Source organism: Platalea leucorodia, assembly GCF_965183815.1.
Source record: "Platalea leucorodia genome assembly, chromosome: 11".
In the NCBI taxonomy this organism is placed as follows: Eukaryota; Metazoa; Chordata; class Aves; order Pelecaniformes; family Threskiornithidae; genus Platalea; species Platalea leucorodia.
Genome location: NC_138833.1, coordinates 9,430,724 through 9,482,277, shown reverse-complemented (window position 1 = coordinate 9,482,277; position 51,554 = coordinate 9,430,724). Strand labels below are relative to the sequence as shown.

General features: G+C 48.6%; 1 protein-coding gene and 1 long non-coding RNA gene across 3 annotated transcripts; both read right to left on the bottom strand.

The window, feature by feature from the left end:
- Positions 1-28,878: 28,878 nt before the first annotated feature.
- LOC309596247 lies at positions 28,879-48,951 on the bottom strand. 2 transcript variants are annotated; one of them, XR_014229464.1, is made up of 4 exons: positions 48,827-48,951; positions 31,933-31,998; positions 31,788-31,844; positions 28,879-30,781 (listed from the first exon to the last, which is right to left on the bottom strand). It is a non-coding gene; the product is annotated as an uncharacterized lncRNA (long non-coding RNA). The 2 variants fall into 2 exon arrangements; XR_014229463.1 differs by having other exon boundaries at positions 31,788-31,998.
- Positions 48,952-49,034: 83 nt separating this feature from the next.
- On the bottom strand, positions 49,035-49,988 carry PURA (purine rich element binding protein A; the record flags this gene model as incomplete). Its single annotated transcript, XM_082323690.1, has 1 exon — positions 49,035-49,988. The coding sequence occupies one exon, from the start codon at positions 49,986-49,988 to the stop codon at positions 49,035-49,037; it is 954 nt and encodes a 317-aa protein (XP_082179816.1).
- Positions 49,989-51,554: the final 1,566 nt, after the last annotated feature.

Genomic DNA, 51,554 nt, shown 5'->3' with positions numbered 1-51,554 from the left:
GGCCTGGCCCGGCAGCCGCGGGGGCAGGGAGCGGGTGCCTGCCCGTGGCAAGTGGGGGCTTACGAAAAGTAGCCCGAGTGAGGTCTTAAAAGGGGAATTAAAACAAAACAGTAAAGTGCAGCTGAGCAAGAGCAGAAGGAGGAAAGAGGAAGCAAAGCCGCTGTGCAGAGATGGGGTCAAGGTGGAGACGGGGGGGCCGATCCCCCTGAAATCAAACGAGGGCGCTGCCTCAGCCCCCGCCGAGGCCGTGGGCGGGTGCCGGCAGGGCGGCAGCTGCAGCAGAGGGGCTGGTGGGGGCCGGGGCCGGCAGCAGCGGGGCTCGGGGAGCCGCATCCCCACCAGGGAGCCCCTCGGGCACGGCGGGGCCCGGGCTGGGACCCGCAGCCCCCCGGACACCTCCGGTCTCGTTCCCGTTCTCTGTGGGGGCGCCGGGGCTGGCCAGGACACGCAGGCCCCCGGCCCCGGTCTTCGCACGGCGCCTTGTCGCCTTCTGCGGGTAACGGGAAATGGGCGCAGAAGGTCCGAGCGCAGAGGCTGGGGAGGCCGTTACTCAGGTTTGCCCGGATAAAAGAGGTCAGGGACACAGTTCACAGTATTAAATGACCATTCCTGCCCTCAGCACGTGACCGTGACTCACAGTGGTGACTGGTGGCGAGGGGATGGCCCTTGCCACCCGCAGAGTGACGCTGTGCCTGGTGGGCGTGAGGTGGGGCTGGGGGCGGCGGCTGGGGGCTGGTGGTGTCCGCGGGAGCGGGGGGGCACGATCCTGCTCCTGTGCTGCCGTGCATGCCCAAACCAGCTTCCTCTGCCGCTTCGTCAATTAGCAGATCTAATCGGGCCAATTTAATACTGGGTCCCTAATGAGGTTCAGCCAGGAAGAAATTATTTGAATTAGTTATATGACATGCTATATTCTTGGGCAAGAGAGAAACAAGATACACAGCTACCACTGCTCTGTATGAAGAACCCAGCACTCTAAATGCATCCTAAATGACACCTTCTGGCTGATGGGAGGTATCGGAGACATCAGAGAGCGTTTCCAGGCAGCCGGCTGCTCCGGCAGAGGCTGCGGTGCCCTGGATGCCCGGAGTGAATTGCCAACCCACTGTTCTCCAGCCTCATCTGCCCCAGCCACGCTGCCCTTTCACATCTGGCAGAGCCCCCCAGGAGGCAGTTTAGTCTGCAAAATGGGAGAAAACTAACAGAAAAAAACAAAACAAAACAAAACAAAAAAATCCTCGCATCATTTTGTGCCACACCAGTGAGTCCAAGTGAGTAGTGCAAAGGGCATGAGAAATGGGAGAGCTGGTGCTGAGGGGAAGGCACCGCACACGTGGGTGCGAGGAGGGGCCGCTGCTTTGCTGCCCTGGAAGCTGCAGACCAATTCCCTCACGCGTAGCTTTCTTTGCCCTATGATATTATTTACATATGTGTTTGTAAATGATACTACTTTGCATCGGACACATTGTTCTGCTGGTTGACATTAAACTTGTCTTGGTCCTGTACTCCAGTGCCAGTGGGCACACACCATTGTCTTGTTAAACATTAACTGAGAAAGCAGCTTGAAAAACATTGCTTGGCTTCATTAAAATCTTAAAATGACACCCAATACTTAAATCTCCTTATTACCCAGTTTGCACATACTTCAAATATTAATGCAGTCCAGGCTTTATCGCTCTTATTACTCCTCCAACAGAAATTATATATTAATTTCTAGGTGCAGATATCTTTACTGTATCCTGGAATGGGATGTACCTGGCGGGATGTACCTGGCTGGGATGTAATGCCATACAACAAATTAGGATTTAGCTCCTACAAAGAGAAGACAAACTAGCTCTCCCCTGGGACGAGAAGAGGCAGGTCTCCTGCTGAGCAAGGACACGTGGAGGGTACGTTCACCCAGTTTCCATCAGGTGTGTTAGCACAGCCCCAGGAGTTAGCCGAGAGGTGGTGGGAGCATTCTGGAGGTGTTACACATGTAGAATGAATGGATTCACGTGAGCTCCCACACAGGCTTCACTACGCACTTGTGTGCGAGTGCAATATGGCCAGTACTGAGTCGCAGCCGAGGGCAGGAAACTCCTGAGATACACTAATGTGATCATTTGAAAATGTTGTCTGAGATGCTGGAAGACAGACCGTTAGTCTCCTTTGCACTTTTCTTTTACTGGTGATTTTATCCCTTGCTTTCTTCTGTTCACTAATATGACCTACTGTTATTAGCAGATGTGGGAAGGGAGGTGTGAATCCTGCTTAATCCTGCTTACTGGGAAACCTATGCTGCCTGGAAACTCTGGTTTAGCAACATTTATCTCCCCTAGCCCTCCCCATGCCTGGCAAACTCAGTGGCTCTATAATCACAGCTTTTGTCTTTGGTGTTTACTTTTTTTCATTCTGATTGCCTGAAAGACACAAACCAGAGGGAAGGACTTGACCTCGCAGAGGATGAATGCAGAAGCTGGACCTACACAGCACGTCAAGCTGCAGAGAAGTGAACTGTAAGAAGGGGAACAGCAGAGTGCAAGACCGCTGCCCAGAGGACTTGCTATGGTTGCTTGCCCCCATTCTTGCCGCCTTTTGCACCACTTTCCACACAATCATTTGGTTAAACCTGTTGCAAAAGCCTTGTGAAACACCCCACCGTCTTGCAAGATGGTTATGCGAGACTACAAGTTGCAGGCAGGGCAGGGCAGTTTTGCTGGCTATTGGTTTTGGCAGAGGTGTCTGCAGGGCAGAAGGGGTCAGGGAGGAGACATCCTTGTCCTTTTCTCTGTGACAATGCCAGCTGAAGAGATCCTGGTCCATCCTCACACTCCTACCAGCCTGTGCGTTCATTCCTACCATTCATGCCAGCACCTCTGCACAAAAATACCCTTTAGGGCCTTGTGGGAAGATCCAGGATCGATATAACACTGCAAAATGAAAATGCTGCCTGGGTGGATAAAGGCAGTGGATCTGCACTCTGTGTGCTGAAATCCCAAGGCATGCCTGGGACAAAGGTCTTTCTTACACATTGCCTGTACTATCAGGAAATTTTTCTGGCTTGCTTGATAAAAATTAGCAGTTCAAAAGTTCAGGTCTGTAGTTACTTTCAGGGACACAGGTGGCTTTAGAAGAAGGTATTTGTCTGCCCTACCAGGAGCTGTGCCCGGGTGTCTGATGTGCATGAAATGAGTGCTGCTGGATCTGGGAGTGAATGGGGCTGGTACTCCTGATAGCAAACCATGGTCCTGTGAGCAAAGAAGCAGCAGCAACCCAGGCTGCAAAACCCACATGTGAAGTGGGTCGCTGCCACGCTGGCGGGTCCAGCCCGAGTCACACCCTCCTGGCATGATGCTGTGGAACAGATACAATGTCCCTTCGCATCCTGCCAGCCTCATCTGGGTGAAGCTAAGCTCTGCACTCTAAAAACAGGCTCTGCGACAGAGAAGTGGTGGTTGTTCATCGCTCCTTCCTCAGGATGGGTTCCGGTTTCCCACTCTACTTGGCACTTGTCAGGCCACACCTGGAATACTGTGTACAGTTCTCATCCCCGTTATACAAAAAAGATGTGGACAGGCTGGAGGGGGTCCAGAGAAGGGCCACCAAGATGATCAAGGGTCTGGGAAGCCTGCTGTATGGGCATAGGCTGAGAGAGCTGGGCTTGTTCAGCCTTGAGAAAAGGAGGCTTAGAGGTGATCTCATCACCATGTACCAGTGTTTAAAGGGGAGCTACAAAGAAGATGGAGACTCCCTTTATAGAAGGAGTCACAGGGTGAGGACAAGGGGTAAGGGTACAGGTTACTCCCAGGGAGATTCCGATTGGACACAAGATGAAAATTTTTCACAATGAGAACAGTCAATCATTGGAATAATCTCCCCAGGGAAGTGGTTGACTCTGCTACGCTGAACACGTTTAAGACTCAGCTGGACATGGTGCTGGGCCATCTCATCTAGATTGTGTTCGTGCCTAGAAAGGTTGGACCAGATGATCCTTGAGGTCCCTTCCAACCTGGTATTCTATGATTCTGTGATTCTATGATTCTATGGTGTGCGTCTGGCTGACTTAGGAAACCCTCCAACTGCTCCTTGTCTCAGTTGCCCTGTCTGGTGGTGAAATGGAGTATTGGCAGCATCTCCCTCTCTCCCTTCCCCTCTTCAATGGGCTGGGAAGCATCACATGCTAGAGCAGTGCAGAAGGCTGTTACATTGCTTGCTGTGCCCTGACCCCTGCAAGATAGTCCTGAAGCTGATCTGCTCTTCTGCTTGCACGTCCCAGGGCTCTGTGTCCTTCCCAAGCTGCTGTCTGGTGTTGGGTCTTTCTGAAGACTTGGGTTTCTGCTCTCCATCACGCTCATTGTCTTTTGATCTCTGCCTGCTTCATGCTCATCTCTCATTCCCACCCAGTAAAGTAAGATTTATGCTGGAAGATAGGTAGGCTGTTATATTTGGGTATGTGAAAATAAATCATCAAAGGCCAGGCTGATCACTAAAGGAAAGAAAGCAGATCACCTGGCAAGGCCCTAGGCTCAAGGACCCCCATGTGAAAGTGCCTACTGCAGGGGAAGCTAGAGCCATAGCTTTTCTGCTATACCAGGGTAAGAGAGGCTTGGGTTGTATCTCAAATACATGAATGCTCCCTGTACTCCAGTGTGGCTGGTAGAAGTAGATCATTTTGCTGTGCCTCAGTTTTGCTGTCTGCAAGAAAAGTCTGAGCACAGGCCACCCCTGAAAATGTGGATTTCAACTCACGATTGTTTGTAAATGAGGTGAAGAAACTCAAGGCTGGGTGCTGTTGAAAGCACAACATCATTTGTACAGGACAAAGCATGCAGCAGAGCCACAGGATTTAGTTCAAAAGGCAGATATGATCACTTTGCTCTCCAGCTGGTGTATTCCCAAGGGCTGTCACTGAGGGGTTTGGGCAGACAAACCCTGGTTGCTCTCAAGGGGATGGTTTAGCCCATTGCTCCTACAGCCATCAGAGCTGAGGGAGCTGATGAGGAAATACCCATTACCTCCTTGATTGAGTGCTCTGCAGCAGCTGAGGCAGGGCACATTTCAGTTCTGCTCTAGAGGCGTTTAAGCCACAGGAAACCAAGACAGCAGCAGCAATAAGCCAACAACAATACATCATTCCTGGGATGGCCTGACTGCGATTCAGCAGAAGAGATCGATGGAGGCTTGGCAGAGCAGATGTGGGCAGTGGAAATCTTACCTTTGTTTAGGCCACAGGGCCCCTATGTGGTTTTCTCCAGGGGCCCTGAGCAATGCCAGAGAGCCCTGCTGGCTGCATGGGACTGCAGGGAGACATGGAGAGCAGCAGCACTGCAAGCCTTGGATGCAAGGAGTGGAGAAGGCATGGGAATGGTCTGAAAGTGATCTTTGTAGAGCCAGAGCAGCTCCCAACCAGATAGCTAGGGGAATTCACCTGTGGACACAGGATTTGCAGACCTGTCATATTTGGAGTACCTGGTGCCCACGATGTTGATGCTCTGCAGAACATACTGGCTGCAGGGAGGCCAGGCAGCAAATGCCATGACGCCTGTAGAGGGGAATTGTCCCTGAGAGGTGCTATTTTAAGAGGGGCCTCACAGCTAGGATAACATGTTCTTGCCATAGTCCAGGCTCTCATGGCAGGGCCATGTAGATTTAGCCCTCCAAAGGGCCAGGATTTTCATTTCCCATCAGGATCCTGTTTCATTACTCTGATGCTGGCCCCTGCACAGCTAAGAGGCTGCAGGCAGAGGCCTGGTGTTTGGAGGATGTTTGGGCAGACTAGCACTGCTCTTACTATAAACAGGACCTGCTTAGCTGAACTGGTGCAAAAGAGCTTCAAAGCAGCCATAAATCAGCCTCAGAGCAACCCCAGCTGGGTCTGGACCCTCGGGAAGACTCCTGCTGCTTCCTTGCACTGTAGGAGTGAGGAGTAGGGGCGAGACATGACCCACTCCCCGCTCCAAAGAGACCTGCCTGCATGTCCAGGAGCCTGGATAGGTCAGCTGCTGCCACTGCAAAGAGTGGGATGTGTGTGGAGCATGGCATGCATCCATCTGGATGCAATGCTCCAAGCCCAGGCAAGTCTGGGGAGAGGAGATGGTGTAAGATGAGACTGAGCACAGGAGACTTCAGCGTGGGTTTTACCAGGGTCCTGCATGATGGCTGGAAAGGGGGAAGAGATGAGATTTCATAGGGGGAATTATATCTTGATGGTTGCAGTTTTATGCTGTTAGTAGGCAAACTACCACCCTTCAGAGCAGACCAGCGGCAGGTACCCTGTGGTATCCAGGAGCCTTGGCTCCTGAAAGGCAGACAGAAGAGCATTAGAGTGGTAACACTGGCGCTCTCATAACAGTGCCTTGTGCTTCCTACAAAGCATTTTATCCCAAGAATCATTGCTTTGCAAGATCCTAAATAATTAAGCCTCAGAGCGGTACTATGCAAGACAGAAATACCTCCCTCCCTCCTAAAATTCATCTGTCTGGGGTGGCCCACAGTGGTGTGACCCAATGGGCAGGGCAGGAAAGGAAAAATTGTCCTAAGCCCCCCAGCTCAACATGCTGGGGGGCTCGGAGTAAATACTGAGCTGTGATTTCCCTGGGACACTCCCAGTTCCGCAGGGACGTGTGGTGGGATACTCAACCATTACCAGGGTAGGAGGCTGTGGCTCAGCAGCAGTCCTCTCCAGACCTTGATTTTGTTCAGTGTTTCTCTATTAGTAGCTGGAATGATCATGGGTTTTGGCCCTGATCCTGGACGAACTGGGCATGATGCATACCTGGAGAACAGACCTCCCCTGTCAAAGGGCTCTAAATGTTGCGTGCATGAGTCGCTTTGAGCCCTGTGACCAATGTCGGAAGCTCTGTGAGCCACTAACCAAGGGGTTTTGACTCAAGCAATACCAGACTTCCCAGGACACCCATGTGATCTGCGTAAGCCCTTCTGCCAGCACTGCCCCATGGCCAACCCCAGCCCACAGGACCTGCTGAAACTGTAGCCTTGCAGAGTTGTACCCTGGCTGCTGGCAGGGCCCTTCCCTTGCACTTGCGAATCTCATTCGCACACTGTTTATATCCTATGGGACACCATGTAGGTGGCACTCTCTATTAGTAAAGGGCTATGCCAGCCCCCTTTCAGCCAGCTCCCTCCCCTGTTGCTGTGGGGACCTTACTTCCAGGTGCCTCAGCAGCAATTTAGCAGCTTGAGGGAACAGGGAAAGCCCGTGTCTGTCTTTGTGAGTGTTCTGGTTTGTTTCTGACACTGGCTTTCCACCTCCCAGCTGTGGGACCCAGGTCATTTCAGCCTTGTCTATGCTGGAGAGACATGGCATGGCAACTTCAGCACTTGAACTCCACTCTGCTCTTGTGAACAGCATCACTGCTGTGTTGCCACACAGCTCAGCCCAGAAAAACCTCCTGCTCCTTAAGACACTGGCGCAGAAAGTCAATGAAGGGAGGGAGCTGAAGGCTGAAATCACCCTAGGAAGTATTGTGAGTAGCAGCTGAGCCTGGGGAAAATCCCAGTTGTAGAAAAGGCTCCATCTGAATGACCTTCACTGCCAGCTGAGCCTGTTTAGGTGTGGAAGAGCTGGCCTGGGCTCTGGGAGGCTGTGCCAGAAGGATAGGCTGCTCCTTGAGCAGCAAACACTCCATTGAGTCCGGTTGCATGGCCTGGGTGCCTGGCCTCTCCTCTCCAAAACAAAAGGTTGGGAATGGACTTCTTTCCTCCGTTTACTGTGGGAGTCCTTCTCCCTGCTCATGGCTATCCCCGGATGGGACTCTGAGGTTCCCAGGCCCTTTAGGGCACCCAGTCCCCACTTCTGACACAAGACTGGGAGGTTTCCTGCAGAAATCCCAGCTCGTGCAGCTTTTTTCCTTTTCTTACACCTGCATTTCTCTCTGCTGGGATGCTTTATCCCTCACAGGGCCTGTCCTGTGTTGTACAGCCCCTTGTCCCACCTGGATTAATGGGATGACTCTTGAGTCCTCTAACCTGTGCAGGGAGAGAGGGTCCATCAGCTGAAGCCAACAGTAGCAGCAAAGACCTCTGCTTTATGCGGAAGGACTGTCCCCAGCAGCAAAGGGGACTGGGGTGATGGTTTGTACTGAAGTCCCTCCAAGGTGCCTGCTATAGTTCAGTTAGTGGAGACAGGGTCAAAATTTTCATCCTCTGGTGGCAGTAGGCTTTCCAGGTATTGGAGTCATGGTCACAGGCACCCATGGACTGGCACAGCCAGGCTGATGTGGCCCCAGGGTCCCCAAACCTGACTAGAGTGCTGCTCACTACCTTGCTCAGCAAGCCAAGCCCTGCCACTATCAGAGTAGGTTTTGGAGCCCATGGACTGTCCTTCCAGGGGGATTAATGCAGATTTGTGTTTGCTGGGAGCTCTAGAGGCATCTCCCAATGGGGTCCTGACATTAAAGCATCCTCACAAAGAAAGCAAATCATGCCTCCTCTGTTGTGGGATATGTAAGCCCTTGGTCCCATCCAGGGGCCTGTTTGTGATGTCCTGGAGCCCCAAACCCAAGCACAGCTTTGGTTAAGCCTTTTGGTTCAGGTTTATTGGGCTCATGAGTTCTGCACTGCCATGGGGAAGCTTGGAGAGGGCTGCAGGGCTGGATAGGTCGCGTTTTGGTTGCTCTGTGCCTGTTGTGAGCTCTCTGCCCTTTTGAGTGTGCTAATGGCTACAGTGGTGCGGGTGTCCTAGCATGGATGAGGCTGAGCAACCTCTGCAAGAGGTGCTGGACCCACTGGCGTAGCTCAGCTCAATGCACAGCCTTGTAGCTGCCACTGGTAGCATCCCCGTGTCGTACTGCATTCCCCTCCTGGCTCCACAGCCGGGCTGGCTCTGGCATTTGAACTTCCGAAGAAGGAATTTAGATCTGCAGTCCTCACAGCATCACGCAGCCCCCAGCTGCCGGAGAAACCCTTTGCCACAGCCTGGACAGGTGAGGGGGACAGGCTTGTTCTGCAGCGCAATGCACTGGCACCCTCTAATGACACAGTTATGTATATTCAGTGGATGCCTCTGTCACTCGCTGCAGTCCTTCCTCCCATTTTGGCGCTGACTGGTGCACTGCTCACAGGTATTTTGGAGGCTTCAGTGGGGCAGGGCCACAAGCTGGGTTCCCCCTTCTGCGCTGCTCAGCTCCAAACCCTCAGCCTCAGCTCCCGGCACTGCAGTTTCCCAGGGACCATGCAAGACAGCAAAAAAGGTTTGTGTTTGTGCATTGCTTCTGCCAGGTGCGGTGCCAGGGAGGACTCTGTTCCCATCCATCTCAGCCCCAAGAGCAAAGCCAGCTGTGGTTGCCCCTGCACCACTGGAACGGGAGAGCTGGTGAGCCTGCTGCCAGGGCATGTAACCCCAGCTTTTGGCCACACTGCCCAGGCTAGCTCAGGAAGCCCCTTTGCTCTGACTCATCCTGCTCCAGAGACACTGGCAGAGTTTGCCAGCTTGGTTCCCACAGGCTCCAATCTCTCCTTCCCAGCCCACTTTGGGACAAAGCCAGAGAGTGTGTGGCTGAAATGGAATCATTTCAACTTCATCTTCAAATGATGCTGAACCTAATGAGAAACTGAGCTGCACAATAGCCACAGCATTTGTCTGCGTGGTAACATGGTGCTTTGGCCAACGGTCTGTGTGGCCAGCATGGGCTTTGGAGATGCACAGCAGGGTACTGTGTCCTGTGTGGCAGATTGGAGGGAGGCTGGGATCCTCTGCCAGCTGCCCTAGTCCTGCTGAGCCCCTACAGAGTGGCTCTGAAAGCCCAGTGGAGTTAAATTCACTGTAGCAGAGTTTGGCCTTGCTCTGCACAATTGGTTCAGCCATGCTCAGCAAGGTGCCAAGACCCAATGGCAGAGCCTGCCACAATGGCAAGCAGCAGCTTTCTTGGCATGGAGTGGACAAATACGGTCAGCTCTTCCCTGGATGTTGTGTTAGGTTGGCAAAAGGCTTTGGTGCCCTGGATTTGAGTTTGGACATCTGGACTAGCAGGGCATGTCCCAGTGCTGTCCTGCCAGTCTCATGGAGAAAGTCAGCATCTTTCTACCTCTCCCCACTGGGAGAGTGGGAGAGGAGCTGGGAAATGGTCCTGGCAAAACCAGGATTGTGGATCCTTGTACAAACAGGCCAACAAGACTCTTGAGCAGTGAAACAACAGCACAAACAGGGGCAGGGCCAAGTGCTCCAAGGGATGCCTTCACCTCCTGTGGCTGAGACACTGCCAGCAGAGTGCAGGGGAGAGAGCTCTGGTCCATGTCCCAGTGCACGCCTCCAACAGGAGCTGCCCGGCACTATCATCCTGACAGGAAATGTCCCCATAAACCTCTCCCTGCAAGGGTGGGTGGTTGTGGTTGGGGAAGTCTCTGGGGACTCTATACAAAATAGGAGGATAGGGATAGGATAGGATGGGATGGGAATGGGGATGAGGTAGGAATGGAATGGGTATGAGTATGGGTATGGGATGAGGATAGGGACAGGGATGAGGATAGGGACAGGGATGAGGATGTGAAAGGAGTGGTGTGGAGTGTGAATGGGGTGGGGATGACATGTGGATGGGATGGGGATTGGGGTGGGGTTTAGATGGGTTGGGGAAGGAGATGAGGTAAAGATGGGGAGTGGGATAAAGATGGGGAAGAAAGGGGAAGAGGGTGGGATAGAGGTGGGGAGGGGAAGAAATGGGATAGGAGGGGAAGGAATGGGGCTGAGATAGAGATGGGGAGAGGAAGGGAATGGGAAAGGGGATGGGAAAGAGTCAGCTCTTGTTCAGAGAAGTACACGTTCAGAGGGCAGCTCACACTAGCTCAGCCACATTGGACACAAGCGGCCTTGGAAAGCACTGAATGCCTTTCTCTCCTATTGTTATCCCAAGGGGCTGTGCTGCTCAGCCAGCCAACTGTACCAGCAGTTTTTTATTTTACATTTATTTTCCTAATGGCTTGGGTGGCCTGAAAACTTGAGCAGTGAATTGTGACTGCTCAAGATTGGGTAAAAATCCACACAATGGATGTGCACTGCAGTGTGGCACCAGGGATGAGTCACTAAAATTGCAATTAGGAAAGAAAATAACAGTGGGTTTACAAGCTTCTTTCCAGGAGCATTGCATTTCTCCTGAATTACAATGATGTTTTAGACTGGTTTATGAGACATTGCCCCATGTCAAAAAATATATAGAAATGGAAGAAGCTGTAGCTGATGTAAAACAGTTTAAGAATTAAGGGAGGAAGAAAAAACAGCATCGATTTTTACAGTGACAGCATAGGTGCTATGGGAGGGACATATGGGGGTGAGCAGAGGAAACCATAGCAAAATCCAGGGATGTGGGACAGTGGAGTTGTGCCCTGACATAGAGTCCAAGGTGATGCAGGTAACCTGGGCAGAAAGGGCACACAGGGAAGGAGTCCCCGGGAGTTATGGGAGTCCCACAAGTGTCTCCTCCTCAGCTATCCAACTCTCAGCACCTTGCTGGAGAGAACCTCTGCAGAGCACAGCAACCAAGGAAGATGCATCACCCATGGATTGCAGCGTGTTAGGGAGTCCTGGAAAGCAAAAGTCAATCTTTTGATTTGTCTTCCAGTAGCTTTATTTTATCTTTTGAGAAACGCACATACTGCTTTGCAATGAGCAGGGGTGTAAAGCACTGAGCAAAGAAGCTCTGTTGTGAATGGGCGCATATATAATCTTTATGGCCTTGCACTAGCATCAGGTTTCAGCAAGTCCTGGCAACTAGGCTGAATGCAGCCTTCCAGTCCACGTGGTGCCAGAGAGACTTCTGACCCCTGCAGTTGCTGTAACCTCTTTAGCAAGGTGCCCCAGCGCTGGGAGGAAAGGGCAGCAGTTCCCAAGGGGCTTGGGAGGGCTTGGACACACGGAGTCCATGTGGATGCATTGGGCTTGGCTTCACTCAGAGATCAGCAACTGCACAAGAAGCGCTGCAAAACCTGGGGCCCTGGGGATTGAAATTGTCACCTCCACACTAGCAAAGAGACACAGCTGTGCCACCCACACTAGGACCAGGGCAGAGGAAAGCTGCTCCTCACCAATCCCCAGGCAGGCAGCAGGTATCAGCCAGCTCTTCCCTGTGGGCTCTGAACAATCCTCAAGTTCATCATCTTGGACTTACATGTTTTCAATTATTTTAATTAAACACAGAGATGTTCCAAGGTGGAGACTGGACAGCTGCTGCTGCCTTTGGGAAGCAGAGCCCTGCCCGCTTGCTGTTATCACTTTCCTGCACTGCCTCCATCCCCAAAGTGACAGGACACAATACTAGGAGGGAGCCATCAGCACAAGTGCCATTTTCCTGTGTCCTGATGCTCCTGGGCAGCCATCAGGCAAGCCATCTGGTCCAGCCTCTGAGGACAGACTTCCCAGCTCACACTGTCCCCAGAAAATCCTGGCAGGAGGCTTCTGGGGTGCTGGCATTTCTTCCCTTTAGTTTTCCCCCCTTTTCTGGGGACTCCCTTCTCCTGCTCCCTTCTCCAGCAGCATGTCTGGCAGCCACCATGCCCATGCCACTGATGGCAACCAAAGCAGCATGTCCATGGGTCATGCTTGGTGCCAGTGACACCATGTGATGGGATGTCTGCCAGCTACAGACTATTTTCAGTCCAAGATCTCATTAGTCCTTTCTGTCCCAGGACTCTCAGATGTGCTAGACCTGAGCCCTTGTTGGGGCACAGTTTGTATCTCCATCATTAAGACCATAGGAAGAAGCAGATGATAGTTAGTCCCCTCTGTCACCAGAAACACTGTTCTGGTGGTGGCATCCAGCAGCAGCTTTAACCCCAGTAGGGAAGGTCCCTCAGTACTAGTTAATACGCAGTGTGGCTATTCCCAAATACTTTGTTCCATCCCTTGGGAAGGTCACATCCTCAGTGAAGCCAGGGACCAGAGCTTCTTGGCTTCTTAGGGATGGTGACAGTCTCCTGCCTCTTAATGCCAGCTGCTGCCTGGTCAGACTGTCCCCAGCATGTTCCCGGTCTGACTACAGTTGTGCCCCGCATGGGCAGCTGCAGGCGGTCTGCAGCCCCAGTAGCACAGGGGACCTGTAGCTCTGGGCAGTGATGGGAACAACCATGTCAATTAATCTGAGGAGACTGAACCTGGCTCGTGGCTGTCCCTGCTGCACCTGCTGGTGGGTGAGTGTGGCGTGGGAACTTGGGAGCCTCCCTGAGCATGAACGTTCGAGCCTTGTAAATGTCCTGTTGAAGGAGGTTGCTGAGCTTTGGGTGCTTGCCAGGAATTGCAGAGTTGAAGATCAGTTATTTACATACCTGACACACATTACGCAGGGTTTACACTGCATAGAACAGCAGCATGGCATGCGTCCTGATCTCCAGTGATATGCCAGTCTCAGACTGGCAAAACTGCAGAGCAAGCTGTGAAACGGGATGTCTGTGCAGCACTTCACGCCAACATGCAACTTTTGGCTAATCAGACCAATCTCAGTCTGCCTAATTACACCTTATCCTTGTCCTGAGATCCCAGGAATGTGCTCCACAAGAGTGCTTTGTAGCTTTGACTGCAGGGCAACACCAACTTGCTGCTTTTAGGAGCACATCGCAGTTTTTAAGGAGCCCAGTGGCATCCACTTTTGAACTCCTCCTTCCAAAGACAGCCAGAGCCAACCTGGGGAGTGGCAGGCATGGCCGCAGGACATGACGGAGTGAGAAGGAGAGCAAAGATTCTCAGTCTCTTCAGATTAATTGACACAAGAGAAGACTCAGTCCTGGTCAACATGGGGTGAGATGTCTGAAAACATCTCATCCTGGAGCCTTTTGGCTCCAGAAGGAGAAAATATGGAGGGTCCACAGCTGGCTAGACAGGTTTGGACTAAAAATACCCTTCCTGGCTGCAGAGGACTGATGGAGGGTGATGTTGGATTCTCAGATGCCTCATCGTGAAGATCAGGACAGGGTGAGACAGGGACCATAGACTTCAGGATCCTGAGGGGAGGGAGGAGGGTGAAAAGCAAGGTCACAACCCTGGACTTCAGGAGAGCAGACTTTGGCCTCTTCATAGATCTGCTTGGAAGAGTCCCATGGGATGAGGCCATGGAGGGAAGATGGGCACAGGAAATCTGGTTGATATTCAAGGATCACCTCCTCCAAGCTCAAGAGTCGTCCATCCCAACAAGGAGGAAATCAGGCAAAAATGCCAGGAGGCCTGCATGGATGAACAAGGAGCACCTGGCCAAACTCAAACACAGAAAGGAAACATGCAGAGGGTGGAAGCAAGGACAGGTAACCTGGGAGGAATACAGAGACACTGTCCAAGCACAGGATGAGGTTAGGCAAGCTAAAGCCCAGCTGGAATTGAATCTGGTAAGGTATGTCAAAGGTGTCAAGCAGGGCTTCTGTAAGTACATAGGTGATGAAAGGAAGACTAGGGAAAATACAGGCCCACTGCTGAAGGAGACGGGGGACCTGGTTACACGGGACATGGGAAAGACTGAGGTACTGAATGCCTTCTTTGCCTCAGGCTTTACTAGCACAACAGGCATTCAGGAATCCCTGGTCCCAGAGACCAGGGGGAAAGTCTGGAGCAAGGCAAATGTACCCTTGGTGGAAGAGGATCAATCAGGTCAGGGAATAAACTGGACATACATAAGTCCATGCGCCCTGATGGGATGCACCCATGAGTGCTGAGGGAGCTGGCAAATGTCATTGCAAGGCCACTCGATAATTTTTGATCCCTCATGGCAGTTGGGAGAAGCACCCAAAGTCTGCAGGAAAGCAAATGTCACTTCTATCTTTAAGAAGGCCAAGGAGGACCCAGGGAACTACAGGCTGGTCAGCCTCACCTCCATCCCTGGAATGGGAGCAGCTAATCCTGGAAACCATTTCCAGGCACATGAAGAACAAGAAAATCATCAGGAGTAGTCAGCATGATTTCACCATGTGGAAGGCCACACCTGGCGTACTGTCTCATGCTGGGCTTCCCAGCACAAAGAGAGACATGGACATTCTGGAGAGAGTCCAGTGGAGAGCAACAAAAATGGTGAAGGGAATGGAGAGGAAAGTCTTTCTCATGAGGAAAGACTGAGAGAGCTGGGACTGTTCAGCCTGGAGAACAGAAGGTTCAGGGGGATCTCATCAATGTATATAAATACCTGAAGGGAGAGTGGAAAGAGGACGAGAGCCAGTCTCTTTTCAGGGGTGACCACTGTCAGGACAAGAAACGATGGGCACAAACTGAAGCATAGGAGGTTCCCTCTGACCACCAGGAAACACTTTTTCACTGTGAGAGTGACTGAGCACTGGCACAGGTTGCCCAGGGAGGTTGTGGAGTCTCCATCCTTGGAGGTATTCAGAAGCCACCTGGACAAAGTCATGGGCAATGGGCTCTGTGTGGCCCTAGTTGAGCAGGGGGTTGAACCAGATGACCTGTAGAGGTCACTGCCAAGCCCAACCAGTCTGTAGTTGTGTGATTCTGTGACTTGGCACAGAAATGTCCGGATGAGTTTTGGGGCAGGTAGGACAAAGTAGGCTGGTGGAGCAGGTGCTGCTGGGTGTCCATCCAAAGGCTGAGGAAAGAAAACCTGCAGAGGTTCCCTGCTAACCTGTGCTGACTGTACTGGAGGCAGGACAGTCACAGAGCTCCTCACTTTGCCATTTTTGTGCTGAGCCAGGACATGCATGTGCGTTTCTTATGTTGGACTATGAGCATCCACCAGATGGGCACCAAGGTGTATGGTGTGACCTGTCTCCATTGCCTAGCTGATGCTTGGACGGCAAACACCTGGGCTGAGCTCACCCAGGGAAGAGCAAGTTAAGTGCATGACAGTTTGCAGGATAAGCTGATTTATTGTACGGGCCAGAAGAAATGATAAGTACTTAAATATCTGCTTTAGTCTATATTTAAACAGCTACACAGCTACTTTGAATTTTCAAAACTGGTGTGTGCTGAGCTGCTCCTGTGAGATACAGACTGTTTGTTCAGCTGGCTGAAATACAAATTAAAGAGGTCAGCTTCAGGCAACTTTATTTCACAGTCCTGGGGCTGGTATTTAATACACACACATTTCATGTGAGCATCTCATCTCAGTGCCAGGAACAGTGTACACAGAAATGAAGCATTGTCAGCCTTGCCCTTAATTTACAAGGCTTTCAGCCAGCCAAGTCCTTCCTGCAGAATGAAAGCTCTTGGCAAAGCAGAGTTTTAACCAGATGTGAACAGTCACTCCTCCTTTTGCTGTCAAACCAACCCATAGTAATGTGCAACCCATAGATAACAGCTCTGCCCCTTCCTGAGCAGTGGCTCAAGTGGCCCCCTGCCACCGAGGGGGCTGCACTGGGGGGTGGTGAGACCATTTCCCCATAGGGATTGATAAAAGAGAGGAGGGATGTGCAGAAGGGTTTGGACCACGCAGTTTAAACATGCAGGTGCAGGGTTTGGGCCATGCGGTTTAAACATGCGGGTGCAGCCCATGTGTGGTGGCAAGTGGAGAGGCTGGTGGGTTGCTGTGCAGTGGCTGCAGCCCCCCTGTGCCCCTCTGCCCCAGAGCAGGATGGAGCCCCTGGGATGCTGCATCCCGCTGGCATGCTTCCAATGTCTGCCTGGGGTCCGCGGGATCCCAGACCAGGGGGATATTCCCCCTTTTAGACTCACTTTTACTTTGCAGTTCCCCATTTCTGCCCCTCTCATGGAGCACAGCAGAAAGAGCCACCATAAGCGTGTGTCTTGCTGGGGGAGCTGGGTGGCGTGACCTCGTGGTTAAAAATGCCTGTTTCATGTTTAAGTAAATGGTCAGGCTGGATTTTGATCCCATTGTGGGCATAGCACACATTTTCTGTTATATCTCCCTTCTCCCCCACAGCAGTCGAAGCTATTGTGCAGACATCTCTAATGCTTTTTTCTAAATAAAAATTAATGGCTCTGTAAGATATTTAATAGAAATTAAGTAGAACAGTGAGTTGCAAAAGGAGTTTCGGGAAAAGCAGTGTTATAAAACCTGGTGTCTCTGAGGACTTGTACCGCAGTTGAGCTTTCACTGCAGTCTTTCCATACTGGAGGAGCAAGTTCAGGTTTCGTTATCCTGCCTGGCCACCACTTTTCATGCAGCATAGGGGAACTTAATTACCCTGATATCTCACACATCCTAATTTTTACTAAAATTGGCTGAAATACGAATGTTAGTGGGGAAAGAAGTGGGCTGTGAGAGTACCCACTCTGAGCATCCTCAGCTGAGGCAGCTCTCTGCTGTTGGACGGTGCCGTGGAGGATGAGCTAACACGTAGGCAGCAAATTAGGCCAAGCACTCAGCTCCCAGGGCTGTCCTGGCCCGCAGCAGGAATGAAATCAGGGACATGCTGAAGATTTTGCTGCAGAACCTGTCAATGAAGCGGGACATGAAGCGCCTGTGAGTGCATGGGGGCTAGCAGGGCAGAAACTGTCCTGGCACCGGTGCAGATATCCCAGTGAAGTTCCCAGGGGGATGTTGAGCAGAAAGGACACAGGGACATAGGGAATGACCACTAGCAATGACATAGGGAATTACCACCAGAGGGCACTTAAATATTTATCTTGCTAAACAAATGGTGTTTCCTAGCAAGAGGCCAGCTCTGGATTGCCTGACAATGCACATCCAAGCCTGACTCATTGCTGGCACAGAGAGCAAAGGAAAGCACTCAAAAGGCATTTCAGAAATTATGCATGAATGGGAATTTACTAGCAAGACGCAGAGGATTGAACTTTTCTTCCAGACTTTTTCAGAGAGGTCTGCCAGTGGGACTCCACCCTGCCTAGTCCAGCGAGGTGAGCAGTGCATCATTAGACTTTGACCTGTGTGGTACCCACAGGGCTTGGCACAGAGGAAAGGAGATTTTTTTTTACACTTCCATCCTGCTTACTATGACTATGTCCTGTCTGCCACTCATCATGAATGCTGAGGAGACAAGAGTCACAGCCCTGGCAGGGATCCTGGCTCAGCACCTGCTGTGAGGCTCACCTGGGTGCATCTGTGCCCTGCTTTTTATTCCAGACCTGGGCAGGGATAGAAATATTGTCTTCTAGAAGAAATTGCAGGGAATGGGTAAGGAAGGAATTGGGTAGAGTTTCAGACCCAATTCTGAGAGCTCCTCAATACCCATGAGGATCTGGGTGCCAAATAAAGTCTGCGGATGTGAGGACAGCCATGTGCTGCAGATGGAGAATCACGTTACAAGGATGAAAGAGAAAAACTTCCATCCTCATTTTGAAAGCAAGCCAGAGCACCCTGTTCATCACCCACATTTGTCTCAGGGAGGCACCCTAGGGATCAGTAGTGGGATGTGATGATTTGGCCAGAGTCACAGTGCAGCTGCAGGTCTTGGTGCCAAGCCTGGAGACCTGTTCTGAGCACAAAGAGCTTCATGACGACTCTGGGGCCAAAGCAGCAAAAGCTGAAAGTGCTACAGGTGTAGGTGATGGAGAACTGAAGGGAGTGTTGTCTCTAGAGAGAAAAAGACTGCAGATGACAGAAAGAAGATGCTGTGTTGGAAATGCTATTATTTGAATTCTGGAGAGAATGGGTTTAACCCCGCTGGGGGAAGAGGGGCCCCAAGGCCTCGCAGGAGCACCCATGTGCATTGAGAATCTCACCTGGGTGGGCCCAGGGTGCTGGGAGGACAGGAGCATGGCTTGCTTTGCAATGTGACATCTCCCAGTATCGCCTGGGATCATCTCCTCAGTTGTTCTGCCTTTGAAGTAGCCAGAAGTCCGGGGAGGACCAGCAGCCCATCCTAGGCTTTGCAGCAGGATTTCCCAAGATGTGTAACGTGAACCCTTCTGGCTATGGGAATTGCTTCCAAGGGACATGGGACAGCAGCTTGTGAGAAGCCACACGTGTGCTGCAGCACATAGGCACTTCTGACTGGATGGGATATGGAAAGAGTGGGTGACAGTGTGGGGAGGCCATGTGGGGTGCCCATCTGTGGGGTTCTCCCACCATGACCTGCCAAGCAAATGCCCTCCTCACTCCAGTTGGAGCTATCAATCAGCTTTGCCAGGACTAGGTTCCTTCATGCTCTTAGGTTTGGCTGATTATTTGCAATTAGCACTAATTAGTGTCTCTTTTGACAGTGCCTTGTCTCTACTTCCCTGTGTCTTGTCCTTGATGCATCACGCTGGGTGCTGAGCCCCATTTTGTCCTGAGGCACCTCCACTGGTCTTGGCAGCAAAGCCAGAGGGTTGTTTTGGGGCTGCAACCTGTTGTCCTGGAGGGCCTGCCCGTAGTGGTTTCAATTTGGGGGGGCCTGTTGCATCTCAGCTTTCCTGGAAGCTCCCTGATTTTTTTGCTCTGCACAGCCGTGGTGCTGGGTGTGCTGTCCCACTGCCAGTTTTGGCTTTTCCCCAGGACTGGGCTGCCAAGAGCAATGTTACAGGGTCTCCTCGACTGCTGCTGGCAGAATGGGACCATGGGGGTACTGTTGGGCATCCCTGCCCTTTCCCAGTCCCCCTGAGCCATCCTGAGCCCTGTCATGGGGCTGGAGCGATAAAGGCAGGCTGGTGGGAGCAGGATGGCTGGCACTGCCTGCCCCTGCTGCTGGCTCCACGGGAAAGCCCTGTGCAGGTCCTCAGGAAGTTAAATCCTGCTGCGAATTGGTGCAAGAGCAGTCTCAGCAGAGGGTCATGATTTACTGAAGCAGTAAATCTGGAACAGAGCAAGCTGGGGTGGCAGCAAGGGATACAGGATGGTCTTAGGAGAGACCCCCTGCTTCCCTGTGAGCAAGCCCAGGAGAAATCAAGAGAAACCCCCAAGAGGGAAGGATGTGAAAAACCAGCATGCAAATAATATTTGAGCATGGGCTCTGCAGAGGTTTTTGGAGAAGGGGAATACAAGAAACCCTCAAATGATGCCCCAGATGACTGCAGCAACTCAAGGGAAAGCTGATTCACAAAGTAACATGCCATTAGAAACCTCCATCCCTCATCGCAGTCACTCCCTCCCTCTTGTCTTGATGTGTTAGGTTCACAGCCTACCCCAGCTCTGGTTATCTGCCATTTGGATGGCGCTTCAGCAGAGGAGGATAGGACAGGTCAATCCAGCCCCACAGAGATATTGCAGCATCTGCAGGAATTTGCCTTCAAGAGGGAAAATGGTGCCTCTCCTGCCGTGGGAAGTCACGGCCTCAGCACCATGAGCCCCCAGCCACACACGAGCGTGCAGACACTGTGAGCAAACCTAGGTGAGCCATGAGTGTGGCTGTGGTGCCACACGATGGCATGGGCTGGAGGGGATAGCCACATCAGTGGTTAAACCATTACAGCAAAGTCTAACAGAGACTTGGCTCTGGAGTCCTCCAGCACAGCTCCTGGTAAATCACAGGTTTCCTATGTTTTCCCAGAAGTTCCTGTATCAGACTGCCAGGGGAAAGAGGGGCTGAACCCAAGATTTTTGTGAATACCAGTGCAACCACTAAAGAATTATCTACTAAACCCACAGTATTTTATAGTTGATTAATCTAAAAGGCTGCATAGGAAAGTATTATCACCTCCTTCTCCCCAGGCTTGGAACCTGACTGCATCAAACATAAATCTTGTAAATGGATTTGTACTTTTCTCTGGGAATTATTTAAATAGATGAGCATTTTATTTAATCTCAAAACCATTAAATGTCTTAGGGATAGGTGGAAGATCTGGGCAGAAATAAAGTGCATCACATTTGGGATGGGGCCGTTTTGGTGGGGGAGTGAGGGTTGAAGTGATCACACCATTTGTGGTCTTCAAGCACTGGTGAAAAACTTCCATGCCAGCCAAAAGCTGTTAGGAAGCAAAAGAGAGGCCCTGGTCCTGCTGGGAGGTGTTGGGGAGCCAGGCACAGGGATGTCATGGTAATGAAGTTTCATTTGGATGTTGTTGGGTTTAGACACAACTTTGGTGGATCTTAGATCTAAAGATACACTTTTGGTGGATCTTTAGACACTACTTTGGTGGATCAAAGCACACATGTGTTGGCTTTGTATGTCTGGTTGGAAGAAGAGCTCAGGACTGGCCAGGAACTGCTGAAATCCCCAATCCTTTGTGCTTCGTCTGGATTAGAGCCCTGAAAAGCTTTGATATGTATTTTTTCAATACTCACAATAGTGTGGTTTGGTGCCTAGTAAACAGCTGTTTAACAGCAGAACACGCAGCAGTTGGCTTCACTCATCCTTTAGAGATGCTGAAATTGGAGAAAAAGATTTAAAAGGAAGAAAAAAAGCAAAGGATTAAAGGGGCAGAGTCAGACCAGACACAAGCACCTCAGGAGAGCCAAATCCAGCTGCTCATGGTCAGGAGTGCGGCTGGGAGAGGTGAGGGCAGGGAAGCCTGCAGGGTGTCTGGGCTCGAAGAGCAGGACACGCCGAGCCTCACAGGGCATCTCTTTCCCATCTCCACTGTTTTGGAGCACCACAGCCTCAGGTCGCCTCGATTTCCTCTTACCTCCCAACCCAGGCTGAGCACCTTACAGGTCTCCTTTCTTTTCCTCTCCAAATTCACCTTGGGCACCCAGTGGGCCAGGTTAGAAATGCTGGTTTTGCACATGGCTTGCTCACGGTTAGCTACTGAAGCAAGTGGAAAAAGCAGCTTTTTACCTCATTTCAAGGCTATTTAAGCCAAATGTTCCTGTGTGGACATTAGGTGAAAATCACCACATTGTTTTGAGCAGGAAATCAGCTTTCCTAGAGTAGAAAGAGAAGCATTTTGTAGCTAAGCTTCTTGGTTAGATGCTGGGACATGGCAGAAGGGCTGCACTCTGTGCCCTGGAAAAATGGTCATCCTCCAGCCTGGTGGAGGGACAGTCCCCTTAGACCTGGGACAGCCCCATAGACATCTTAGGCTATGGCAAAGGAAAAGTCCTGAGCAAAGGGTTGGCTGAGCCGTGGCTGGCAAAATACAGGTGTGTGGAGGTGGCAGGGCAGCATGCCCCACGGCAGAGCCGTGGCTGACCCCCTCCCAGCACAGTGCCCCCTCCCAGCTCGGGAGCTCCCAGAGCACCCCAAATGCGGGCTGCTGACGGAGGAGCAGCAGCATGCCTGCATTTCTCTGCTGTAAATAATTACTATTAATATTCTACTTGAGATCAAAGCCCATGTGCTGGACATGCACAGGAAGCAATGAGTTATTCCCTTCAAAATAGCAGTGTCATTAAAAAAAATTGTAGCTAACTCTACTTTGCCCAAATAAGCAGGTCTTTCGAGAGCTCACATATGTGAATGATCCAAGAGGTCTCTGCTGTTACACTGCTCAACAGATGGTTTACATTTTTCTGAATCACTGATTCCCATTTCGTGTCAACGATCTGTCTGGGCAGAATTACTTTAGGGTGCACAACTGAAAAGCAAAAAAGCCAAAAAGCCAGTTCTGCTCTGACTGAACCAGGGGCCCTGACCCAGCTCTGCACCACAGAGGGGCCCAGTGTGGCTGTCACTGCACTGCCTTTCCTGTCCTCTTCCTCAAGCACCACTCTCCTAAGAGACTGAGAGCTGCCCTGGTGGATCCAGCTTCACCCAGTAACAGCAATTTGGGTGCCCTCATTCAGTTCCAGCGATCCTGGCTCCATAGGCAGTGTCTATCTGTCTATCTGCCCATTGCCAGGGCTCGGGCTGCATCTTTTCCAACAACCTGCAAGGGAGATCTTGGGTCAGAAGTGAGCACATAGGGCCAGGCCACCCATTCTGTTCACAGTGAGCGGCAGTACAGACTGAAATTGCTGTTTGGCACAGGTTTGTTCATTTGACAAGTGACCTGAATTGCACATGTTCCTGGCAGGACTGGGCTGCTGCCAAACTCAGGCTTAGAGGTAACCTGGGGTGCTGGCCAAAGACAACTGGGCCATCACACAAGGGTGTCCATGAGATGCCTCACTGGGCACATTTGTGATGTGAAGTGAAATAAAGAACTAGAAATTTATCCTTCATCTGGCTTCTTGACTCATTCCTGGAAGACTGAGTTCTCTCTTTCAGTGGGGGCTGGACAACTGGGAGACACATAGGCCACTGGTTCTCCAGTCCAAGGTTCATTTCCTCCTCCCCAGAGGGGCTTGGTTAGCATGTGGGCTCATCCAAGAAGCTCAAAGGTGTTGGCTATTCAAGCCATAAACCTGGCATCCCACTACCCATTATGGGCAAAATTAGGGCAGAAGACCATGTTGCTTGTAGGGAATGAGTCTGCGTGAAGGACAGCAGAGTGCAGGAGACTGTGCCCAGCATGCTCCCAGTTCAATGGCACTGAGCCATGAGTTGGAGCTGAGATCTCTTTCCTGTCTGTTCCTCTTGGCATCTCCTGCTGTGGCCAAGAGAGGTGCTAAGTTTGTGCCAACACAGTGGCAATAAGGTTTCATGGCCTTAAGACTGACGAATGTCCTGGGATGGGCAGTGGTGGTTGCCAGATGTTCCTACCATCAGGCCCATATCTAACAGCCATGTACCCACAGCTGTTTCAGAGGATGGACTGGGCAATCCCTCCCACTCCCCTCCCACTCCCCTGGCTGCTCTTCCAGCCAGGGCCTGCAAAGGCCGTGCCAGGGATCCTTGGCAGCACTGTCTGCACTTGGATAGGGACACCGTGGCCCAAGGCGGCACATGGGCGGTCCCCTGGCTGTGACACCAGCAGGACTCAAAGGTACGTGTCCTAGCTCCAAACAGGGTCCTTCACTCACTGAGAAACTTCCTGGTGCTGCTCCCAACTGTAGCTCACCTCTCCCAGGTGTACTTTGCTATCACCCAAATGATGGTGCTTCAGAAGCTTCTTTAGGTTTATGAATTTATGAATATGCCCTTGGGAGAGCCACAGATTTTTAAAACCAAAAGGTCATTTCTAGGGGTGCTTCATCCCATCTCTGGCTTCAGAAAGGGTGTAGAAACACCCACCCACGCTTTCCACATGACAGTGCTGAGTTGCAGGGCTCTGCTCTCAATTTTGAGGTCTTGGGTGTCTGCCAGTCCAACATCACTTGCTCAGCCATATCTTAGGTGTGTCCTTGGAGCTGTCATCTTCAGGCTATTCTCTCTTTCTATGCTGTTTTACGCAAGATTCATCTGCTACCAGAAACCTCTTCTATGAAGGTACCTGTAGAGATGCTCAGGTCAGCTCTTCTCTCTGCACTAAAGACATTATGTTTCTTAAGTTTCCCAGTATGTCACATGTGCCATACCTTGAATGGTATTTATGGAATGGCTGCAAGCTTTTATTAAAATAATAGAAAACCTATTAATTTATTTTTTGCTGCCTGTAGGTGCGCAAGGGGGTAACAAAGTATAATAATAATATTCTACGTAAAGCAAATCACACTGGTATTTAGTTTACTAATTACTAATTATTGAATAATTATTTGCTATTGCTGTATCCACTGTTACTAATTCCATCACAGAGAAGCAGAGGCTTGCTGAGAAACCATCGAGCTGCAGGCTAAAAACGAACCAAGGGAAGTCCACCACAGAAAATGCAAGGATTAGGGGCACTTAGTGCCATGGGGCACTGGGAGGGCTGGGAGGAGAAGCAGGACCACAGGACACCAAAGCTGGGCACAGGGATTCCCTATGCCCCTGCTGCTCTCCATGATGGGACTCACAGCTCATCCTGCACATGACGTTACTTTTAGTGTGCTTAGGCATAGTGTTTGGCTAAACTTGTGTCTGCAGCTCCTTTTAATTGCACCTCCACCAAAGGTTTTGTCTGGGTGGTTTTCGGTACACAGGAGGAGCTGTGATGGGAAGAGCCCTGCACTGGAAGGTACCTGGGTGCCGAGCCCCCCATTGCTCAGGCAGGGATGCTGCTGGGTGCCAGATCTGGCACCATGCAGCCCTGGGCTCAGCCACTCCTGCCAGGCATCACTATAACTCAGCCCCACCATAGGATGTCCCAATGAGCAGTGGGGGCTCATCTGTCCCCAGCACTCCCCACTTCACCCTCCATTAAACTCTCAAACTTCCTTCTTGCGGCCGCTGGTCAAAGCAACATGTCAGTCACAAAGTCTTTGGGGACATCAGCATCTGCTATGAGCCAGAGCAAACACTTACAGGGTGGGGGGACACCACCAACCAGAAGGACAGTTGTCATTATTGCTGCTAGAAGTGATTTTTGTTGAGGAGCGACATGATGTTCCGACCAAATGGTATTATCTTGGGATAGGTTTACTGACTGGCAAAGCAAGACGGAGCATAAGCATCACTAGCTGGTGGAGATAAAGATTTATCTCCCTCACTCAGAAAAGCTTCAAAGATCCTCTAACACCAGGGACTGCTCACTCCTGGGGTAAAGCAGCTCCTCCTGTGCTTATGGGGAGCCCAGCACCACATCAGGCCACCGACTGCTCTTGTTACTGTCAGGAGGCCATTCTACCTCTCTGCCAGTGCAGCAGTGGAAAACGTCGCAAGGTCTTTTTCCATGGCCATTCCTGGAAGAGACGCTTGAGGCAGGTTCATTTTCACGACCAAGGTGAACAGCCTCAACTGGAAATGCTTTGCAGGATGCAAACTGCAGTGAGGATTACAGCCATAGTTACTGTTCATCTCACCTGGCAAGGTAGGGAGATGGCACTTCGGGGGATCTCCTGCTTTCAGTTTTAGTACAATTCAGTTCTTCTGGTCAATCCTCAAAGTGTTTGCTCCTCCCTCTGGGCAGCCTGGGTGTGATGGGTGCAGGCTAGCTCAAGGAGAGAGACACTCTTGGGAGGGAGAGCAAAACGAGGCACAGAGAAACCAAGCATCTGTGGTATGGGCAGTAGGACTAGGCTGGGCTTTGCTGTTCAAAACCAGCCCCTTCCTGTTTCCCTCTGTGTTCACTGCTCTCTCAGGGCATCCTTGTCGGGGGTCAAGCTCCTCCAGGCATCCATCAGCATCAAATGCTCAGTGTAAGTCCTAACAGGCTTTTGCTGCACTGCAACACAAAGACAGCTTCCTACAGCAGCGTCTGCCTGACAGCTGCCCAGGAGCAGGCAGCTGCCTCCAAACACCCTGGTCAAACTCCAGAGCAGCCAGAGACATTTGTGCACCAGCTTGTCTGGGAGGTGCAGAGCAATGGCTTGCCAGGAGTCATGCTACCTCCCTCCTTGCCCAACAGCAGAAGTCACCAGCCGTCTTTGCCATGGCTTTTCATTCCCAGGCCAACTTAAACACTGGGTGAGTTATAAAATAAAATACAGTAGGAGGAAGCCTCTCCCACCCCTTCCTGTGAGTGGCTAAAACAAATGATCAGGTTGGTTTCCCATCTGAACAACTATTTGATGTTATCATCAGTATTGATTCTCCCTTCTAAGCTCCTCTCTTTGCCCACTTTTAGCATCTCCATATTTTAGACTTAGAGAAACAAATCTGCGGTGAAATAATTCAAATTATGTCTTTACAGTTACCATGCTCTGCTGAGTTGAAAGGGAAGCTGTTTGGAGAGGGATCAAGTTCACGTCTCTGCCTCTTCATTGCAATTATGTGTTTCTTGAAATCAAGAGCAATCTCTACTCCAAACGCCTACATGGCAGTACTGGGGAGCTATCACTTGGCTTTCAAGTCACTTTTCCATGCAAGCAGTAGTGGTGGTGACAGCAAAATACCTGCTCTGGTTTCCTATGTCAGAAAATGCCACCTTGCGGCACTTCTTTTTTCTTGAATAACCTACTTTAGCCAATTTCCAGAAAAGATGGCAGGTTCTCTGCAATGCCAAACAAGCCAGCATGGAAGGAATTGCTTTGGTTGGAAGCCATCACATGAAGCAAAGCTGGTTCAAGATGCTCCGTATCCAAGTTACTGGAGTGTCACCCCATCAGTAACAAACAAATGCAAGCAATTACTAAAAATACAAGTTTGTGATCATTGTTTTTGTCCGATGTTTCAGTTTGGTTTTTGTTTTAAGCATCAAGATGAGAAGCGAAGATGAGAGGCTGCAGGCACATCCCCGGAGTGGGTCAGGCAATCCACCTAGTTCTCTCCCGGACCCCATATTAAAGCATCGTTAGAGCTGTGAGGCTCAGCAGTGGGTTGAATCATTTCCTGAGATATGTTTGTAATTCCTCATGCTAAAAAGAGAGTGTGGCGGTGGGAAGTAAAGCTAATGAGGATATATTTTCTTCCAAAATAGGGGCTTTGCATGGCTTGGCAAGGTGCAGAGCAGCTGTTTCCAGCTTCTTCTGAAGCACCAACCATTGGCCAGGTATCAGCTTGGAGAAACATCTGTTCCAAGTAAGTTTCCTGATGTTACTCAGATAAATGTAGCCATTTTATCAGTGTGCTCAATTTCCTCCAAACCAGAAAGCAAATTGCTAGGAATATACTACTCATAACCACGTGCTAGCTCTCATATGAGAAAAAGATGTGTATAAATACACTATTCAGAAGAATAAGTGGGGAGCAGAATTAATTCCAATGGAAGCAGCACGATGTGAAGTGTGTTGTGATCAGCGGGTAGCTGGGAGTGAAAGGCTCGGGGAGAGCTGGGACTGCACTGCAGGCCCAGGGGATGGAAATCTTGGACCTTTCCGAACCAGCAAGGGCGAGAAGAGTGGGAAGGGGGAGCGGATGGCTGGAGGAGACGCTGGCCATGTGCGTGGAGTGGGGTCCAGGCTCACCACTCCCCAGCTGAGTCACGGCTCCCACAAGCGCGAGGCAGCCAGCAGCACCGCCGCGGTGCGAGTACGCTCGGGGAGGACAGGAATCCTGCCCTGAATACGAAGCATGAAATCCATGTCCAAAAGAAATTTCAAATAGTGCATAATGTAAGCATTTGATGGGTTTTCTAACCAGGGGTCTAGTGCTGAGAGCATTAAATTAAACATTAGGTGACTTAGCATGCTGTACAAGAAAGCCTGGGAAATGAGAAATGCGGGGATAGATTGCATTATTTATAGTTTCGTTTTTTTCCCAGTTTTGAATGCCTAAGAAAGAACAAGCATATGCAGTGCTTAGAGGGGGACACAGTGTGGCCAGACTCTGCATTTGCAACGACTGCCTGCTATTCCTGCCTGATCCTTTTACATGGATTTCTACATCCATCGTCTCACTAACTGCACTCCAGCTGCTTTCAACCTGCGGCCAGAAATCGTGCCAACCCCACTCCACACCAGGCTGGAGCCCCAAGGCAGGGCATCACCTACTCCATCCTTCACCCCAGGAGCGCCGGAGTGCTTTGGGAGCTGCACAAGCCAGCTCCCCCATGTCAGAGAGCAGCCCCAGTCCTCTGCTGCTTGGAGAGGGTGGAAGCCCCCTGAATTCACCTTCAGCCTCGATGATGATCCAAAGCACTCGTCTGCTTCAGCTTCTCGCAACTGCCCACGGACCCGAGGGCCTTGAGGCAGGGTCATGGGGCTGGGAGCACAGGGCTTTCCCACAGCCTTGTAACAGCGGAAAGAAGGACTAAGCCATGCTGGAACTGAGATTGACAACTTGTTACCTTGAAGGATGATGTTTTACTCCTATCCCAATGCTCTCTGCTAAAAAAAAAAATTATATATATACATGCACCAGGACTCAGACCAGCGAAAACTGCAGCTAAGCAGTACCATTTGCCACAGGGCTTTCCGTTCAGAGCATCCTGCTCTGCCTCAGAAATGTAATCAGTTGTTTGGGATATGAAGGGGCAGTCTCATGATGTGGAGGGGGTTGGAAAACATTAGCTAGCACTCCTGTCAGACCTTGCAGGGAGAGGCATGCTTTGTGTCTTCCTCAGAACCTAATTTAAAACACAGGGATGCATTGAAAAAAACCTGCTTTGGAAGATTTTAAAGAACAGCACAAACTAAAAAAGCAGCTGCCAAAATTAATTTCCGGCATTAAAAATCAGCACTGATGAGAGACATCTTAGATCAAATAATTTATTTAGTAATTCCATGTAAACACTTCAGATTTACTAGCAAATACAATGCTTGCTGTTCTTTTAAATAGATCATTCAAAAAATAAGAATCTATTATTAATGGCAGGTTGACTAGAGATCTCCATACTACTGTACAATAAGGAATTTGTTTTCTAATGGATTTAACATCTCGATTTTTCTTGTTCTGCATTTGCTTTACACAAAGCCCAAAGGACACACGTTTGAACTGCTCCCTGATGATGCCACTGTGGACCGGAGTGTTTTGGGGAAGGTACGCAGGCAACTCCTCCCATCCTGGCATTGGTATAAGCTGATGTGAGAGTGGGATGGCAGAACTTGCGTGAACATTGTTCACAAACACACACCTTTTCGGTCAGAAAACAGAAAATGAATGGTGGAGAACTTCTCTTTGGGATGTATAAAAGCAACGAACTCCATTGTTGGCATTTAGTTATCAACACAGCAGTACACATACACATATCCACAGTCTTGGAAAAGCATCATATGAGCTGGAGAAAGCAGTGGTTCTGAGGCTTGGTACACCAGTGCACTAAAACCAAAAGAATGATACCTTCTTACATAGTCAAATGAAAAATAAATATCTTTATTTTCTGCCTACTTTATTTCAGTTTTCAAATAAATTTTAAATAAATCTGTACAAAGTATACTGTTACAGTATATATTCGTAAGTTAACTGAAATGCCTAAGTGTAACAACACTACAATAAAGCAGTATAGATTGGCACATCTCTAATAAAGATTAACTTTTACACTCAAAAAATACCAACTCTCGTGAAAAGCCTTGATATATTTTTGGTATTTTTATGCAAGTTATGTTGCAAACATATTACAGACCAATTCTCCCCTGCCTTAAAAAGAAAAGCACTTCTAATGGTTTTTCAGAGAACGTGAACATCTTTATGCTGTTAAAGGGACACCATCAGGCTAAAAGAGAGAGAGAGAGATTTAAAAAAAAAGCAAAAACTTGGGTCAAAAATTGGCAAGTTTTAGACCTTGTGTACTTTTACCCATCTCACCGAGCTCCGACTGCAGTCGGTGCCAGGGATGGCAGGACCACAGCAGCACTGCCGGGCATCTTGCCTCTCGCCAGGACTGGAGAGACTCCTTGTAGCGGCCGGATTTCCACCCTGCACCCCAGCTGCAGAGATGCAAACTGCTGCAGGAATGCTTCCAGCCAAATACTCAAACCAAGAAGAAAAGGATTTTTTCCCCTTGCGATTAGAAAGGAATTAACACACATGCACTGGGTGTGAATTTTGCTTCCCCCCACCCAAAACAAGAATCTAAAATTGATCTGACAGTGTCCCTTTGCTCAAAATAAAGACTTCCGTAATATATAGACTAGATATTGAAGCAAACTTGTTCACAGGGTGAAAGAGCCAGGTACATTCCAAAATTCAAGTTTTCAAATCCAACTGCAGTTGTTCATGAGCTCTTGAAACCTCCTAATATTTTGTTAAATAATTCCAAACTGGGAATTGGGGGGTAAATATTACAGATTAAGAGCGAGAGTTTTCTCTCTTAATCTTTCCAATGATATATTAAATAAATGTTTACATGCTGAAAGTTAATCTTACATTAGAATGTAATGCAATATTGGCTGCAACATAAACCTATAAATAAATCAACTACCATAGATTAAACTCTGTTAAATATTTCTAAGTTAATAAAATATTGACAGTATTATAAAATTACAGTATTTACAATAAGAAAAAATCTAGACTAATATATACCTTTAACAGATCTCTTCTCCAATTCGGGATTGCAATGGAATTATGAATATATGAACAATTTATTAGACAGTTGCATTGCAATTATCATTTTTCCATTAGAGTTAGAGAGGGTAATCTATCACTGCCTTTGAAAAAAAAAGTGACTTCTGATGGTGGGGTGTAGCTTTTGAGTACCAAACTGGTAACAGGAGTCCTCCGCAAGACGTCTGAAGATAATGTAGGACCAGCCTCAATTGCTCAGATTAAAGTTGTATTACAGAACTGCCAGCAATCAGAACCACCCAGGCTGCAAAAGGGGAGGAAAGGTAGTTTTCAGCTCAACGTGCACAGCTGGAAGGGCTCCCCTCATTCTGGACTCCAACTAAGGCTGCAGGAGCTTCGATCTGCACTCAAAAACTGCAAAAACCTTATCTTTTGGGTTCATTAGGAGGAAATTAGCTGCTGGTGCTCCTTAAAGGGACATAGTTAGGTTGCAGCTATGCCAAAAATGCTCTCACCAACCATGTACGATAAAACCAGACTAGGCATTTGAGATCCTCTTTGGCTTGCTTTTTTGGGAGGCTGTGTTTTTTTGGGGGTTGGGGCTGGGTTGGGTTTTTTTTTTCATTTTGTTTGCTTGGGAGAAAAAAACTGGCTGGGACTGTGCAGTCAACTCATTTTCTATTCTTCACCAGCTTCTCTGTTTCTTGAGTATTAGCATAACGCTGTTGTGTTTGGGTCGCAAACACTTGCAGAAAAAAAAGGAGGCTTCAACACTCCCAAGTCAATTTGTCTTGGTATGAACCAAAACTCTGCAAAAATGACCTAAAGCGATTCCCGTCATTAAAAAGTGCCAGCTGCTTTTGGGGTCCCAGACACCTAGCAATGTCCTTTTAAGGATCAGACCTTTTAATTGCCCTTTCTCTCAGCCTTGGAGGAAGAGCTTACAACAAGTTTAAGAAGGGCAATGTTCAAATTCTCTCCCTCCTCCCCACGTCACACTCGCTGTCTAGCAGTAAATTAGAAAAAAAGGGGGGGGGGAATTTTCAAATTCCTTTCCCGCCCTTCCCTCCCCCAGTCCTGCTCACTGTAAAGCAGAAATGGCATTTTTTAGTGTATATTTTTGGATAAATTATTTTCTCAGCCCCAAGCCTGAAGATGCTTGTGAGAGACCTACCCAGAGAGGTGAAGCAGTTTATGTATTTGCAGGGGTTTCTACCAGTTCCCGTAGTGGGTAGCCGGGAACACCTCTGTCCTTAAAAGCAGACTTTAAAATGGTAAAAGAATAACTTGTAAACTTGGGTCTACGTTACCAACAGAAGGCTCTAGGTCCTGCGGGCTCCAGTTCCCAGAGATGTAGAGCAGGAAAACTAGAAAGAAAACTCGGTACCTTTCAATCACCTGCCGGATTGTACTGGGGGGGGAGCGGGGAACGAGAGAGACAAAATGACAACTGACCTTATAAACAAAGGTATGTTTAGGGCTTCTGGTTTCAGGAATAAACCGATATTTACTGGTAAAAGTCTGCCAAAAAACAAAAACAGAAACACAGGATTACTGGTAAATATTGGTTTATATGGAGAAGTCAAAAAAAAAAAAAAAAAAGTCATCGTGCTCCTGATCTCCACGTGCTCCTAGGCAGGAACCAAGAACTGCCCCGTGGCATCCTTACACTCGGCAGCATCTTTGGCACCCGGACACCTCAAACCAGAAGCCTTGTGTTGAGAGGAAAGTCATGTTTCTTTCCTTTACTCCCCATAAACTACACGTTTCTTTCTGAATTTCACCGCCCCCCCCGCCCCCCTCCTCCGCAAGGCTGGTCCTACGGGGGTTTGGCTCAGGAGATGGAAAGTCTTCTTCTGAAACCACTTGGAAATGAATTTGTACATACTATGGTATCTCGTCACCAAGGCTGCTGGTGCCTGAGCCTCGTCCACTCCCTGAGATACCATAAAATATACAAGACTGAGTGTATATTTTAAATAAAGCATTTTCTTGTAAGTGGCATAAACCCATTCATTTTATTTACATGCTTATTTATTTCCAAAAATAGAGTTGGTCCACATTGGACAAGAGAAATCAAGAAGCCATACAGTAGAAGAGTTAAAAGTCCAACATTTAACCAAAGTACAATGAAATTCCAGAAGTCTGTGGCTGACTTGAACCACAGAAACATACACATGAGCCGCACAGACATTTGTACATAGAGCATTATATTACCAATAATATTTGCAAACATGAGGTCAAGATGGTTAAAAACCCAGCAGAACTGAATCAGGGGTCATGGCTGAACAGAAGTGGGTGGTGAACAGCCATCACTACTGCGGGGAAACACCACTCGCCAGAGATTTTGCTTCACTTTTTGTTTTTTCTTTAACTGAGAAAGTCCTAATTTTTCTGCCCTGGGGATCAAAATTGAGGACATGGTGAAAGCCAACCACACGTAGCTCCCTAAACGCACACCAAATGGCTGGGTGACGTGCGGGCAGCATCACCCGCAGAGATGCTGGGGGTCTTGTACCCGTGAAGATGCAAGCAGCGCAAAACAGCATGGATGCCAAACGGCACTGGCAACCCCCGGGACCGTCTGTGCCAGGGCTGAGCTCCGCTTGGAGGACAAAAGCCCAGCCTAAAAACCGTCAGGTTTGATGCCGAAGCAGGGCAAATCTGCGGAGCAGGACCCCTGTCCCGTCTGCCCAGACAGACTGACCCTGCCCACTGCTACCTGGCCTTAAAGATCACCTGGAAAAGAAAAAGTAGGTATTTATACCCTTGTGGTGTGCTGTGGGGTGTCTGAAAAGGGTCCAGATGGGTTTTGTCTTGAAAACAAGGATTTCCCTCCCTTGCCATGGGCAATTTTTGGCATTAGTAATTCCAGTCCCGTCTACCTTTTCTGGAAGACCACAAATAATCCAGCCTGAACAGACCTATGGTATTAGAGGATGTCGCACTGGACAGATGAGGGAAGTGATTTTTACTCAAACAATTTAACTTTTTTACATTTAAGAAAAAAAAGCTCAGAGGCCTGATTGACAGTGGAAGAAAAAAAATGGAAAAGATGCATTATCTCTGCATTATGGCCTGGTTTATCTAGGTATTTCCATGGAACTCACTGTGATAATAACAGTGTCTCCAAAGGATGGAAAAATAGATTTAAATCTGTATGTTCTCCTGCAGAGAATCACAGCGAGTAAAAGGGGGAAGACAGTTGTAGCACTCCTCGTACTTCTACAAACAACCCCCTATATGGGGTAGAACCACATTAAAAGGGTATAAATTAATTTTCCTTTTTCAAGTCATCTTTGACACTCACAGTATTAAGCCTAGTCCAATGTGAATGCTAGTATAGAGCTAATTTACAGAATACCAACAATAATTATCTGCACCTAACAAGATTTAAAGGCAAGTATACTCAGTACATTTAGAAAAAAATACTGTTACCAAAATGCCAGACCTTTGACAGCAGTTAAAACAGAAGCAGCCGTGCAGTTTTCTATGTGGACAGACAGCCTTTAGCACAACTCGCTACTATCATCTGAGCTTGTAACAGACAACTTTATCTTCTGATTTGTCTTCTAGAACATTTCTAATCTCAGATGCGAAATACATTTTTAAAAAGAGATGGGCCTGATCCCGTGCAGTTGGGTATGTACAACACTCCCCAATGAAACTCAAAGCCCAAACTCCTAAAGAGAGAGCACAAGAGATTTTTTTTCTTACATCAAATAACTATCATGCAAGCATACCACGATGTTTTTAGATTAAATACTTCAAAGTCAGATGGTATAAGTTAACTAAAGTGAGCAATCTAATGAAATTAGTATTTCTAGAGGGAGGGGACAAAGGTTGTGACAGTGACAACCACCAGATTACCAAGGGAAAACAGCACAGGGACACCGTGGGGGTCTAATGAACTGTGTTACAGGAGAGTTCACGCACAGCAGCCTCTCAGACCTTAGCACCTAAATCTGTAATACGCGGTTACTTTCTATGGCAGTATATACACCTTCACTTCATTTGCTTTTGCTACCCAGAATCAGATATTCTTCTTCCTGAATGAGAAAATCACTTGAAGCCTAGCAATATTGTTGGAGCATTAAAAATTGCTTTTTTACCCTGCCTATTGCCTTGCATTTCCCAGGGTCAGCCCCCACCACTGCATACTCACAGTACCAGACCTTATCATGCTCTTCTGAATTTTCCAGTCATGGCCAGGCTGAAGTCACTTCTCTACTATAAACCAACTACTCTGCTCTTTCAATTGCCAATTCTTATATTTAAACACTAACTCTAACTGAAAGTCTTGAGGTGCCTGCAGTTAACCTGCTCCTATTGCAAAATCTGATGATTTATCAAAGCACTTACTCTTTGGTACCAAGATGGTACTTCTACTGAAGACAGGGAAGGTGGGAGAAGCAAGGGTATTTGCCATGACTTCTAGACTTTTAAGAAGCCTAAAACTAGAGCTAGAACAGCAAAGGGTTGCTCTAGCTCACACCAGTTAGCTATGGGTCCTCCTAGGGAAGAGAGGTAACACAGGTCTGCATGCGTGCATGCCCACACGGACAACCCTCCCTCAAGAACAGAGCTAGCTGAGACCTGGAAAATGACCTCTCTCCCCACTCCTTCCCTTTCTGGCCATTGTCAAAACCAAAACCTTTTAGGTTTTTCTTGGTAAAAACAAAAGAAAACAGAACATATCCACAACATTAGTTGTTGAGGCATGCTCTGGGATCTGGCAGACCTGCAAGTCAAGCTCAGTCTAGGAATTTGCACTGGCGGTGTCACATCACAGGAGAAATCTAGATGTCATGCAACCCAGTATTCTGGGCTTGTTTCTCCTCTTGAGTCAACCAGACTTTGCAGCCTGGACCTAGATGTGCTCACCAGAAAAGTTCAATGAAAATCAATCCTTCTCCACCTGGCAACTTTGGTTTTAATGAATCAGCATTTTCCAGAGGAAACTCATTTGCTCAAAGGCCGAAGATCTACTCAAGATGCAGACCTGGAAGCCATTTATCACCATCTCCAACTAGACTTTTGTTTACCTTGTGCTGCCCAAGTGATCAACAACAGCTGCAACCAAAGAAGGTCTCCATGGTATTTCTCTTCTCATTACAAGCATAATTTTTTAATATCTTCTTGGGAGGACTTGATAAAAAACTTTTAAAATATTCAAATAAAGATCAGTTGATTCTCCACTGCCTGCTGTTTGTCAACATGTTCAAAGATTCTGGTAGATTATCCAGAAAACAAGATTGATCATAGAATCACAGAACGGCTTGGGGTGGAAGGGACCTTCAAAGACCACCTAGTCCAACCCCCTCTCTTTGCAGGAAGTATGTTGCTTTTAACCTATCACATACTGAAAAGTTACACCACTTCAGTTTCTCCTTCTCAAACCAGAGTTCAGGGTTGCTGATCTGCAATTCCCAGTGCCCCGTTTAATACTTTAATTAAAAAAAAAAAAATCCGACATTAGGATGTTATCTAGTCATGGAGAACACCAAGCTATTTTCTAACAGCCCTATTTTTGCTAGTAACTTTAGCATTTCAGTCTCAAGCTCTTTTAAAACTCCTAGGTACACCTGTTGCTCTTCCACTTGTATTTACTACTTTGCTCCAGCATCTCTGCCTCAAACACTCATTTCAGAGGGAGGCTCCTTATCTTTACCATCCAAAAGGACTAGGTGATGAATAGGTAGGCTCTCAAACATGCCCTGTGCTCCAGAATGATGCGAAGAAGTCACTTAAATAGTATGAAGTAGTGCAGAAAATTTACTGTGCCTTCAGTCCTGCACGCTCAGATTTTCTCCCCAGCCTTCTGTCTGATATACTTAAGATAGCATTTTGCCCCCTAAGGCCCTTGGCTCTTCAAAGCCCTTCCTAAACTGCTTAATTTCCAGATCACAGGTTACCTGCTGTACAGCAAGGCTCTTTCAGTCTACTTTGAAAGAGTCTGACTTCTTGGAGTCTTGCTGAACTCCAGAAGTCCCTTCCTTTATAACAATTTTACTTTATAACTTTATAACTATTTTACTTCATAACTGATTTCCACTTTAGCTCTGAAGCTCCTTCATGACAAAGCTCTGCCTAACTTGGATATCTGTAAGCTTTCCAGGTATCTATGGGGCTGCCTTGACATGTCTAAGGACTTTATTTTTCTGATCTTCTCCCCTGCAATATTTTATAACACAAGACTCATTGTTAGTCCAGTGCCTTCCACCCCTGAGGATGTTGAACCTGTAATTGTATTGTGGTCACTGCTATTTAATGACTCGATAGTAATTATATCTTGAACCAGTTCTTATGTTTTAGTCCTAAATCAAGGCTAACTCTGTACCAGGCTGTTACAAGAAATGATTCTTTAAGTAAATCAAGATGTTTGTTCACCAAAATGTTAGCCAGCTCCTTACCAAACAATCGGGGCAGACAGCATGGACATAATTGAATTTACTTTTTCTTACAGGTTTATGAAGACGCATGAGCCTGGTTTTCTCCCAAGCCCCAGGAAATCCATAACCTTCTTCTTGTCTGGAATAGCGTATTTCCTAATATCTCTGTGTCATTAAAATATGGGATTTACATCCAACATAAATTTGGCTGTGTGGTCATTACTACTCCAATTTCCTCTCAGATCTTATGGCAACTTTTTAGATCTAGTGTTCTTTCACACCTTTATGACCTAGCATGCCTATTTTGTATAGTGTGATGGCAGGTAATGCAGTATCTTACTGATTTTCACCATCCCCCTACCATGTTTCAATCAGACCAGCTATGCCAAGGTCTTTTTACACTGTTGAGCAGTCTACAACTATTTTTGTTTCATGTTTCCACACTGGTATACTGACATTTTTCTTGTTTGGACCACATGCCCGTTTCTCATCCCAATCTGCAGCCCTACAGCTGGTTGCTCCTCCCGCGTACACAACTCTGCTCTCAACCTCCTCGTACCCCATGCCAAAAAGTTGCCCCTTGCCCTCCAAGAGAAATGGGCACATGTTTTTGTTCCCGGCACTCCTGTTCAGCGCCTTTGCCCAAGCCCTGACAGCTTCAGCCTTCCAACAGCACTGTGTTCAGTCCATCCTCCCAAAACCCTGTTCACTTTCTGTGCCACCAGTCTAGGGGCACTTCGGCTAAAGTGGAAACCAGCCCACGCTGCCAAGTCATGACTCTTAATTTCACCTACTTATCATACCCTTTCTATCATTTTCCCAGGCCATGTCCTAAATTCCATCCTCTTCCCAGGCACCCAAATTTAGCTTCCCAAGTATCTCAGCTTCAAGGATGACAGCCCCAGGCTTGCCCCAGCACTCTGATAATCTTCCAGGATCTACTCGTCTACTCAACAGGCAACTCATCAGATGGATCTCCTAATCATTAGGAGCGGAGCCTGTGTTTCCCACGACCAAATCCTCTGCCATCCAAACCTCCCAAAGCTACTTCCCCAGCTTCTAGAGGCATCTCCAGAACAGAGAACAACTCCTTAATGAAGGCTTTAGTACTAAATTATAAATCATCCCTTTAATCCCGTCCAGTTGCAAGTCAAGTTTCCACAAATAAAAGGCAAGACAGCCAGTGCTGAGGTGAGGATGGACCACGACCATCTGCAGACGATTTAATGCCATCTCTTCTCCACCAGCTCAGCAACTTTGGCCTCAAGATGCCTTCTGGAGCTTGGAGCACCTCCTCTTATTCCACTGTATAGTATCTTATCAGAAGATAATCACTTGTAAAGTGTGTCCTCTCTGCACTTGTGTGTGCAGTTCCTAGGGCAATTAAGCCAATGTTCTTCGATTCCCATAATTACGCTAGGGTTTTTACTTTATGACCATATAAAGTCCATCTTTAAAGTAAAAATACACTGACTGTTAATGAATTCTTTTTTTAATTACTTTAAACCACCAATTAGAGACTTCCATTGGACAAGATAGGTTACATATGGCCTTGCAGAAGACTGTAAGGACTCATTTACCAGGACGTTTATTGACAGCTGCAGCTCAGAAGCCAACTTTTTTTTTTTTTTTAAATCAAATGAGCCTCTGAACACAGCACTGTCAAAAGACCTATCCACAAACCAAACTGTCTGCATGCATGAAAGCAGAGATGACAATTACATGAATTTGCAGTGCTTAGTTCAGAATTATTAATGCTAGAAAATAATTCAAAGCCTCTAGTCCCTATTTTGCTCAGAGACTTGCCTGGTTGCTCTTTAGCAGCCCCTGGCAACGGTGATCCTACCATCATTTATTATTTAAATAAAATAACCTTTCTAATAAAAAGAAATTTTGACCCCATTTATAACTCTGTACCTGACAAGACACTGGCTTCTTTTCTTCACCTTGCGTGCTGCTCACACATTTTTCTTAAGGTGACCTGCCCACACAGTTCCTGATAAGCCAATGCTACATTGCCAGCTCTCCTCAGCATCACTTGAGTGGGAGGTTTAAACACCAGATCTCACAAAATCCTTTATCCATGCTTCCTAGCCCCGGCATTTCTTGAAGTACTGACAGATCAGCAAGCCTTCACAGTTCGCCTAGAAGTGAGACAGCTGGACCTGCTTCTGCTGGACTGAGGCAGAAGAGCTGGCCCTTGAAAACCCAGCACCCACCTCTTGACCCCCAGATGAGTCTTGAGGAGTCTGGATCAGTTTATGCCAATGTGCTGATGCACACTCCCAAGGAGCTGCTGATTTGAGCTCCTCTGCCCATACTAAATGCTCAAGCAAAAGGCAAGCCCAAGAAAAGCAAGTTCCACATGTCAGGAGACTACAGGCAATAACGTCACAGCTTGCATTGCACTCACAAACTACTGTGCAGCCAGGACAGAGCACAGAGAAATAAAACATATTCCGTAGTGAGACACTACAGGAAGCCCAACCGGGGGGACAGAAAGACACTCAAACCAACACAGCTAACCTTCAAATGACAGCGCTGCTCCAAGATGTCCTATTCAGACAGGTCCTGCCCAAGATGCACAGATGCTGTCCTGCATGCTGGCATGTGACAGTGTGCCTTTCTACCCAGACTTAGAAGAACAAAACCCACCCCAGTCTTTGACCAGGGCTAACATAGTAGGTAGAAGACACTACAGATATGATGAGCACCCGGTGATTTGAGCTCGAGTCACACACCAAGGCATTCACCAGCAATGGAAAAAACCACCACTGCTCATTTTCTCCACCCTCACCTCCCAGCAATATAAATTACCCAGGCATATTTCTTATATAGACTTAGCCTCCTCCAGCCACCATGTGAAGCCTGCAGCTTCATCTCAGCACTGGCCACATCAGCACAGCTGATGACACAGAGGAGCCGAAAACACGCCAGTGGGGGTCAGCTCCGTGGCAGAGAGTCTGTGGCTCGCATGTCCTCGCACGCCAGCCCCGAAGTCCCCTGTGCCTGTGCTGGCCCACCCTAGAGCAACTGCGCATCGGTCCAGCGGGATGATGAGATGTCTCTGACATGTCTCTGAGAGCCCAGGCACAGCTCCCAGACCTTTCTGCAAGCACGACAGTGCCACCTCACAGCTGAAACCACTGACATGTGTCAGTGAGACATGATCTCTTGCACCAAGACGGTCACCCACAGGGGCTGCCACACAGTCTCTGCACCATGTCCAGTACAAAATCCAAACCCATTGGGGTCAACATGGTCATGGGGATTCAGATGCCATTTGCAAGCCACCTTTACAAGCAGCTCTCCATAGAAATCAACATGCTGACCAGGATGACATTTCAACATGCAAAGGTTTTTCCCTGAAAAGCTGTCTAAATCTCTCCAAGGCATGCATTTTGGCTTCCTGGCAACGCACAGTGGATGAGCTCCCACAACAGTCGCCTCCCTCCAAGGTCTCACTAGCCAAGAGGGGCACATCCTTCCACGCCGCAGATGTAACTCCACACCTCTCACCTCTCCAATCTGCGACAGAAAGAATGAAGCTTTTCTTTGCTTCCTGCATATTTCAATATAGTGTTTCAAGAAAAAAAACCCTTCTGCACCACAGCCAGGAAGGCTCAGCACAAACTCCCACTGCCAGCGTTGCAGCCAGTCCTCTTTTCACTTCAGTCTCCTACGTGGCCTAAGCCTAAGAAAAGGCTAAGTTGTGTATTTTTGCAAAGCAAATGTCAGTATGCACAGCAAACCAACTGATGATGAGCAAAGCCAAGGAATTATCGGAGTTAAGACTGAGTTACCTGCTGGGGAAATCCAGAAGATGCCCATTCAAAGCAAGCGCTCTCCCAGCTGATGGCTGATCCAGAAAGGAGCAGAAGCATGCCACGTGTTGTGAACCTAAGCCTCAAGACAACAAGGTGCAAAAATGGCCAGCCACCTACACAGGCGGTCTCCTGTTTTATCTAGGGCTACGTCTACACAAGCATTCAGCACAGCCAGAGCCAAGTTTGACAGCAAAGAAGTCACTGCTCAGGATCCAACGGTCATGTTATCTGTGTTTCAGGGATTTTACTCTCTCATGAGTTCTAGCTTGGTCTGACAGACCTAATGCCCATCAGCTGGTAGAGCTTGTCTTTTGGCTTAGTTAAACCCAAAACGAATGAGGTCATGTGCTCTGAGACTGCTCCATGATAAAACCAAGGTACGTTACGCAGGGACAGCAGAGCACTCTGCTGCAGAAGCATGCACCCGACCCGAGCTGCAAAGCTACTGCAGACACTGTCACAGCCCAGGGGACATCAGGTGTGGGGTCCTGGTCACCCAAAATGAGACAATACCCACACGCAGGCAAAACCTACAGCCAACCTGAGCAGGGCTCCATCTTGGCTGGACGTGGTGCCTTCCAGAGCAAAAGGCTCAGGACCAGATTCCCTCTCCAGGCGAAGGAGCGCCAACAGTATCGATCCACAGAGGGACAGTGAAGCATTGTTCAGGGATATCCAGCCATTTGCTCTGTCTTGTTTTAATCAGTCAACACTCAAAAGACAGATAGCAGGGCCAGAAGTCCTCTATCTTTATCTTTTCTCACTTAATCTCCAGCTGACATTTTTCCATGAAAACATGCCTCATTCCTTGCTGTATGAATTCAACTCTCCCTCTTCTGTGATATTTTGTCTCAAACAGGCTACACAACTGTTTACTACTTTTACAGAGGCAGGCGTGACATGCTCTGACTCTCCCAAAAAACACGACTGCTCATCTGGCTTCAGCCATGTACAGACACCGAACTGCAGAGATGGGACCAGCAGAGCTACCCCAGCCAGGGAGCCAAGGAGCTCAGCCCCATGTCCCTGCTGCCCCATGCTCCCCTGGGATCAGCTGCGCGACACCCCTCGGCTGCCCACCGCAAAGGGTCTGCCAGAGCTGCTGTCATCTGGCTCCTACATGCTTCTCCGCAAGTGCAGAACCCTACCCTCCACCCTGAACACCAGTTCAGGTGCTGAAGCACTCGAACGGCAGCCAAGGCACACCTTGGCTGTCCACCTCTGCGAGCCCAGCCCTCCTGCCTTGCTCTGAAAGCCTTTTCCCACCCTCCAGACGGACACCACCTCCTCTGCTGTGACTGGTAGGAGCTTCTCAGCTAGGACAAACTCTTTTCACCCAGCTTGGTAGCTGCCTGAGCCCGCTGGCTCAGGAAATGTCTTCATTAATGACAATGGCACCATATCGGCCTGCAGGAGGGCATGTCCAAAAGCAAACCCGCTCACCCTTTCCCTTCCAATGTACTTCTCCATCAGCAACTTTTATGCCATCCAAATTGCAATAAAACACCCAGTATACCATTGGAGGAGTAACTGTGAACCCCTGAAAATGGATGATTTGGCATTTACTTCTCTCTGCTATCTACAGCTGTTCAGACCTGCATTAACAACAAGCAATGCACGGCCCAGTAAAGCCTCATAGCCCACTTGTATTTTGTAAGAAGTGGGATGCATTGTGGACCCCTATGCAGGCTGACTTTCCCCTAGACTGTAGTGCTGCTAAAACACAGTCCCATCGGGAACCGAAATCCTTTGAAAAGATAAAAAGTAAAAAAGAAGGATAGGCAGGCTAAGAGAAACTTCCAGAGTGGACCCAAGACCATCTGGCGTGAACGGTATGGGCACAGGGAAGCAGCATCGCCAATGGGAGCAGAGCAGGTAGCCCGACTCTGGCAGAGGAACTTCAGCTGCCACACGAGACATCCTTCCTGTGCCATCAGGCCATCACCCTCCGTAATTTCAACACAAAAGATACCACTTAAGAGAAAAAAAAAAATGCTATGGACTTCAGGTCCAAAGATTAGGCTCTGGTTAAAACAGGCTTTTAAAAAAGGTTATAATTTTTAAAGTCCGTTTAGATTAACCTTAACTAGCTTTAAACTATATATATGTATCTCCTTGCCACGTTCGCAACCCACGCACAACATTTTGCGGTGCCAGCAAGCTAAATCATGTGCAAGTAAGCGGAGTAAAAGGAACCACAGGCTTGAAAAAAAGCTCTGGGCTGAAATTATCTTTCATTGTTGCAAGTGGCACAGGAGATGGCAACAGCAGAAGGAATCAAGAATAAAAATGGAACTTGCTTGTTTACCTTGTTGGTTTTGTCAAAACATTTTGACAACACTTTGCATGCAGCCCGCTTCTCTGTTCTGCTACCAAAAATTCAGATCCTTTCACCTATCTTCACACGTTACAGAAGAAAGCCAAGAAGAGTAAAACTTTTAGGGAGAGAAGTGTATGTGCAAAAAATACAAAACCCAGCATGAAAACTTAAAACTACACTGGACTCCTCTTCCAGATAGTCCAAACACCAACATGAACAGTGACCCTTCAATTACACAAGCTGAGTTAACAAGGAGCAGGCAGCCAGCAGAGCAGGATAGTAAGAAAATAAAAGGAAAGTTTGGGTAAGCCTGACAAAAAGCAAAGCAAAAAAAAAAAAAAAAAAAAAAAAAAAAGGAAGGAAAAAAAAGAAAAAAAAGAGGTGCAAACAAGGATTTTAAATTTGCAATTAGAAATAAAAAAATTCTTGACAGTGTCATTTTAACAGAGAAACTCTCCAGCGTTTTGGGCAGAGCCCTACCTCTCAAAAAGCAATCCAAGCCGGTAAGAAGCAGCAGGTTTTTGAATGACCAAATTGCACAGTTGTGGAAGAATTTGCTTTTGCTGCCTTCTTTCCAACTCACCTAAGAGAGACTTGTTTTCTACCCGTTGGACTAGCAAAACCTGGGAAACTGGTTGGTTCTAGTTACACTTTGAGTTCTTGTGTTTCATGAGAGCCCCCCGAAATGTAAACCTGTTTTAGCATTCTTGTACATTAATGTCAGGATTCTCCACTTCTAGCTCCCACAACTTCTGCCACAGACAAGTCAATCAGATTTGGTATATGCCCTGGAACGGGAAATGGGAGGTCTGGATTTAAAGCAAACAAGCAAACAAAAAATAATTATGTCAGTGCTCTGCAAAGTGTTGGATCCAAACTCGGTGGATCTGCTGAAGTCTTCAATCCAAAACACTCAGTAATTTTACTTGAAGAAAAAAAAAAGTTTAACCTGTTGAACTTAGAGAAAATAAGAAAGTGGCAGACCTTTGAGGAAGGGAGACAAAGTGTGCGGGTGCAAAAATATAACGTGCCGTAGTTCACCACCTTAGAAGAAATCAGAGTTTTGCTTTGTTTGGTTTTGTTTTTCTTAAGTGCCAGGGAAACACTCTTCCCAAAGGGCAGCTTTAGTTTACGGGCACCAAGGTGGAAGCATGAAGTGAAGCCATGCCAAAAACGTCAGGTTTTCATAAACCCTTCTTGAAAAAGTGCACCGTGTTTTTAGTAAAAATGCATATGTACCAAATCTCCACTGACCACGGGCCACTTGCGTATGGAAAGTCGCATCAATTTGCTGCGTCAATGCTGACATTTTTGCCTTCTCCTTCCACCCACCTCCCCAATCTTTTTTCCTTGGGAGACATACAGCACCACTGCATTAGAACGTACAAGAAATGAAAACAGTGAGTACGACTGATATAGATCCATTGACTTTTTATTACAAATGTACTTGATCACTTGGCTTCAAAAAACTTTAAATCAACCCCTATTTTCTGTACGCCAGTACAAAGTAAAATCTATTTTACAAATTAAATACCTAAAAATTTGACAAAAATATTAAAGTTTGATGGAAAAAACAGTTATAAAAATCTTAAATCCCCTTTTAAGAAGGTAAGAGATAACATCCCCTCCCAACCCCCACAGTCCTGTTATACAATATTAATAGTCATTTTTTTAGAATAGGTAGGTATGTTATATCTTGCTGTTAGCATACAAGTCACTCTAATAGCTTTATCTGTATATACTCCAGTTAGTGCATGAATGCCATCTGATTGAATATAATCAACTATCTTTAACTGATCCCTAATTTACATTTCATAGCTTGCATAGTTTGAAGGGACAAAGGTTATACTACAGCTAATCATAAAAAAGGTGGTTACAGTGCTATTTTTAAAGGCAACAAAGTAATTGCTCCCCCCCCAAAAAAAGAAGTTATCGGTCGGCTCTGAGCAGGGGTTAAAATCACCAGCAGCTTTCTGCCTCGCTCGATAGAATGGTCTCTGCCTCGCACCCGCTGCCCACACCGGGCAGCCCCTCTGCGCTTTACAACAGGCAAGTTACAGGTTGCAAACCGCTTCTCAGCGAGCGCTACACCGAGCACATTTCAACCCCTGCAAGGGATACACAAAAAAGTGACACTGTCAAGTATTTTTTTTTCTTTTTCCTTTTCTTAAATTGAATTTTCAAAATAAGCTCTCCGCCATGTATGAGTATGGCTTGCTGGAAGCTCAGTGTCCTGTCTGCGCCCCACAGCTGAGTTTCTGACCGCTGGCACGGCTGCCCCACGGCTCCTGCCCGGCCGAAGCCCTGGCCCACCCTGGCACCAGGGGCCTGGAGCCAGCGCCAGGATGGGTCCGGCCAGTCCCCTCCTGCTCCCGGACAGCTGGAGGGCTGCCTCTCACGGCAGCATCGCAAGCGGGACCACAGAGGAGAGGCAGGAATCAATAGCAGTTCGTTCTGTTTTTTTTTTTTTTTTTCTTTTTTATTTAACTTCCCGGAGACAGAGCAATTTTACTTTTTTTTTTTTTTTTTTAACAAAAAAAAATAGTAAGGACATTGAATTTGGAGGACATTTCTCCATTAGCATAAAATCACTTAAAGGGCGGTTGTATTTCAATGGTAAATTACTTGACAGTGTCCCTTTAACTTAAAAATAAAATAATGTCAGTATTGCAATGAATTTCAAGTTTTCTTGCACGTAGTCATTATAAAGTAGTTTTTATCATGCTCTTGGACCTATTCTACAAGACATTTAAAAGCATATCATCAAGGAAAATATAAGGCATACTTCTCAGGAATTAGATAACTTGGCACATTTGAGCATACTGTCTTTTTTTAAAACAACACATATGGTCAAATATACCTTTCTTCTTCTAACATTAAACAGGGTTTTCTGTACTTTGTTTTAAATACTGAGATATTAGAGCCCTGGTAAAGTACCGAGCACCTCCGGGAAAAAAAAGAATTAAAAAAAAGCAAAAAATAAATCAAAACAAAACCAGAAGCGAAATCCCACGAACCTTTACAGTCATTTTAGTCTTTCATTATCATCATTCATCAAGTCCTAGAACATACGTAACGTGCATTAAAAGAAGAAAAAAAAAAAAACGAAAAACAACGAAACACGCAGAAGAAACCCAAAACGAGACAAAAACTAACCGCAAGTTCTCGGACACTGTTCACAAAACTGCCAGCGGGCTGTTACAGGCTGTACTGGTTTGACTGGAACCGCACGGCCCGTGCGCTTCTCCAGTCAGCCGGATCCTGGGCAGGATCCGGGCGGCGCGGGTGAGGAAGACCACGGGGAGCAGCCTGCCTCGTTAGCGATGCTCCCAGGAGCTGGGAGGGAATGGAAGGACACTCTGCCGTGCTCTCATCGCCTCCCGCTACTTATTGCTGGGAACACAACGCAGCGGCGTGGAACTACGAGCGCCGGACCGCGTCCGTCGGCAGCGCGACAACTTTTGGGAGGGCAGTGAACAGCAGGACCGAGACAATCGATCAAGTAGCAAAACCAAAGCAATTAATTTCCTAACTACATCTAGCAGCATGGAGAATGCAGTCCCGCACACATCACAGTTGAAGTACAATAATCGATGGAACTGCCCATCCAGACCCTCCGATTCAAAAGCAGGTTATCAGACAAATGTTTACATGCAATTGAGAACCATTTCAAATGTCACATTACGCACTCCGAAAGCTTATTTTACTACTGGGAAATAGGAAAGTGCACATTAAAGCAATTTTAAACATTTCCAGTGATTGTTTAAAAGAAATAGAAACACCTCACTACCGGCATCTCGTATTTAACTTTCTGTGAACACTAACAGCAAACTTCTTTAAAGGGAAATAATGCATGGTACAATGGAAACAGCTTGTTTTGACACTTACAGTACATCTCAAAAAAAAAAAAAAAAAGAAAAAGGGAATTATAATTTCAAATGGGAATAAAAAGACAGCAGGAAATAAAATTCTTTAAAACAAGCTTATTTTTTTTTCCCCACCCTTCCAAAACTCCATCCTTGACCATCAGTAAAGCAGCGCAGGCAGCTCCTGCTCGTACAGGTGGTGCCTTCTGCGCGCAGCAGCTAGGTCTACCAGAAAGCTAACTTTGCCAAGAACGTTAAGAAAAATGATTGCATCCCAGAAAAAATTCCAAGTGGAACAAGATCCTAGGTTCTCTGAAACACTGTCTACTGAATTCTGGCCAAGAAAAGAAAAGAAAAGAAAAGGAAAAAAAAAAAAAAAGTTTTGTTTTCACTGTTTAAGGCATCTTTTTTTTTTTATAACGTTTTCTCTTCACTCGTAATGATGATAGTCATGCAGCAGTTTAATGATAAAAATATATTAATATTTTACTATACAGCAGCAAGAAGTTAGTCAATTAAAAGCACACCAACTTTTTTTAAAAGAAAAAAAAAAACAAAACAACAAAAACAACCTGTAAAAGTCTATTATTATTCTTCTTATTATTACAAACAATTTAAATTTGGAGAACACACCTGGACAGATTAGTGTTCTGACAAATCTGCGTCTCCCTACCCTAGGCTTCGACCAGAGCCCGCGAGCGCGCACGCCGGCGAGGAGGCTGGGACGGGAAGGGAAGGGCACGGCTAGGCTCGCCAGGTATGTAGCCAGTAATAACTAGCACCACAGCTACATGGAAATCCATTACAGACACACACCGGCTTGGCTTTCACTTTTAAACAAAACTCCGAACCCCATGGCTCAGTAGGATTACTCTGCAATTGCGTCGCACTGATTTCTAACAGGCCTACAGAAGTTAACAGCACTGGCAGGGATCAAAGCATAGGTTCGGACCTCTCACGAGTTTAGGAGATAGTGCTAGTGCCAGTGGCGACACGGAAAGACTCGCTACCTGCTGTCCAAAAACAGGTTGACTGGAAACCGCTGCACGTCAGGTTAAGTACTTTAAGTACACAGAATAAAAAAAATATATTATGAACAATACAAGTACATCTCATATACACAATAATGACAATACGCCTACTCAGTTGTAAACCAAACAGGTGCAGAAAAAAATATTACGGGAGGAAATTCTTTACTTTTCTTTTTTTTCTCTCTCTCTCTTTTTTTTTTTTCTTTTCCTCTTTTCTTTTTTTTTTTTTTTACTATTTGAATAACTTTGGTTCAAACGTAAAAATCACAAGTTAGCAAATTTCATTTAAATGCCTTTTTTAATAATTTTTCTTCATGTTCACAGAAGTTTCACTGACCATTTTTATATGTTTAAGGTCCAGATGCAATGCATATTGTATAAAAGAGAGCACTTATTGTTTACCTTGCATGAATTAAACCTACGTACCTTTTAACTCTACAAACTTCTGCATAACATTTAGACAAAGCTCAGACACACAGCATGCCTAGCCCTCATATATATATACACATCTCTAATCACAGGTATATAGGGTGTCAAATATACTATAGTAACCTCCATGTAAGGTTTGAAATTTGGTAACAAAATGAGAAGAAAAAACTAAAAATATTATTTTACGTGTTCTAAAATATCTCTTTTTTTTTTTTTGTGCTAAAGTCAAATGTTAGCTCAACATGAAAAGGACTTTTTTTTTATATAATTCAGCAATATTATAATCTTGACCATTTTTGCAAACACTTTTAATAATAATAGCTTAAACGTGTACAAAAGTTCTCGGTTAATTAGGGAAATAAACACTCAGTTCTTTATATTTTTAATCAAGTAGGAAACACAGTTCATATATAATGTTATTACTTTTTTTGACTTTTTTTTGTGTGTTTTGTTTTGTTTTGTTTTTGTTTTAGCAGCTGCTTACTGTTTGATACGGTGGGTAAAGTGGAGGAACATCCAGCGATGGGTGGATGGAGGCGCTTCTGCCGGGCGGCGGGGGGCGCCGGGCGGGCGGCGCTGCCGGGGGGGGCGCCGGGCAGCGGGGAGGGCTTCTCGCCGCCGCCCCCCCGCCCCGCCGCCCGCCCGCCCTCCCGCCGGCGGCGGGGCCAGTCCGCGTCCCGGGGGGCGGGCGGTCAGTCCTCCTCGGGCTCCTCGGCCTGCAGCAGGGCGCCGGGCGGCCCGGCGGCGGCGGCGGCGGCGGCGGCCTCGGCCTCGGGGGGCGGCTCGGCCCCGGCGCCCGCGGGGGGGGCGGCGGCGGCGGCGGCGCGCTTGTCCCGCTGCTTCTCCTGGATCTTCTTCATCTCGTCCGAGTACTTGCAGAAGGTGTGGCCGAACTTGGCCCAGACCTTGTAGGGGACGGTGATGGAGTTGCGGTAGGTGGGCTTCACCTCGCTCACCCGCATGAAGACGCCGTACTTGTTGGAGCCCACGTCGAAGAAGAAGCGCTTGTTGTCCACAGTCAAGGAGGTGCCCTCGGGCAGCTCGGCCGGCTCCTCCTCCACCCCGTAGTCGTCGATGAGCTTGGCCAGGGCGTCGCGGAACTCGATCAGGCCCTGGGCCGGCAGGGCTATGGTCTGGCCCTGCGTGGAGCCCAGCCCCGGGCCGCGGTTGACGGTCTGGCGGACGCGGAGGAAGCGCCCGCGCTGGTTCTCCTTCAGATCCATGTAGTACTTGCGGTTCTCCCGCACCAGGAACTCGCTCTTCAGTGCCCGCCGGGGCTCGTCGGCCGCCTGCGCCAGCTCGGGGGGCTGGCTGGGCCCCAGCTGGGCGTAGTGCTCGATGAAGTCGCCCAGGTAGTCGCGGAACTCGACGGCCACCGACATGGAGAGGGTCAGGCGGCTCTTGTTGCCGCCCGCCCCCACCTCAGCGATCTTGAGGAAGCGGCCCTTGGCGTTCTGCTTGACGTCCAGGTAGAAGCGCTTGTTCTGGATGTCCACCCGCTTGGAGGCCAGCTCCTGCGTCTCATGCTGCAGGCCGCCGCCCGGGCCGCCGCCGCCGCCGCCGCCGCCGCCCGAGCCCGGCCCCCCGGCGCCCGCCGCGCCCCCGCCGCCGCCGCCCTGCTCGCTGCCGCTGTCTCTGTCCGCCATGATGCCGCCGCCCGCCGCCGCCGCCGCCGCTCGGCCTCGGCCGCCGCCGCCGCTTCTCGCCCGGCGCCCCCCCCCCCCTGCGCCGCCGCCTGCGCCGCCTCCTCCTCCGCCGCCGCCGCCTCCTCCTCGGCCGCCCCCGGCCGCCGCCCGCCGCCGCCGCCGCTCCGCCCGCCGCCGCCGCCGCTGCTGCAACAGCCCCCGCGGCCACCAGCCGGCCGCTCTCGCGAGATCTGCGGGAGCGAGGAGAGGGCGCGGGAAGGCGGCAGAGAGCGGCCCCCGACGCCGGCCGCCCCGCCGAGCCGGGCAGCAGCGCCGCGCCGCCGGGCGGCCGCACCGCGCACCGCCGGCCGCCGCCAGCGGGGGGGCCGGGCTGTCTTCCCCCGCGCCCCGCGCCGGGCCCTCACCCCCCGCCGTGCGTCAGCGGCTCCCGGCGGCGCTTCCCGGCCCCGACGGCAGCCCCCGGGGGGGCGGGGACCTGGTGGACACCAGGCTCCCGCCCCCCGGGGGCTGCCGGCGGGGCCGGGAGGCGCCGTCGGGCTCGTGGTGGCGGCGGGCTCCGGGAGGCAGCCCCGCCCGCCATCCCTGTGCCGGGGTAGCGCTCGGCATCGGGGTACCGGACGGAGGGGCTTCCCGGGTGGGAGGATATTTATTTATTCGGGGCTGCTAATGAAATTAATTAATACATCTATGGCGCGGCGGGGTGCCGGGAGCGCCGGACCTCCCGGGAGCGGAGTGGGGATGGGGACTGGGTTGGAAGGGGCGGCTGCCGGCGGGCAGAGCTGCAGGCAGGCTGCCCTCTGAGCATCCCCATTGCAGGCGACCGGTTTGCCTTTTATTAAACTGCTGCTTTTTGGTAGGTTTTCGTGGAGATCCCTTTGATTCCAGTCCTCGTTACCAAACCCTGAATCCCAAATCCCAAATCCCAAGCCAGCTCCAGCCCAAGTAAGGATGCTTCCTCCCAGTGCTGCAGGCCAGGAAGCAAACTGGAAGGCTGGCTTTGGCTAAAAGTCCCTTCCCTGCCTGCTTCCCTGCCTGCTGCTTCCAGGACAGCGAGTGCTGACTTGCGTGGAGGGCATTGGTGCTGCCTTGAGCATCCCAAAAAACCTGCAAGTCTGGTACACAAAGCAGTCGTGCTAGGAGGCAGATGTCGTGGTGGCCCGCAGGATGAGCTCTGCGCTGGAGGAAATAATGTATGTGTTCATCGAGGAGAAAGAGATTAAATTTCTAAGACATCTGTGGGTCTTAGATGTTGCTTAGATATCATGGGAGGAACCCCCAGTCTACCCCATCTTTTTTTAAAGCCTTTGTTATTAGTGACTCCATGGGTAACAACAAAAAAAATAGACAGGAAAACAGTTTCCTTTTAATACAGAAGCAATGTTTCGGAGCTGCGGTGAACTGCAGCTTGCAAGCTGTCAGCAGCTGTATGTCAGCTTGCAGAAATGCCCTGAACGCCTGGGACGTGCGGCGCTACGTGGATGCAACCTTTGATTTTCAGCCCGCCCCATCCCAGGCGTGGGAACTGCGCGGCCAGGCTGGCATCGCTGCGCTGCACCCCTGTGGCAG